At 37.9% G+C, this 72,089-nt stretch overlaps 3 protein-coding genes, 1 long non-coding RNA gene and 2 pseudogenes across 4 annotated transcripts; 4 read left to right on the plus strand and 2 right to left on the minus strand.

The window, feature by feature from the left end:
- The first annotated feature begins 9,814 nt into the window (after window positions 1-9,814).
- Window positions 9,815-10,803, plus strand: LOC147492888 (uncharacterized). The gene is made up of 3 exons (XR_015198687.1): window positions 9,815-9,929; window positions 10,435-10,664; window positions 10,751-10,803. It is a non-coding gene; the product is annotated as an uncharacterized LOC147492888 (long non-coding RNA).
- Window positions 10,804-12,310: 1,507 nt separating this feature from the next.
- Window positions 12,311-16,634, minus strand: LOC147492889 (uncharacterized). Its single transcript, XM_086567682.1, has 6 exons — window positions 16,507-16,634; window positions 15,634-16,318; window positions 13,884-13,936; window positions 13,549-13,693; window positions 13,329-13,437; window positions 12,311-13,188 (listed from the first exon to the last, which is right to left on the minus strand). The coding sequence occupies exons 1-6, from the start codon at window positions 16,632-16,634 to the stop codon at window positions 12,311-12,313; spliced, it is 1,998 nt and encodes a 665-aa protein (XP_086423808.1).
- A 45-nt stretch (window positions 16,635-16,679) lies between these two features.
- On the minus strand, window positions 16,680-17,699 carry LOC147492890 (uncharacterized). The gene has a single exon (XM_086567683.1). The coding sequence runs from the start codon at window positions 17,697-17,699 to the stop codon at window positions 16,680-16,682; it is 1,020 nt and encodes a 339-aa protein (XP_086423809.1).
- An 11,173-nt stretch (window positions 17,700-28,872) lies between these two features.
- LOC147492891 (auxin-induced protein X15-like) lies at window positions 28,873-29,160 on the plus strand (annotated as a pseudogene).
- A 1,386-nt stretch (window positions 29,161-30,546) lies between these two features.
- On the plus strand, window positions 30,547-31,254 carry LOC147492892 (protein FAR1-RELATED SEQUENCE 5-like). Its single transcript, XM_086567684.1, has one exon. The coding sequence runs from the start codon at window positions 30,547-30,549 to the stop codon at window positions 31,252-31,254; it is 708 nt and encodes a 235-aa protein (XP_086423810.1).
- Window positions 31,255-31,514: 260 nt separating this feature from the next.
- LOC147492893 (protein FAR1-RELATED SEQUENCE 5 pseudogene) lies at window positions 31,515-32,225 on the plus strand (annotated as a pseudogene).
- The last annotated feature ends 39,864 nt before the right edge of the window (window positions 32,226-72,089 follow it).

A 72,089-nucleotide genomic window follows, 5' to 3' on the forward strand; every position in this document is an offset into this window, starting at 1 on the left:
TCTTTGCGAGCAGTAAATGTGATTAATCGAAAGGAGGACTGTCCTTGGTATTGTTGGGACCTAGTCGAGTCCATTAGGAAAAGCATGCGTCTCTTTGAGACAGTGGAGGTAACTCATGTATACAGGGAGATGAATAGAGTAGCCGATTGGCTGGCTAAGTCTAGTACAGAAAGGGATTGTATATATCCTGGTGTGAGGCTAGGTATCTTTTTTTTAACACTCCTCCACTTGTCTATGAGCTGTTTGTAATAGTGGAGGAGGATGCAAGAGGTATGATGTATCAAAGAGTTTAAGCTAATACAGGTTGGGGTCTGCCTAACCCCTAGCTGTTTCAAAAAAAAAAAAAAAAAAAAAAAAAAAAAAAAACATGAATTGTAATGAAACTAACCATAAGTGCGAGCACAAATCAGTGGGTAAAGCCTTTTTCAATCTAAATCATAAAATGAGAAGTATTACTGTGAAAGTGTGAATGCGACAAGTGGCAAGCAACTTTTGGTTTAGGAAACCCCGGAGTCATCTCCATCACCTTTTTTCAAGGGGAAAGATAGTGGGCCTAGAGCCCATTCTATTGGCCCACTCACAATGGGCCTAGCGTAGCTCAAGTGGACACAAATATTCCAATTTCCGATTTTAAGATATGGAAACCACGAATTCAGTGATTAAATTGTAAAAACATCAAAATTTAAAGTAGAATGCAGGGGAAGAAAAAGATGTTGTATTGAATGATGGGCGGGAATTTCAAGGGGATCCGATTAGAAGACCTAGCTTACGAAAAAGATTCCTACGACTTCTTCATTTAGCCTGACCCTATTTGATCTCTCTTGAACCGTGTTTATATGGATTAGAACTTAAAGTTGGAGAAATAGAGTGAAGAAGAACTTGATAACGAAAGATTTAAAAGAAGCCACATGGGAGTCTTACTGACACCAAAAAATTTATGAGTTTGAGGCAAGCATCTCTACGACTCTACTCACTTCCTATAATGATCCTGGTATTTTAAATTCATTCGGGTATTTTTCTTACGCATAATACTCCAAATGAATAATTAAATCAAACACCTAAATACTATTAAGAATAATTTATTGGTTTTTACCCATGTAAATTTTTAGTACCGATATTGTCCTTCAATTAAGGTGTTGTTTAACATTGTTTAATAAGGATAATTGGTCATTTCATGAGGTGATTAATTAAAAAACCAAATCCATGCCATTTTGAATTGTACGCACACAATACATACCCACTTAATATTAATTACGGTGTCATTAATTACCATAAATACAGAGAGCCCTTTCACTTTCCGTCTCCCTCAATCTCCACTTTACGTCTCTCCCATTTTCTTTTGCTAATAGTAAAAGATAACCAAATGATTTCTCCTGCTCATGCATCATATACAATATACAGTATAGTATGAAGGTTAGTGACACGCCAATCACATGCTCTCAAATTTGAACTACAATTTTCTTCTCTGGGCTATAGATCGTCTACTCAATACTTTCAATAGTAAAAAAAAAACATAGCCAATAGTAGCAATAAGTTGTGTTATACTTGAGTGTACTTTTTCCCATCAATGAAGTCAAACTCAAGGAAACAAGCTGAGGTATCACTACAACACAGAAGCTCTTATACAACGCCTTATGCCATCACTAAAGGTCTTAAAATGCGTTGCAATAGACCAATTGCTACGCCAAAGAGGGCGTCGCAAAGGCGCTGCTAAAAAGTGGGTCACAAAAGCTAAATTGCGATGCACTATATGGCGTTGCAAAAACTTATAAACTTTTGCAATGCCATATATTGTTGCTATTACTTCATCCTCGTCGCTACTTCTATTTTCAATATTAAATTAATTTTCAAACTATTTGCAACGACTAGCGTTGCAAAAGATAACTTGTAACAACACTTCAAGTGTGGCAAAAGGTCAATCTTTGGCTGCGCTTTGAGGCGTTGCAAAAAGAAACCTTTTTGCTGCACCGAAACCGTCACAAAAGGATTAAATCATTAGGTGCACCCTTGCAAAAAAGGTGTTTATAGCTGCCAGAATTGCCGTGGCAAAAGAGTGCTTTTAGCTGCATCAGATGTCTACGCGCTTTACACATAATTTTGATTCGTTCTTGTTTGTAGATTGTGCCAAATGCAATTTATGTAGATATATATAACAACCCCATGTGAATTCACAACGATGACAACAAAATATATCAAATTCATTAACTAAGATCCTCCATTACAAAAGTATTTCACACAACTACACGTGATTGTTACCAATACAATCATTACAAAAATTCCACAACATTAACTTAATTTATGCAAATTTCATAAAAACTAGCACTTAGCAAAAAAAAAAAAAAAAATCAGCAAATGTCCACATTCTTTGAGATTGAACAACATCCACCCAAGTATTCTTCATTAATCATATGGCATCTGATCGTCCAATCTGGAACAAAAAAAAAAAAAAAAAATAAAAAATAGGGCATAAGTGATTAAGGACAATAAAACAAAAATGCACTCAAGTATGCAATGCAAAGATATTTTCAAAAATAACACCAACTTAATACACCCTTCTTATTAGCCAAGTATGGGCTTCAGATGTTGTGCTTGCAAAAACCAAGATAAGAAAGGAAACAAGATAATTAACACAATATCAGATACTCATATTTTTTACTTGTTAAAGTCCTCAAACAAGAGAAACTCAAAAAAATTAAAAGAACGGAAATTTGTACCTTGGTCCAAGTGGGGAAGAAATTTGTACCTTGATCCAAGAAAATTTGTACCTGATCCACTTCATGTTGCAATGGCCAAATATATACTTTTTGTGTCTTAGTTAGTAAAGATGGAAGTGTTAAGTTAGTTGACAACTTATAGATTGATGATTAACCAATGAACAAATATATATACTTTGTGTATCACATGAACGGATGTTTAACGTGGCTTGTGCAGTTGAACAAGGTTGTTTCGAGTTAGAAAAAATGTTCAATGAGAAGATGATATGACATAAAAACTTAAAAGTTAACCAATGCAACAGACGACACAACCATGCACTAATACCAAAGCAATTAGCTAAGGCGGTATAAGAAGAACCATTTAGAGCAAACTATATATATAAAAAAAAGAATAAACTAAAGCAAAAAAAACATGTAACATGTAAAATAAGAATAAGAATAAATTGCATTAGAGGTTTGAAGAATGAAAAATTAAATAAACAAAAATATTATAGTGCATGCTTATCATATATGAGACGAGGAAGCCAAATGTATTCCCCCCCACACATCAAAGCACGATTTTGAACACTCTAATGACGTATGTCTATCAAGTTTATTGCGGCCAACCAACTAAGAATTATGTACCAGAATCCCATCATGACTTGTTAAGTGCTTAGAGAATGCATGAATTACAATAACATAAGAACAAGCCAAAAGAAAAGAGGGAAAAACCTGTAGGCAGTGTTGGACATCAACAATCAGCTCTAGCATTTCGAACCCCTGTTTCAGGACAGACAAGTTTAAATATTCAAGAAGGGGACTCAACTCTAAATATTTTAATTCATTGAAAGCTTTACATCTAAAATAATTAATAATGTAATAACAATGCAATAACACGACTAATAATAGTATTAATAACAAAACAATCTGACATGTAAACAATATGTCTGGTTAATTACCTTTGTCAAACCATCGCATCTAGAGCACATCCAAGTAAACAATTACATCCAAATATGACATGTAAACCTACAAGATGCAAAGACCATGTCTCCAGTAATCAACTGCAGGTTAAGCATCCTGTTAAGACATTATGACCTGATACCCACGAGTCCCAACTAACATATCCATTTCAATGTCAAGGGGCGGTAAGATAATCAGGCCTCTCCATTTTCCAACAAAACACTTCTTTACTTCAGTTTGAACTCTAAGAAAAAATAAATGTAAAATTCAATAAGGGGACTTACCGCAATTCCTATACAAGTAATACAACTACAAACATTGAAACCCTTTCAAAGGATACAAGGGGACCAACAAGCCTCATAAAAGGATCACATCTAGTTCTTGATCAAGGTATACTAAACACTAAAAATTTAGTTGGAATAACTATCCAACAGCTATCTTTAAAAATATCAAGAAAAACCATGGTATACATAGTAATATTCAATCATGCCTTACCCATCAATCCAATATGCACTATCACTAGTCTACAATGTTAAATGTATAATGTAATACAATTTATATTCAAGAGACATTTATCAAACAAAGCAATGGCAACAAGCCAAGATGCCAATAAACTATCCATTTAACATACACATTGTATTGAAAGGGAAAACTAAAAAGAAGAGTACCTGGAAAAAAAAAATAAAGCTTCAAATTTTTTGCCCCTGATAATATTTTAAGCTTCCAGAACAAAAATAGCCGAGAGAACTGCAGAATTACAATAACAAATTATATGGTTTTGGTTTTTTACGCCAAAAAATGAACAATGCAACACAAAATTCCTTAACCATATCACTAGAGCCAAGAAATTATTAGTTACCTTAAAACTCGAAAACCAAACTTGAGATATCGAAGCATTGATGGTGGCGGTCACCCAAAACGTTTCTGAAACCCAAAATCAAACCTTTCAAGTGTTAATAAAATAAAATAGAGGGAGAGGGAGAGGGAGAGAGAGAGAGAGATCGTTAACTAACAGGCGTCGTTAGTTTCGTTGCTTCTTCAGTCGGTATAGTGGTTACGGTGGAAATTATTCTAATCCGAAGAGAGAGAGAGCGGAGAGAGTATCCATGCGTGTGTGTTTTTAGGGCATTTCAATTTTAGTGCCAACACCAAGAATGAAGGGCCCCCACTAAAATCTTTTGAGGCAAAAATAAAATAAACGCCTAAATAGTAAATATAAAACCCATCACGACACCAATTTAAAATTGGCACCAATGGCGATACCACATAAAATTTGTACATTCACAGAATCTTATTACAACGAAAAAGGCGTTGCAATTGATTATTCGAACATTGGCGACCACTAAAGCGTAGCAAATGGTAAAGTTCATTTTTATAAAACTGCATTTTCTATTTTTTAAAAAAATAGTACAACCATTTGCCTCGCCAGAGGTGTTGCAATAGTTAATTTCACATAAATTAAAACCAATAGCACGACAAACTTTTAGCAACACCAAATGGAGTGACAAAAGGAGATTTATACCAACGAATTTTGGGCGTGGCAAAAGGGTGCGTTGCAAAAGATCCCTTCTGTTGTAGTGTATGTACTTGGTGTACTCTGTTTACTGTGTTAATGGGTATTCTCACTTGGTTGATGTGTTATGTTTTTTAACTATCAGATCCTCTAGCCAAAAATTGTTATGAAGAAGTTGCTTAATATTAGCACTAAGGATTCTGATTTCTTGGCTGACTCAGATGAAGGTGAAAGTGACTCCAATTCTGATGATGAAGGTGAGAATGGACTACTTTAACTCATTCAACAATACCCATAATGTTATCAGTAACAGTTTCTTAACTTTAGTTGAAATTTCAGTCCCAGTTATGTATTTTTCTTTTTGCAGAAATTGATTGGTGGGTGTAGTGAGAAGTTCATTACTGGGAAGTCAGGCTTGAATTACAACAAGGAAGGTAAAGTTGGCTTTGAATCTAATGGTAATTTGTTTTATAACTCAAAGTTGATTCATTTTTAGTCTCATTTATTGGAAATGTTATTCTATCTTGAAAAATAAACTTATTCATAAAAAAAAAACGAGGCCTTATGTTCCTAGAGGTTCACCTTTACAGTTATACTCTTAAAAAGTGTTGACACTTTGATGGATTCCCTTTTCCATTAAAGCTTCCACCTCGTTAAAGTGATTGAGATTTGAGAATGATAAAAGAATATCAGCTTTGGAAGTCACATGGATTTTTCGCCTTTTCCATTATATGTCTCATGGGAATTTATTTTCTTTCTTCTTTAATTTTCCTTTTGAAGTGTCATTGTATATGTGCAAGGACACATTTTTTATTCCTTGTAGTTTTTTATCGAAGAAGTTATTATATTCAAGAGTCTTGTGGTACAGTTTTAGTAAAATGGAACTACTTATGAGTTATGAATGAAGTTATCAAAGCCTTATATGGATTATATGGAGAATTTTGAAATATTTAGTTAGTCACATATGGCTTACGTAAAATGATTAGTTATCATTATTTCACCGTTGTTAACCATTATCAGTTTGAGCAGCTATCTTGGTGTTGCTCCTTTATTATGTTTCTTTTTTGCTTCATTTGGTAGTTTTTAATTGAAAACACCAATTTAGGTGTGTAGTTTGAAGTGATCAATATCTTTTTTTATTAAGTTTTCATATTATTTATTGTTGCTGCTAAAAGTTCCAGTTAGATGTGTTATTCTATTGATTAACTTCCGGGCATTACTCTGCAGGGATATTCTTTGAGACTATTCCCAAGTTAAGACGGCAAAATTCAGAGACCCTTTGAGCTCAATATATCAATAGCAAAGAACTCAGGCAGGCTTCTTCATCCTCTGTTGTAAAACTGTGCTTTTTTACACTATATTGGAATATTTGCTGTTAATGTGTTTTCCCCTGAATCAATATTATCAAAATTATATAAGAAGATCATGGAGTTAGGACCTGGGGTGGTCTTATTTTTCTGATTGTCGGTGTATTTTTTATTCAAGAATTTGTGTAGGGACATGGAATGTTGGAGGAAAATTATCAGCAGATGACCTGGATATAAGTGATTGGTTAAATATGAACCAACCTGCAGATATCTATTTATACATTTTCTTTAACGCCAACGACTAACATCCTCATTGCGAATTGCTAGAGACATAAATGCATATTTAGGTGACATTTACTGCACTCTTCGTCTATTTTTTGGTTTTGCTGTTTCCTTAATTTCATTTCAAAAATGTAAAATGCATATTAAGCTTCTTTAAGGTCTATTTAATTAAGATATTCTACTGCGTGATTTATGGCAATACAACTCTTCATTTCCCAAGTTTCAGGACGATTTCACCTTATGGTTAAGCACTTAAGCATTATTAAAACAAATTTTCAATAAGCTCACTTGAACTTACGACTTCCATAGTTATGTTCTCAAAACTAGCTGAAAAGTCAGCAAAAATAAAGTTGTTAAATGTGTGAAAAAGAATGTTAGGTTTGCAGCGATAATGAAGAAGTGGATTGAAGAACTCCAGGGTCAGCCATGGTCCAGAAAAGCCAAGTCTAACGACAAACCCGCTTTCAACTAGGCTTTGAATAAAACTGCTGGACATGTACTCCATTTCTTTTCTCTTGCTATTTCCCCACATTTTATATTTTTGCTTTATAGTGTGTTTAATTTGCAATTGGAATGGGAAAAGTGTTTGATGGAGTGAGTATACAGTAGTTGTCCATATATTATAAATAAACCTTTTTATGTTTTTAGGATAACTAACAAAAAGGAAAGAACAACTCTTAAAATTTATATGTTATTCCTCATTCTCGACTGGAGTTCAAGATGAAAAATGATATACTTGAGATGGATCATTGGGAGTGTTCAGTCTGTGTAACCGGTACCTCATTTACAATTTGAACCATTTTATTTCTGAGTTCATGATGCTAGAATTACAGAAGGAAAAGGGAGCTAAATAACTAGAGAGCAAATTCGGTCCTTATGGCGCTACTATTCATTAGATTGAATAAATAGAGAAGCAAAAAATCTCCCTAACTCATGAGGTGAAAGTGAGATACTTAGGTTCATCATTTTGCTGATGATCGTCACAAAGACGGTCAAATTGGGATGATCTGGATCACATAATTAGCAAACAACTTCTGAAACTGTCACCATTATGGCTTTGCCTCATCTCTTTCTCCTTGAATAGTGTGTGATTTTTTATGTTTAATTTTCTGGTGCTGGTCGATCTGTATTTGTTGCCTCAAGTGGCATTCCCTTCAGGATGGTTGTACTTCAAGAATCAGACATTAAACTAGGAAACCAAATACATCTGAGTTGACTATATCTATGTGAGTCAGAAGGGGTGAGAAAGCAAGGAAGGTCCTTTCTTGGCTTGGTATCAAATGCATGTATATTTTTACTACTTTCTATTCTTTCACTTGGCCTGTCATCTGCTGGATGTGTTTTTCGCTTTTGTGTAAAAGCATATTTGGGGTGATCACACAAACTTCTTTTTCTACTATTTCAATATATTCTGAGATCCATTGTCTCTAAGATATCTTCTTTTACTGCTTAAATTCTCGAACTGAAGGCCCTAAACCCTAAACCTCACTTTGAATAACACGAATTAATCAAGGATCTGATCTGTTGGCAATGCCTAAGTATTTTTGTTCCAGGCCTACAACAGATGACACCCATTAGAAGGGGAGCTCACCAACCTGGAGAAAGAAACAATGAAAGCAACTGATGTAACAGAACATTGTCCAAATTTCACCTCATAATCTCACATATATATTAGAGTTTCCTAACTTATGGGAGTATCATAGGTATTCAATCAAGTTCCTTTCTTAATGAACTTTGGCTTGTGGAATGGTTCTATCTATTTGATAATCGTTGAACTTGTGACTTTATTTGTAGCTTAATTTGGGGTTGTGTGATGTGCGGAAGATGAGATTTTGGAAGATGCCTGAAGTGAGCATTATGTCTAATAACTAGGCCTATGGCAAGAAAGTTTGCATTGAGAAGGTACAAGAAGGTTCAAACTGCAGGTCTGGAGATTCGGGAACCTTATTTGGTGATACCACCACCATGCAAGTCCATGAGAGTATCAATGCACAACATGTCTCAAACATCACTCTTCCCTTAAAATCTAAAAGTCTTGGCCCAGACGCTTCTACCCCACCCCTTTCTTTGTTATCCAAGCATCAACAGAGGGTTGACCCAGGAGTTATGCAGGATCATTATTTTGGGTCTGCTATGAATGCATCGGGAGTTCCCCCTTCTGGGAGGGAGCTTATGGTCTCATACACTGACCCAATTAGTGGTAGTATGTCTTTGCTTCATGGAAAAAGAGAAAATCAAGATGCTCCACTTACACCCTCCTCAAAAAGAGCAAGACAAACACCTGTGGGTCTTGATGGAGTACCGTGGCAGCATCTTGGGTCACAACTGGATAGTCTTTCTGATATAAGTTGGAATAGTCCAGGGCTACACCTACATGTCAACCCAAGAGGAGTATAGCACGGGAGCACTGGGGTTCAAAAGTATCCTAAAAAAGTTTTGGAAATGGTACCAAATCAGGATGCCAGTGTGTCTTTGTTTAGTTTGGATTGCTACGGAAGTAGATATATATGGTGTCAAGGATGAACTGATTAAAGCAAAAAATTTGGATAGGACAGAGATTGAGAGGATTAGAAACGATTCAAACATTTTGGAGGCAAAAACAGCCATTTGGATACTTAGCAGTCACGACTGCAGCAACGGCTACCACAACATCCACTGATGAGATCACATATTTCGCAGATGCAGTGGCATAATCTTGGTTAACTGGTTGACAATGATCCAAGAAAAGAAGACTAGCTTTCCAAGAGAAAGCTAGTCGCGAGTCCCCGGGTTTTACGCTATACCCGCGTGGTTCATCTCTATATCATCAAAGTCAGGAGAATTTTCAAGTGGCTCATTTGGATAGCAATTTAATGTTGTTGCATCAACCACCACCTTTGGGTCCTCACAAAAGGAAAAAGTAGGTGGCATTTCAGGAACTACAGTTGGTGGGCCACCATTTGTGACTTCAAGCCCAAGTGATTCCATGCAACGACAGCATCAGGAGACAATGGCCATGAAGTGGAGATCAAATTCCTTTCCTAGAACCCCCGCCATGAGTGGAGTTGGTTCTCCCTGCAGTGTTGGTAACATGATCGTTCGAATGAATGCAAGTAACCCTTCAATAAGTGCCCAGCCTTTGGCTGATCAAATTATTCTTGAGAGGTTCTCAAAGATTGAAATGGTTACCCAGAGGTATGACAAAATACTACCACATCATAGCTATCAATATTACCTATTGGAAATGTTAAAGTTTTTACTAGCCTCCTATTTTATTTAAGTGAATAATGTCATATGTATTTAACATGGCTGGCATCCACTACTAGATAGATCCAACCTGTATGATCTTCTCGGTCAGAGTTTTGCTAGTTATTAGATTTTTCATACAATTGACCTTCTTTCCCAGCATGCAATAGAGCGGTATAGACTGAATGTTTAGGATCACTTGATCATATTTACTTCTAGGTTAGTGAAAGGTTCTCAGGGATGTCTATCAAATGTGGTGTCACATTTTTTTGTGCTAGTGTGGCTAAGCACTTGTCACTGTATATGTATTTTAGCATTGGCAAGATGTCCATATTAATTCTTTCTGACTCGTGTCTGTACTTTGCTGATAAGTTAAAATCTTAAAACTATACCGAGTTAACAACATGATTATAATCATCTCCTGATTCTGATATCAATGGGGTTACTTTTGCAGGTACAAACTTAACCACAAAAAGAATAAGGTTGATGACTACCCTGTAAGGAAACCAATGTCATATTCAACCCAATTGCTCTCATCTCATCTTTCCAATGCACTAATTAATGAGGAACTTAAAGACCTAGACAACCCAAATCCAATGTCTAAGTCACTTATAGGTGGGAGCAGCATGAATGTTTGTAAGACACGAGCATTAACATTCTTGCAGACATAAAGGAGAGTACAAGGTTTGTTGTGCTTTTGGCTAGCTAATGCTTCAATTTTATTCCCATTAAGACCATTTTCCTTTTGACTCCAACTTCGAACACTACAGGAAATGTTCCCAAGGCAAGGAACAGACTCATGATGTCCGAAAAGCAGAATGATGGCACAGTAGCAATACAGTATGGAGTTATAGATGATAATGATTTTCAATTTCTAAAGGATCATATGCCTACATTACCAAATATAGTGAGTTTCCTTTACAAATTAAATATAGTGTTTCCTGACGTCCCTCACGACATAGACTCACTATTTTATTCTCCCTGTCACATCAGTACTATGCAAATTTGCTCGGGGCGCAATTCATTTCACTGGTAAGTGTATATTTTATTAAGGATGCAAACATTTCCATTCTTTTCCTTCAATCATGTGTTCTATTTGCATTTTATTTTCTATGACTACTTTGTTTTTGTAGATGATACGTGAAGGATATCAACATACCGATGATCAAGTCCGACCAAAACCAACAGCCAGTCTCGCCTCTAATACTCAATCCAATGCTTCTACCGTCCCTTCAAGTAGCATGACAACTAAGATGCAGCAGTACCCATAAACTAATACGGTCAGCCCTTTTTTCTCTTACCATGTATATCACCATTTTCTTTAATTTGCTGCCATGTATTTGAGATACACACATAAATTTTTTTGTTTAAATATTCAAAATTTTTGTTGTCTACGTTCTACAGCACATGGCATCATGCAAACCAACATTGCGAAATACCAGAGCCACTGTCCTCGGTTAAATAGAAGCAATTACTCAAGACTACCTCTCCAGTTCAGGCTCATCGAGCGTGCCCAATTTACCTAAGGATACTGATTTCAGTGAATAACATTACATAGATTCTTTTGATGCACTAACCTTTTATCTTTGTCGTTGGCAACGTGCACTTGCTAGGATGAGAGGCTCAAAGTACATGTTATTTGGAGCTATACTTAAAAGTTTATTGCTTAGGTATGTCCGGAAATCAAATAGGAATGGAGTTCCATTCAATTCAAAATTTAAACGGATGCCAGTGTGTCTGCTCATACATAATGTCAATTGTAAGTGTGCTCACCCAAATATGTTTACACTTTTTGGCAAGTTTTGTTTAACATTGCGTGCATAACACGTGCATCTTGCTAGTATATATAGGGGAGGGATCAATATACCATGGTTTTCATACCATGGTTTATACCATGGCCCACAACTTCACCCACAAGATGAACTAGAACCTAATTTTTTGTGGATATGTCCAACAAACCTTGAAGATCACCTCTACAAAATTTCAGCTCATTTGATGATGATTAACAATGTCAAAAGATGATTGCAAAATCGAAAAATTGGGGTCGTTAAAAAAAATTTAAAGTTGTCAACAATTTTTAATTAGGTTAGAGATTTCCAAATGAGCCGAATTTTTGTGGAAAATTTATCCATAGTTAGGAGATCATATCCACAAAATATTAGTTTTTAACTCATCTTGTAAAGGGGTGTGGTATAAACCATGGTAAACGGATCCCTCCCCACATATATATATATCGAGCAGGTTCCGTTTACCATACTTTTTATACCATTTTTTTTCTTTTTTTTTCCCCAAATTAAGCTAGGGTTAGGCAGACCCTCACTTGTATTGATTTAACTATTTCGTACATAGATTTGCCCACTTGCGTCGTCATTTACAATACATTGTAATCTATGATCTAAAGGGGGAACAAAATGTACAACAGAACTAGATGTGTCATGAAGAGAAGCTAGATAGTCCGCAGCTCGGTTCACTTCTCTATAAGCATGAGAGAAGGATATATAAGTGAATCTGTCTCTTTTCATCTCTATAGCTTTAAGCATGTCAAGACAGAACCAAGGAGGTTTCTCTAGCTTGTTGATTGCATTCACAGCTCTCAATGAGTCAGACTCGACCTCCACTTCCTTGTAACCTTCATCGAGACATCTTTGTAGGCATATGTCGATAGCTTTGATTTCCTGGAACATCACCGACAGCAAGCCTCCACTGCCACTGAACCCAGCTACCACTTGTCCCTCTTTGTCTCTTATAATCCCTCCTTGGCCCGCACCGTTACTGCTCAAGGCTCCGTCTATGTTTGGTTTCACTCGGTTGCCACTTGGAGGTCTCCAAACACATTCAGTTTGCCTTTGCTTCTTGTATTTGGTTTCAAGGTTGAGTCGCTGAAATAGGTTCCTTGCTCTGACCGTATCATCCATTTCTGGTCTTAGGACTTGCAAATAATTCCTTGTATCTCTGACCAATTTCTCGTATATCCTCTTCGCTGGTTTGGTAGAGTGCTGAAATCTGCGTTCATTCCTTTCCCGCCAAATATAGGCTGCAGCAGCGCAGAAAAAAACCTTGTATACCTCTCCCACATCTGCCTGTTTGCATAGCCGCAGAATCGACGACCACTCCCTGTTAGCTATTCTGCTATCAGTGACAATACCAAGAAGTCGTTTGACTCTAGAGATGATCTCCTTGGAATACGGACACTCAAAGAACAGATGTCCTGAAAATTCCCGGCTGTTATTACATAAGCAACAAGATGAAGAAAGTAGGATTTTTCTTTGCACCAATCTGTCTTGAGTCGGAAACTTTGCGAAAATAGCTGCCATATAGTGAATGAGTGTCTCGATAACACCCACTTACCCCATGCCAACTTGTGCCATCTTTTCTTGTCCTTGACTGGTGAGAGGGCCTGATAAACACTGTGTGATGTAAACAACCCCCTTGGGTGAGGCGTCCACACTACCTGATCCTGTGCAAGATGGGTATTGATGTCCACTACTCTAATAACCTCCCGTAAGGTGTGAGACTGCATCAGGTTGACCGCGTCATTCCACTCTCCATTGGAAATGATGATACTCACCTTTGCATTCAGAGGAAAGTCCCATTCTGCCTTTGCTTCAGCGTCTTCGATCAGAGGTGATCTTTCACACCATATGTCATGCCAAAACAGTGTTTCTTCCCCTTTTGCAATTGAATATTTGACAAATTTCTTGGCTGTGGTTCTACTGTTCAAGATACTTCACCATGTCCAAGAACAGTCTCTGGGGACTTGCATAGTCCAAAAGTAGTTGGATTTGATGTGTTGCTTCCATATCCAATCTACCCAGATGGATTCTGCTTTCGTGACTAGTTTGAAAATCAGCCCACAATGTGCTCCCACATTCCATCTATGGGTATTCATCACTCCCAATCCACCTTCCTCCTGTGATTGACAAACTATACTCCAGCTTGCCTGGTGCAGTCCTCTCCTATTATTCGTACCAGTCCATAAGAATTTAGCACAGATACTTTCCACTTGCTCGAGTACTGTCTTGGGAAGAATGAAGGTTCGTGCCCAATATGTGTGGAAGGACAGCAGGATGGACTTTATTAACTGTAATCTACCCGCATACGATAAGACCCATGCTTTCCAATTAGAAATCTTCTGAGTAATCTTCTCTATCAAGGGTTGACATTCCTTGATGCCCAGGTGATAAACTTAAAATTGATAGTTTACCTACGAAATGAACGATGAACTCAAAACGTAAGTAAACTAAAACTATTTATGATGCTAGATTGCTTATCAAAGTCTCTACTCTCAATTCTATCAAAATAGAGTGGAGTAACAAATTCGTTCCACTCTTAGTTCTCTAGCATGGAGTGTTTTCTAATCTAATTAATCAGTCTTAAGTCTAATGAGAGCTTTACGAAGGGTGTTATACTACGATACAATATGAAATTGATTATGTTGAATTTAAACTACGAATGCTATGGAAATATGGTTGTTTTTGAATCTAGATAAAAGATTAGAGGGGAATTGAATCCACCTCGAATCCAACTTAATAACCTAGCATAGATTCTTGTATCTCAATTCTTACGTTCTTATGGCAAGAATTTCGAGTTCTAATCCCTAGTGTTCATGGCATTTCTACCAAATACTAACTAGCATGTGAGGTCGTCCACCCATTCTCATGGCGAATCACAACCTTCTAGAGTGGAATAGATTCTACAACGCTACTACACTATACCACTAAGTTTTTATCAAAGCTTCATCAACCCCTCTAATGGAGGTTTTAGCCTTTAGTCATCAACCCATCATTTCCCATTGAATTATAACTACTCATCATATTAAAATTCTAACTTAACTAATTTAACTAATAATGTTTCAATCTACTTAAACTACGAAATGATAATCAACAAGAATTAGAACTAGATCTATAAATTGAAATGACAAAAATCAAAATTGACAAAATAACTATTTTATTTATCTAATCAATTAAGAACAATGATTCAAAGACTTAATCTAAAACAAGAATTGAAAATGGAACTTAAACTTAATTACTCTACTGAAAACTAGATCTAGAATTCTATATAGTTTTAGGTCTAACTAGCTACCATTAACAAAGAGTCAAGCTCTTGTTTTTATACTTTCAGATCCAAAAATCGTGCATGGGCTTGGAGCCATGTTTTGGGCCAGAGAATCAGGCCCAAAACCTAATTCTTTCAGTCCAACAAGGCCTCTTCAGCTACAGTTAACTTCAACAGACTTTTCGTCCACTTCTGCTCCTCTGATTGGGTCAAGGCTTAGACCATTGGAAAGCTCCTTCCGAGCCGGTCGTTTTGACATAAGGTAGGCCCAATTCTGAGGTCTGAGTCCAAAGATACGGCCTTTAGAAATTCTACTGACTTTGTGTGCTATTTCTGCCCGCGTCGACTTTTCAGCTTTTGACCAGGCTTTAGAAAGGCTTTGTCTTCTTGAATCTTAGCCTTTAATCACCGAACTCCTTAGCAACCGACCTTTGCTCCTTTATCTCGCTAAAGTGGCACATTTCTGCACATAATGGACTTTGAAGCTTGAAATGCATAAAAACACGTAATCAGTACTAACTCTTAATTATTACTCACATAATTGGTCTAAAAGTATGATGGTTAAGGGGTTAAAACTACAGTTTTGGGCTCTTATCACCAGGTGAGCAGAGATAAGTGGAAGACCAAGATATTTCACCAACTCAACCTCTAAAATGGTGGCCAGAGCAATAGCTTCTTGATCATTAAGTCCTCCCACAAGAAGTGATGTCTTGTGCTTATTGATCTGTAACCCAGTTGCACTTCCGAAGATGTCCAGACATTCCTTCATGGCTTGTATGGAGGCAGTCTCTCCCTTGCAGAACATAAGAACGTCATCATCAAAAGCTAGGTGGGAGATTTTCACTTTCTTACATTTGGAATGGTACTGGATATCTCTACTGTTGAGCTTTTCCTTGATCACACAACTGAGAATCTCCATAACTAGCACAAAAAGATACGGAGATAAGGGGTCTCCTTGTCTGACTCCTCTGCCTCCATTAAAATATCCTTCCGGTGCACCATTTATCATGACAGAATAAGAAGGAGAGGATATGCACATGTCTATCCACTGATACATGTTGTCCGTGAAATCGAAGGTCCTGATCATTGCCTTTATAGACTCCCAACTGACCATATCATATGCCTTCCTTATGTCCACCTTAATGGTACATTGAGGAGTGTCGTGCTTCCTGTCATATCCTCGGAGAAGCTTATGCGACAGAAGAATATTATCCTGTATGGATCTGCCAGGAATGAAAGCTGATTGGTTAGACTGCACTAACACGTCAATAACTATCTTAATCCTATTTGCAATAACCTTAGAAATACATTTGTATATAGTGTTACACAAGGCTATCGGTCTAAAGTCTTCAACTTTTGTGAGATTGTTGACTTTAGGGATAAGACATAAAAAAGTGGCGTTAACTCCTCTAGGAAACTTGTAGAATTTGAAAGCATTAAGAATAGCAAGTGAGAAATCATGACCGACTACTTCCCAAAGCACTTCTTAAAGAAGATAGGAGTGAACCCGTCTGGCCCTAGGGCTGTGTTCTCTTTCATCTCAAATAGAGCAGTTTTTACTTCTGCTACAGTAACTTCCGCTTCCATGATGGCCTTCATGTGGTTAGAGATTGTATTTCGACTTGGTACCGAAGAAGTTCGTGATCACTTATCTCCTCTCGCCCAGTTCCCGTATAGGCCAGTGTAATACTCAATAATAGTCTTGATCACCTCTGCCTGTCCTGTGATAGCATTCCCTTGAGGATTCTGGATAGCCCAAATCCCTATTCTAGCCTTCCTTTCTTCAATGGATTTAAAAAAAAATGATGTACATTTGTCTCCTTCTAGCATCCATTCACTGTCTTGCTTACATTTAATCTCCGAGATTTCAATACCTGCTAATTCACTGTATCTCTGTAGAGCTTCATGTTCCTTCTGTCCCAACCAAGGGTCCAAAGGCTTAGATTGGAGCTGCCTTTGAATATCATATAGGTTCTCTCTGGCCTGCTGAACTCTTCCACGGATGTTTGAAAAGTTATTCCTTGCCCACGGCTTCAATCTTTCCTTTAGGAGCTTTAATTTTTGCATCAGCACATACATAGGATTGGAGACAATACTACTCGTCCACACTTCTTGGAGGATAGTGTGGAACTGCGGCTGTTCAAGCCAAAAGTTCTTGAACCTGAAAGGTGTCGCCCTCCTCTCGAAATCATTCCAAAAGAGAAGAATCGGCGAGTGGTCAGAGACTCCGTGGGGCAGAAATTTTTCCATGGAATTTGCAAATTCATCTTCCCATAGACTATTAACCATACATCGGTCAATTTTGGTCATTATTCTGCCTTTTCCCTCCACTTTATTGTTCCATGTGTAAAAAAACCCATTGAATCTCAAATCGGATAATTCTGTTTTGTGCAAACAGTCTACAAATTCCTCTGCTTCTCTAGGATGCATTGGACTCCCACCCATTCTTTCTTCCACTTTGGTGATGTTGTTAAAGTCTCCTGCTGTACACCAAGGCAAATTCACTGAGCTTTTGATGATAATTAAGTCTCTCCATAGCTGCATCCTGAGGTTTTTGGTATTTCTGGCATACACTGCAGTTAAAAGGAACTCTTCATTGGTAGGTTTGAATCTCCCCTTGCAGTGAATGTACTGGTCCGATTCCGATATCTTATTCAATTCCATCAATATAGGGTCCCAGCATATCCAAATATGCCCCGAAGGATCCTTATTGTAATTATTCATATGCTCCCATAGCGGACAACAAGTGGTCCTAATGAGATCATATTTATCTTGCCTGACTTTGGTTTCAAGCAAGCAAAAAACACTAAGCTTCTTCTCTATTCTAACCTTATTTATTTCTCTCGCTTTTGCAACCTCGTTTGCACCTCGCACATTCCAGAAACACATAGGAGTCCTCATTGATGATTCCTATTTTTGGAGCCTCGAGGTCTGCCCCTGTTCTTCTTGCCACTGTTGCAACTCCTTGGGTTCAAGTCCTTCTGTTTACTGACATCAGGCCCTCTTCTACCACATTGTTTCCCCAATCTTGTTGTAACTCCGTACAATATTTCCACATTCGGAGTAACAGGGTCAGCCACTGCCACCTCCTCAAGCTGAATACGATCATGGAAATGCTTCGTCTCGACTTCAGAAGCTTCCGACTTCGCTGAGTTTATATATCACATCAATCAACAGATGGAATCTGCCTGATTCCAGATTGTATAGGGCTCTATCCTCAGTGTCCATGCATGAATCGAGTGGTTCAGAGAGAGTTAATTCATAATTGATAATGTCTAGATTCATCCCATCCCTTCTGCATCCCTGTTGGGCCATTACTTTCGATCTAGGGACTCCTTTTGTGTCGGTTCCTAATGTTTCTCCATTCACTTCAGTTGCGGTCTGAGTATCGTCCGCTTGCCCATACTGATTCTCCTCTACTTGTTGCTGCCTTTCAGGAGCTGTGCTATTAGAGATTGGTAGTGGTCTAGGTCTCCATTCCTGTGCTCTCTTATTTCTCTTCAGTCTCCTTTTTTGGTTCTTCGACATTCTTCCCCTGTCCTCCTGAGGTTCCTACTCTACTAGACCTTTCCCTCTATCATTTGTTGAGTTTCCGTTCTCTGTAGAATCTTGTGCCACTGAGTCGTTCCCTTTTGCGGCATTCCTACACTCAGCAACTAAGTGTCCTACCAACTTGCAGTGGTTGCAGAACTTAGGAATTGATCCGAACTAAATGTTCTGCCAGAATTCAATCCCTAGTTCAGGCACTTCCACAAATATTTGGTCCGGAATTGGATTGGCTAGGTTGATATCAACCAGCACACTAGGATAATATCCCTTATTCCTTTCCAGAGAGTTCAGATCAACAGGGATTGGACTACCAAGTCCTCTTCCCATACTCATGAGTATTTCCACTTCCCAATACTCAAAAGGCAACCCTGGGAATTTAACCCAAACAAACGCAGAAGTTTGTCGATGAGTTTCTATATTAAAATTCGGTGTCCACTTAGTGAATCTAACCAATTGGCTCTGCACATACCAAGGACCACAACTAAAAACCCTATTATAGTCCTCCTCATTAGAGAATCTGAACAAAACATATCCTTTCCCCAAAGGTGAGAGCTTGAATGTTGTAGACAGTCCCCATTCAGAGCTGACTACCACTCTAATGGTTTCTAAGTTCAGAGTTTTAGCTTCCAGCCTAGCAATTAAAGTAAACTTGTAGGCTTCAATGCCTTTTTCCACTGCATCTCGAGAAAGTTTAATAGCCGGTTTATCACCTATGCTTGGGAGAGGGAAGAGCTGTGATGTCTATTGTTTGTTTCATCCTACCTCGAGCTATATCAGCATACGATTCCTTGTTAGACACAGAACTATTTCTAAGTGCGCCTTGTCTAGATGTTTCCACTCCGACAGCCTCAGACGGTCTAGTAAACCTCACTTGATGTCTATCACTACCAAGACCAAATGGAACCGAAGCCATAGAGCTCAGAGAATCCTGACAACAAACAAGAGCTTGTTTTTTCCTCCTGTGAACTCACACTGTATCCAGTGGAGGGTTTTACCAACAGAAGGAAGAGAGGATGGTAACAAAAGAGATGTGCTTCCACTATTGAACGCTCACTGTTGGCAGTGACGGATTTTACCAAAAGTGGAAACAAAAGGCGCTAAACTAGATAAGAAACTTTTGAAGAAAGGTTTTATTTCCTATTTTCGGTAAGAAAAGAGGGTATAGGATCAGAGAGCCACTTATGTTATCTCACTACCTGTCTCTCCTAAAGCTGTCCCCATTGAATTAATATATTTTTTAGGTTCTATGAGGGTCCCCATTGAATTAATATACTTTTTATACCATAGTTTATACCATGCCCCACAACTTTACCTATAATATGAATTATAACCTAGCTTTTTGTGGATGTGTTCAACTAACTATGAAGATCACCTTTATAAAATTTCACCTCATTTGATAACGTTTAACTATGTCAAAAGATGATTGCAAAATCAAAAATCTGAACCGTTAAACAAAATTCAAAGTTTACAACAACTTTTAACTAGGTTAGAGATTTCCAAATGAGATAATTTTTTGTGGAGATGTTATCTATAGTTAGTAGATCATATCCACAAATTATTAACACTTAATTCATCTTTTAAAGGGGTGTGGTATAAACTATGGTATAAAAAGTATTGTAAATGGAACCTGCTCGTAAATTTATGTGTGTTTGGTGAAGAGTTTGGTATTATTATTGTTTTCTTGAACAATTATGTTAACTGAAATGTTGGCTAGTTGAATGAGTATATTTGTTTTGGGTGTATATTTTTTTGTTTTGACTACGGTATGGATACGTACTTCTATTGTTCATTTGGTTTGAGTATTGGATGCATAGAAACTAAAATTTGGTTTCAATTCACCATTATGCTAGTGGTTCTATGATTTTATTTGTATTGATAAGTGAACTATATGGATTATTGGTTTCAGGCTTGCTGAATTTTTCTAGAAGTAAGTGTATAGTCTACAAATTTGTATGATATGTGAGGAGCTATGGAATTTACATCATATATATATATATATATATATATATATATATTATTTTTTTTAGTTTCCTCTCACGCAAGTATGTGATCTTAATCATGGGAATCGGGTTTAAGTTTACAATACTGTACCTTCACGCTCGAGATTTGTTATTAGTATTAACCGTAAGTTTAGATATTTCCAGTTCTAAATCCCCTTATTTCTAGCCATAATACGTGTTGGTGTTTAACTTGTTTATTTGTCACTTTTACGCTACGTGTTTGGTGTGTAAGAGTAGTTACTAGAGGTTACTTGTTGGGTGCTTGGTTTTGTTAAACCAGAGGATTCAATTCAATTCAGTTTTATATTTACTTAATTGAATTCTAAAGAGATTACAATTGTTTATATAGAGGTTACAAAAAATAGAAACAAAACAGTCGGTGTGACTTGAGAAACACGAGGTGCATGGTGCGCTCTGTTTGTTCTGAAGAAAAGTGCGGGTCGCGCTCTAGCTATTGGACATCGGTCATGCCGGATGTGCAGGTCGCGCTCCATCATGCTTTATCTGAGCGCATGTCACGCTCTATACATGAAAAAGTATATACAACTTTCTACACTCCCCCCTCAAGTTGGTGCATAGATGTCAATCATGCCCAACTTGTCAACTGAGCTGTCAAACACCTTGTGAGATACACCTTTGGTAAGAACATCAGCTAATTGCTCCTCTGAGGTTACGAATGAAAAACAAATAACCTTCTTGTCAAGATTTTCTTTAATAAAATGACGATCAACATCCACATGCTTTGTTCGATCATGCTGAACTGGGTTATGTGCAATTTGAATGGCAACTTGATTATCACAATGTAAATCCATAGGCTTTTGAAGCTTGATGCCCAATTCCATCAAGACAGTATAGATCCATAATAATTCACATACTCCCTATGCCATACCTCAAAATTCAGCTTCTGCACTCGATCTGGCAACAACTTTCTTCTTCTTACTACGCCAAGTTACAAGATTTCCACCAACAAAAGTGAAATATCCTAATGTAGAACATCTATCAGTTTTATCACCAGCCCAATCTACATTTGTGTATCCGACAATGTCCAATACATCATACTTTCCAAACAGTAAACCTTTGCCAGGTGCCTTCTTCAAATACTTCAAGATACGAGACTGCATCCATATGTTCTTCACTAGGACAATGCATAAACTGACTAACAACACTCATAGCATAAGCAATATCAGGTCTAGTATGAGAGAGATAAATTAACCTTCCTACAAGACGCTGATACCTTCTTTTATCAGTAGGAACTTGATCATAATGAATGGCGAGTCCATGATTCATTTTAATGGGTGTCTCCATTGGTTTGCAATCCAACATTCCTGTTTCAGCAAGCAAATCTAGGACATACTTCCTCTGTGAGAGTGAAATCCCCTTTTTAGACCTTGCAACTTCAATACCCAAAAATACTTCAGTTGTCCTAGATCCTTCATTTCAAATTCTTCCAACAAATACTTCTGCAATTCATTTATTTCCTTCGGATCATCTCCTGTAACGATCATGTCATCAACATACATAATTAGAGCTGTAATCTTACCATCCTTGTGTTTGATAAACAAGGTATGGTCAAAATTGCTCTGTTTGTACCCAAAAACTCTCATTCACTGTGTAAGTCTTCCAAACTAAGCTCTTGGAGACTATTTCAGGCCATACAAAGCTTTCTTCAGTTTACATACCTTCCCAACATCTTTGGGATTGTTCTTCACACCTGGAGGCATATCCATGTATACTTCTTCCTCCAAATTCCCATTTAGGAATGCATTCTTCACATCAAGCTGGTGCAAGGGCCAATCTTTATTTGCTGCAAGTGAAATTAAAATTTGGACCGTATTGATTTTCGCCACAGGTGCGAAAGTCTCCTCATAATCAATTCCATAATGCTGTGTGTATCCCTTGGCAACCAATCTCGTCTTATATATATTAATAGTTCCATCTGCATTAAGCTTCATAGTAAACACCCAATGACATCCAACAGTCTTCATTCCAATAGGCATAACAACTACCTCCCATGTTACATTCTTTTGAAGGCTTCCATTTCTTCATTCATTGTTTTCTTCCATTTTGGATCTTTCAAAGCATCCTGCACGTTACTAGGAATAGATACAGTAGATAATTGATTTATGATAAGTGCATGTGACTTAAAAAGGCTATGATTAGACATAGAGTTAGCTATAGGATATTTGGCATTGGCTTTGATGTCTGGTTCATATTGTTTCTTAGGAACTCCCTTACTAGCTCTTTATGATTGTCTAGGTTCAAGACTTTATAACCCAACAGATTCATTAACGGTTATAGGAGGTACCTGAGGCGGATCATTCTGATCGAGATCTTCAGTTATTGATGTAGAAGGGGAAATGTCGTGTACTACAGTTTCAGATACATCTGACTAGTGTACTACAGTTTCAGATACATCCGGATCATGTGCTTCTGTCTCTACTGCTATAGGATTAATTTCTGCTTCAGGAACTTCAAATCGTTCTTCCAAGTGTTCCAATTCCCCAAAGACATTAGGATTCCCTTCACCATCACTCTCCCCCTAAAGGGAAGACTAGGAAACTCCCTTTGAGTAATACGGGTCGGATTCATGGAATGAGACATCAAGAGATATATGCATCTTGTCAATAAGTGGATCATAACACCTATACCCTTTCTGAAACTCGGCATAACCCACAAAAATACACTTCTTCTCATGAGGATCAAGTTTACTTCGTTCTGGTTGTGGAATATGGACATAAGCTATACATCCAAACACCCGAGGCTCCAAGTTAGGTATGGATGGGATGGACAAAAGTGTATGGAGTTTCTAATAAGGATTCTGGAACTCAATTACCCATGAGGGAGTACGGTTTATAACATAGGCTGCTAATTTCACTACTTCACCCCAATAGGATCGAGGTACATTCATGCCAAACAAGGAAGCACGAACAACTTCCAACAACTGCCTGTTCTTCCTTTCTGCTAAACCATTTTGTTGGGGGTTAATTGAGGCTTGATGACGAATTCCAATTGACCGACAAAATTCAGACATGAGGCCATTCACAAATTTGCCACCATTATTAGACTAAAAGACACTGATAGATTGTTGATACTGTGTCGCCACCATTTTGTAAAAAACAATAAACATCCCATACACATCATTTTTGTTTTTTAGTAATGACACCCAAGTCATGCGAGTGCAATCATCAATAAAAGTCACATAATAGCGAACTCCAGAAAATGAAGAAACTTTGGCAGGACCACAAACATCAGAGTGAATTTTCATAAAAGGAACAGGACATCTATTAATACTTAGTGAATAAGAAATATGGTGGCTCTTGGCTAGTTCACAAATGTCACAATGAAACTTCATAATCACTAACAACTGAAAATAACTGAGGTTGCAACCTCTTAAGATAACTAAACAAAAGATGACCTAACCGATGATGCCATAACCACACAACTTTTTTGCATTCTCAACCCGATTGACCTAATTAGCTTGCTCCAGAGAATTCTTCTGTTTCTCTCCAGTTTCTGTCAAATCCAGATAGTACAGTTTCCCCCTTCTAACACCATAACCAAGGACTTGTCGAGTCAGAATGTCCTGAAAAACACAGAAGGATGGATAGAACATCACAGTACATGCAAGTGTTAGAATGATTTGACAAACAGACAATAGATTATAAGCAAGAGATGGAACAACTAAGACAAATTCATGAGTGATGGTTTTAGATAACATAATAGAACCTTCTCCGCTAACCGGAGTTGGAGTACCATCTGTAGTAGAAACAGCGGTTTGAGGTAAAGTTCTAAGACTTTCCACAAGGCTATGGTCATTTGTCATATGGTCAGATGCACCTGAATCAATTATCCATGTACTATTCGAAATAACCTTACCATCCATACCTGATTGAGTTACATTAGCCGAAGCATGGTCTGGATGTCCATGTACAACATTAGTAATGGCAGCCTTACTTATATTCTTTCGTGGCCTCTTTGCGAAGTCCCACCAATCAGGATAGCCAATCACTTCATAACATCTCTCCTTGCTATGACCCAATTCTCTACAAACATTACACTTTTTATCTGCACAAGGATTGGATTTACCTTTAGGGTGGTGTGAAGGACTAGAGAAACCGGGTGGAGTAAATGTCTTGCTATGAACAGCCAAGACAGAGGATTCAGTTGATATAGAGCGCCCCATAGCCTGTTTCTCCGATTGCACCTTGCGAATGTAAGCATAGCTTTGCTCCAAGGAAAATTTAGGTTCCTTGTGAAGAATCCCTCCACGCACCTGATCATACTCCAAATCTAGTCCACACAAAAATATATGAACCCGCAATCTGGACATTGTTGACGTGTCATGGACTATATCTGCAATATTGTTATTCTGGGAGGTCACCCTTTGATCAATCTCTTGGAACATGGCCACCAATTCGTTGTAATAGGAAGAAATAGGTCTCCCATTCTGCTTCGCTTCAAAGCACTTCATATTCAATTAAAAAATTCGAGTTTCATCAGAGTCATCATAGAAGGTCTTCTCCACAGCCTCCCAAATGTCTTTTGCAGTAGGAAGACGAATATATTGACTCATAAGAGAAATCTCCATAAAATCAATAAGCTAACTTTTCAACTTTTCATTATTTGTTGCCCAAACTTCATATTCGGGAGAATTCATATCCGGTTCAACCTTTACGCCAGTCAAAAAACCAATATTTCACCTTGCTCCAATACACATCTGCATGAGAGGAGCCCATATGGTATAGTTGGACTCATCTAATGAAATAGTTTTTGGGAATGCTGAGTTGTCTTGTGGGGTGTAGTGGTGATGAATGACGTTTGAAGAATTGTTGTCAAATTCAGCCATTGCAGAAAAAAAAAAGGCTAAAAATTTGGGTTTGAGGTTTAGGTTTTGGGAAAAAAAAATTTAGGTTTGAGATTCAAGGATTCAAGGATGGTTTGATTAATGGTTGTAATACGCAGTGGATTTAAATGGTTTGGTCTGATACCATGTTAAACCAGAGGATTCAATTCAATTTAGTTATATATTTACATAATTGAATTCTAAAGAGATTACAATTGTTTATATAGAGGTTACAAAAAATAGAAACAAAACAATTGGTGTGACTTGAGAAACACAAGGCGTGGGGTGCGCTCTGTTTGTATTAAAGAAGAGCGCGGGTCGCACTCCAGCTACTGGACATCGGTCATGCTCGAGGCGCAGGTCACGCTCCATCATGCTTTATCTGAGCGCAGGTCGCGCTCTATACATGAAAAAGTATATACATCTTTCTACGTGTTTTTGCCCTTACAGATTTTTGCAGGTGTTTAATATTAGAGTTCGGACAGACGAGTAAAGTCTTGAGACATTGTTCGGTTAGAGCTCAGCTTTGGAAAAGTCATTTTTATTTCTTTTTACATATTTGTTAATTATCATTTGACTTGTAACTAGTGTTTTTTTTTGTTAAATGGTAATTTTAATTAGAAATGGGAAAATTACATGGAAGTAAAAAAAAAACAAAAAAAACAAAAAAAAAGAATTGAAGAAAGAAGATACATAAAGCCCTGGTCATTGGAGTGTAACTCCAAGAGCTCATTAAGAAGTAAATCTATAATATGTGGCACCAGGGTCTATAGGCCTTGTCAGAACTTCCGGTCTATTGTTCCACCATTGTTTAGTTCCTAAAGCTAGTGCACATCCTTGTCGAAAGCACATGTGTCTGCGGAGAAGTTTACCTTTCTCCATGATGAGGTGATCTTTAGCCATGAGACTTTACTCTTCAACTTGTTCCAGTGGCTTCTAAACCTCCAATGAACATTGCCTGATTGAAATGCATGAACTACGGCTTGAGAGTCAGACTCCACCCTGATGTTCTTCCAACCCATTTGAATTGTTCTCTCCACTCCTTCAAGAATGGCATGGCATTCCACTACATAACATGTTCAATGCCCATTCCACCAATCCCAGCATCACACACAATCCCATTATGATCCCTAAGTACTACCCCCCAACTCGTAAGTCTTGGGTTATCTCAAGAGGACCCATCAGTGTTTGCCTTTATAATACTGGGCGGAGGCAGCAACCAATAGCTAGCATTCTAGGGCTTTAGGCGCGTGTTTGAGTTTGGGCTACAAGCTGTGTTGCTGAAGCATATATATGATGATCAGTTGAAGTGTGTATGATTCCCTTACAAACAAGAGCATAGTTCGCTCGTTTCTAATCATAAAGCATACAAGAGATGGAAGCTGCTGCCCATAACTCTTTTGCCAATGGGCTATGATTCTTGTAGGCTTCGACGACTTCAAGGTGAGTAGTTGGGGATTTGCAACTAGTGTTACAAAAGAGAACAATGAGGGTTTGCAACTAGTGTTATAAAGGAGAACAATGAGGGTTTGCAATATATTTTTGAGACTTGGACAATGCAATATTTTGTTCATGTTATAGATTTAGAGACGTTTAAATGCATTTTTGGCTTATTGTATCAATTATATAGGTGCAATTGTAATGATTCATTTTGTAAACCGGTTACTTCACTGCTTTGGCACTTGTTGAGATGGTCAAGTAGCTGGGCTCTCCTACTCATTATATCTTGGGCTGGTCAGCTAGGATATAGTGGGTTGGGGCGTTACAATGCAGGATATATAAGAAGTTGTTCTATGGAATGATGTTGTTGGTTGGAGAGACTCTTTCGTCTCATTTATCATTTACAAAAAAAAGTATTTACATGATTAGCAACTAGATATCTCAAAATTGTGATCATATAACTTGGACTGAATAATCCGGCAATATGCAAGAATAACTCCATTGTGTCTATTCATCATCTGAGTTACAGCTAATTCAACTGACCAGTTATATCAATGAAGGTCTCTTCATCACATGGAATCGTGAGACCACCCATTGGATGATTGAACCCAAAATCTTGCTCGGCTTGATTTAACAAGTCAAGAAATAAAGGATGATTCAAGTACGATATTGGAACTAAAAATCTTTTACTGCTGGCTAACTCCAACATAAATTGTAATGTGGGCTTTAGGAACAACCAAAGTGTCTGTATTTGACAGAGACCATCGATGACTCCTCTTAGGACGAGAAATAATAGCTGGTAAACCAAAAGCCATTGGATGCTGCAAGAAGAAGAGGAAGATAAGTGGCTAAAGGGTTTAGGGAACTAAATAAATGATTTGAGAACTTGGGAGTTGGATGATAAATAAAGCAGATATAGGTGTGTATATATAGAGTGAGATGGACTTCAGAAATTTCCTCATCATGAGAATTGTGAAGTACGACATGGTTTTTCTGATATCTAGTTAATAATACCCTACCTACTATACACAAGTACTCACAATGATCTATGTTATGTTGCAACATTATGCCCTAGTAAAAAGTGTCTATCAGACTTGCAATGATAGCAAGACTAGACTTGGCATTTATGCAGGGCAACTACGTATTGGTGATAGAGAAGATGAGAAATCACCTAACGTCTCATTAACGGAAGAGGCAAGTTCATAGACAAGCCTTGCAATGGATCATATAAGTTTGTCTGATAATACAAACTCTGTGTACTTGTTGGTCTCATTGATCCCTTGTTTTGCTTGAACAGGACGCCCTACCTGGAACAAGAAAATGATACTCTTGCCAAAGGCCTCCCTAAATGTGGAAGTGGACTTCTAACTTACTGGCTGGATGGAAAACAACCTAATCAGTTTGTGCCTACTTGTTGAATTATAGAACAACCGCGATAAAATTTCTTGACAAACAGAGCCTTTGCAAGCAAAACTAAAAGGGTTAACGAACATGAGCCAATTAGGATTCCCCATAGATGGGAAATTAGGGTCTCAAACACAAAAACACGGTCAACCCAAGTTGATTTTTTTTTATGTACTTAGGGGGAGACCCTAATTTTCCATCTAGTAATGGGGAAATCCTAATTGGCTCATCTAGGGGTAGTTCTAGTTAACCCAAACTAGAAAGAACCACAAGAATGTATGTATGAGAAAACCTGCCTTACATTGAATGGGCCAGCTTGTAATGCTTGTCTTCAAACCAACAACTTTCAATCTAAATTAAAAAAGCCTTTTCGGCTTTTCCAGACTTGCACACAAACAGATGATAAATAATGGCAACCATTAGCAAATTTCCATCTCAATAAAGTTAGAAGACAAACCCATGTGATAATTCATTAGATATGTTCCTCAGCAAACCCCTTGCAAGTTCCAAATGACTTTGCACGTATTTAAACAGAAGTAGTCTTAAGAAGGATAACATCCAAATTAGGAACCACTCACCACATTCTTGAACATTGATAGCTATGGGTTTCCGCTTGCCAAAAATTGTTCATGCCAAGACAATTCTTCAATAGGCAATTTCTGTTCCATTGGCCATAGATATACTGAAAGGCCACTTAGCGGTTTATGTAGGAGAGAACATGATCAAGAAGAAGCGTTACGTGGTTCCAGTATCATACTTGAACCAACCTTCATTCCAAAACTTGCTAAGTAAAGCCGAGGAAAAGTTTGGATATGAGCATCCAATGGGCAGTCTTACAATTCCCTATGGTGAAGAGATGTTCATGAATCTCACTTCTCATTTTCAATAGCTCGATCATGAGATATGAGATAGAAGGAACGAAGTAACCGAATTTGCTAGCCGGCAAAAAAAAAACCGTTAGGTATCCCTTTAGTTGTATCAGTGTAAACGGCTTGCTCCAGCTCTCATTTTGTAAAGTAGGCACCATGAGTATACTTTAAAAATACTGTAAACTGAGCAACTCCTTTGTATAATATATAGGATTTTTCCCTTCGGGGTTGATGAGCCTTCGGGCAATGTAAGCCTTTGGGCTAGTGTCCCTCTGGGGTTGATGAGCCTTCGGGCTAGGGTCATTCGATGTAACCGGTGTGGGTCTGCCTTAACTCTCTAAATATTTCTAAAAAAAAAAAAAAAAGAGAGCTGGAACAACAGTTTGTTGAGCTTCTCAAGAGACTTCAGAAATTTATGGACAGTAATGTTATGACAGCTGGTTCTAACGAGTTTGTTTTCAGAAGAATAGGATTTGCTATTCAGAAAGGACTTGCGGTGCAGCTTGTTGCACGCTTGTCTTAATTATTTGTAAAATTCTTTATCAGTATCAATAAAATTTCCACTTAAAATATATATATATATATATATATATACGAGCAGGTTCAGTGTACCATAGTTTTTGTACCATAGATTTTACAATAGATCTGGACCACACAACACACTAAATCTAACGGTTTTGAAGCGAAGTCAATTGGAAAAATGGGACAAGCCAAATATGGCTTAAGCCAAGCCAATTAGGTGTAACTTTCCTAAACACAAGAAGATACGCACTCTCTCTCTCCTCTCCATATTTTCTAAATACAGTCGTACATGTCTCCCTCTCCTCCTCTCCAAATTGCCTATTTCTACTTCTCATCTTTTGATTTTGTATCTCTACCAAATCTAACAAGGGATTTCGACCCAGCAGAGGACTTAGACAAATAACCGAACCTCCTGTTTCCATCTCGCTTTGTTTCTCTATTCTCTTCATCGTCCCACCACTAAACCAAAAAAAAAAGACAAACGTTACAAATCAAATTTTCGTCCTCCTTTTCTTCCTACTATATCTTTTTCTTCCTACTAGGTGTACGTTGAGCGAAAGATTTAAGTGAACTAGCTATAAACCAGCAACTAATGACCATTCGGTATGCTCTTGTTGACGTAGCTAGAACATATTATTTAGTTTGGGGCTTTTGGAATTTGTTTTGTATGTGGTTCGTAATTATTTTTGTTTTGTGATTTCTACTTTTTTTGTTATGAGCATATGGATATCTTTGATACATTATTACAAAAGGTTCTTTCACAATAATATAACAACAGAAGTCTTTGATACGTTCATTGATATGTGTTGCGAAATAAATCTTAAAATGGTCGTATTAATTTTTTTTTTTATCGTTTTATTTTTTTTAGGTGATACGTACGGAAAATGGACGAGTCTCATGACCAAGAATGTGAGCTTCCGGGCAACTTCAGTGGAGTCGCAGAGTGTGAAGCATCTTCTGTCCAAGTAGAAAAGAACACAATTCGATCTCCTACAAAGGATTTAGACAATACCATAGAAACACCCTATGCAGGGATGCCTTTTGAATCTTTTGAAGAAGCAAAAATATACTATGAACGATATGGTGTAAGCAAAGGATTCTCAACTATTACAAGATCTTCTAACAAATCTTGGTTGCATTGTGACAAGGTAACAAATGTTTGTCTTGCATGCTCACATTTTGGTTCTCACAAGAAGAAGTTAAATGAAAATGTGGAGAGACCATGTTTGAATACATCAACACAAAGAGGGGAATGCAAAGCGCATATGTACGTTAAACTTAGGAAAACCACATTGAAGTGGGAGGTTGGACGGTTTTGTGATGAACACAATCACACATTTGTCTCGCCGTCTAAACAGATATTTCTTAAGCCAAACCGAATGATGCCTGATGCAGCGAAAAGCATGTTGGAACTTTTTCAGATGGCAAATATACAAATAAACAAAGTTGCAACGGTCTTTGGAGGTGATGCCATTGGTTTCAATGATCGTAATTGTTGGAATCATCTTCGTGACGTAAGGCAAAAACTTGATGTTGGGGATGCTCAGTGGGTCTTTAACCACTTCCAAAGAAGACAAATTGAGAATCCATAGTTTTTCTATGCTATTCAGTATGATGGAGAAGGTAGAGCAGTTAATTTCTTCTGGGTTGATGCTAACTCTCGCATGTCGTATGAACAGTTTGGAGAAGTAGTGTCATTTGATACTACATACAAGACTAACAAGTACAAGTGTCGTTTGCACCATTCACCGGTGTGAATCATCACTTTCAAACTATCCAGTTTGGATGTGGGTTACTACAAGATGAGACAGAGGAGAGTTTCATATGGCTATTTTCGACTTGGAAAGAAGCAATGGGGGGAAAGGCTCCAATTTCTATTATTACTGACTCAGACCTAGCCATGAGAGCTGTTGTACCTAAAGTGTTCCCTAACACACGTCACAAGCTATGCTATTGGCATATTAAGAAAAAATTCGGTGAGAAGTTGGGACATTTGTACCACAAAGGCTCAAATTTTAAAGGAGATCTTAAGAAATGCCTAAGATGGACATTCAGGATTGAAGATTTCGAGAGAAGATGGAACACACTGATGACTAAATACGAATTAAATGAAAATTCTTGGCTCATTGGAATATTTGAAGATCGTGAGGCATGGGTTCCTGTGTACAATCAAACTACTTTCTTTGCTGGTATGAATACTACTGGTCGTAGTGAGGGGATAAACGGGTTTTTCAAAAATCATATCAAAGGCACCACTCATTTAAGGGAATTTGTTCAAAAATATGAACAAGCTTTGAAGACTATGGAAGTAAAGGAGAGAACTGAAGATTATGAGTCAGAACAAAAGAACCGAATTGTCATCGGGAGAAATTATATTCTGAAACATGCAGCCAAGATATATACAAGAAGGATGTTTGAAAAGTTTAGGACTCAATTTCTTAATTCCGAGTTGTACAAAACCGACATTATTGTTACTACTAAACCACTGCTTACATGTAACGTGAAGTTCATTAAAAGCAAGGCTGATGGTGAGAGTGCATTTGGACTGCAATGGAATCCATGAGACTGTGAAGGTATTTGTGAATGTAATCATTATGAGTTTGTTGGAATACCGTGTGCCCACATATTGAAGGTATTATCAAAACTTGATCTCTATGAAATCCCCGAAAGTTTCATTAATAAAAGATGGTTGAAAGGGGCTATATCAACCGCCATTCCAACATCATGGGTTCAACATGGTCGTAACTTCACTAGTCACATGATAAGTTCTTCGCCATATACTCAATGAGTTTGACTGCCATGTGGATAATGGGTTCAACATGGTTGCATGTCTTAACCGCCATGCCAACATCATGGGTTTAACATGGTTAAGTACATCAACCGCCATTATATTCCAACATCATGGGTTCAACATGGTCACAACATCACTTGAGTCATATGGGTTTAACATAAAGAACAAATTACGAAAGCATAACGAATAACGTACTACATGACACGTCATAAACAACTCATTGGATAAATAAATTTTAGTCCTACCATAGCAACCATCAAATGTCAAAAGGGATAGACACACACACACATGCTCGCATTACAATACACACTACAAATCCCATCCACACAACATAAGTAGAAAAAGTGTTTACAAACTTATCATACAAACAAATTTTGCACAATAAGCACAAGCAAATCAAATGTCTACTGTCAGACATAAAATGGACGATTGTCACCATCCAATCTAAATACATTTAACAAACACGGATAAAATGCAAACCAATAAATCATTAACAACTTTATAAACCAACAACATAGTTGAACATGCTCACTCATTTATTAACCCAATGTTTAAACCTAAACGAGGTTAAGAAATATTTAGGATACCCAAGCCTACTAGGACACTTGAACCTAAAGCTCTGATACCACTTTGTAATGCCCCAAATCTCAAACAATTATATAACTAAACTACGTGACTTTTTTGGAAAATTTTGGCATAGTCGCCTTTGTATTTTCAACATTTCATAAATATGATAACCTGTCATAACCTGAAAATTTTATAAGAATACATCCAAACCAAATATAAAATCTCATACCTAGCTCAGTCGTAAATTCAACTACTAAAAGATATACTGATTCATAGAACCAGCCACTTAACTATCTCGACCAATGCCAGTTAAGTCAAGTAACCAATCCTCGAATAAGAATAAAATTATAAATATACAAACATCCCAGAAACCCTAATACACGACTTATACAGTGAAACTAACATACATACATCTAAGTCCAATAACTATCAAAAGATTTAAGCCCTTAACAATAAGTAATTATTATAAAACTTTCTGAAAGAGATACAAAAGAGAAAGATACTAAAGCGTCTTGACAAGTGCCAGATCACTTGAGTACCAAACTAATATTGGTTAAACAAACTAAACAAATAAAGATATCTCTAATATAGCAATCGGGTAGACACAAACACAACTAAAATTAATGACATTCATAGCGATAAATATCTAAGTTATAGTAAAACTTACTCTCAGTGCCATTCATGCATCTGTCTATTCGTAACCAAATGGCATACGTACAACATTAAACCTGAATCACTTAATATCAGTTCTTCCAAGCAAAATACGTGAGGACCCAATATTAAACATATCACACTAAGCACGCTCTAACATATATAGTTATGAAATAAAACAACAATCAAACATCAGAAACAAAGAACTCTACGGGGTGGGTATCTACCTACGGAAGCGCCTGTGCCAGGTGGCTGCCTACGTACCCTTTTAGGGATCAAGCCATACGTAGTTCTTCCTAAATATAGCACATCAACGTTATAACTTAACAAACCTACAGAACAAATCAACAGTTCAGTATTATATCTCAACAGTTCGATATAATAACTCGAATATCGAAACTTGACAGATAAACCATCTTTCCATAAAAATGAATTACAACTCATATTGCACAACACTCACAATAACATTCAGTGTCCGAATACCAAATCATTTAGGTTAAGACATTATTGTTTAAAAGGACGATACTGAGACCAAACACACCATTGAAACCAGTAGTACAAACACCAAAACAACTATATAAACATCCTAATTAAAGTAATTGTCTGAAAGGACTAACGAAACACATCACCATTAACAATGGATTGATATACTTAAATTAATTATGCACTCAATACTAATACAAACTTAAAGTAAAATAATCAACAATCATTTCGAACATATATCTTTCTTGACATGCGAAACAGTAATGATAAATATATATAACCTTCTTCTCAAAGTCAATGGCAAATTCCTCATTAGATTTGGGAAAATAAAAGAAATATTTACTTGCTTTTGAGTTATCAAATAAGCACCTTTAAGAAATCAGCTCCAAAGCTAAGATGCATCCTTCCAAGCAAAGTCTACAGTCCTTAAAGATTTCCCCATAAGTTCCATATTATAATATAGTAAAACCCCAAATTATTCCCATCAAAATAACTCCAAATCAACATCCCACAAATTAAAACCCTACTTTGTATTTCTTAGAAATAGTGATGATTAAGAGTCCTTCAATAACATAACTAGTCGAGAAATGGAGTAAATTCTTCCCCACAACAAAACAATAATATTTTAGTTTGAAGACTTTAGGAGAAGAGATCGAAGTCAGAGAGAGCGATAGAGAAGGTCTAGACTATTCCCACTTTTTTTTCTTTTCTTTTTTTTCATGGACCCAACCATGGGTCATGGGCCATCACCCCTAAGCCCAATAATATGGGGTTTTACATGGGCCCACCACCAAGTCATCCAACCAAGCACCGGTAAAATAGAAACTGGGGTAATTTTTCTAAAATAAAGATTTGCCCTCTTTTCGAACCAAACAAGCGGAGCCTATATGTTCTTGTTCTGCTGCAACAAAAGAATGGCTACCGTTAAGAGAACAATGATTATTTTTTATGCTAATAATTAGATAGTCACGAGGGTGTACTTGTGTTCTACATGCACAACCACAAAAAATTAATCAAATCTCGAAAAAGATGCATATGACATCTGTCTCCCATATTTATATTTGGACCCATGGGGGTTTACTATATAGTCTATTGTCTGGTTAAGAAAACAATGCTAATACAGATAGAGATGGCCCCTTCTGAGTATATATTATTGGACCACTTAGATAGCACAGAACTGGTGTAATTTCTCAGTCATAAACTTATATAAATTAGTTAGTCAAGATAGTGACTAATACATTGATGATGGTAATAACCCATGATGTCTTAGGCACCATATAAGCGTTATCTCCAGACTGATAGGTAAATGTCACAGTGAGAAAGGAGACATGTTCTATGGATCAGTCAACATAATTGAAAAAAATAATCAGAAAATAGAAAATGTCAGGAATAAAATTGTTTCCATTAAATGATTGTGTAGGGAGTGATTTCTCTAAAAGCTCCAATTTCTCTTTTACAAAAATATTTACAAAATTAATTAAGAACTTGACATCTCGCCAAAAATGGTGGTTTATAATGTATGATGTATTGATGTATCCACTCCAAGTTAGGAACTGTAATTGACCTGTTTTGGCTCATTATCTGACTGCTCACAACAAAAACAACTGACCGGTTAGATCCATGAAGGTATCTTCGTCGCATGGAATTGTGAAACCACCCATTGGGTGATTGAATCCAAACTTTTCTTCAGCTTGACTTAAGAAGGCTTGGAATGAAGGTTGGTGCAAGTATGAAATAGGAACTACAAATCGCTTCTTATGATTCTCTCCAACATATACGGCAATGTGGCCTTTGGGGACACTCAAAGTCTCTGAATTTGAAAGAGATCTTTGAAGACTTCGTTTAATATAAGGAATACCAGGTGTAAGTACCCTCCATTCTCAAGCATATCACTATAGCACACGTGTCCACAATCCAGGTTGTATCTTTACACGTACATCACCAGCTCGTACCATGCCACCATGACGTAACAACGACTCAGACTCAGGTCGTTCCAAATATCAGTTACAGCCATATATGGAAGTAAATGATCTAGCACGATCCTAGAGCTCAGTCAACGCACCAATCAAGGAGACATTTACTTTGTAACATCAGGAGTAATGATGAATCATCAAGATAACACAAAATATGGATCTACACTTGACAACGGCCTGGAGCAAATAAGGAAGGTCAGCTCAAACATCTATAAGTAGAAAGAGATGAACTACATAAGGCCGGATTCAAGTTTACCAAAGGAACTTTATACGGAGGCAACTCTTATCTCTAGAAAGAGTGTAGCCATTCCCTACCAACCACAACATTAGGTCGTAGACCCCAAAATATACAAACCTCTACATTGGCGCCGTTTGCTGGTTCGTTCCCTTTGAGAAAAAACACACACCATTTTCTCAAGCCCACGAAGCTGGTCAGAAAACCACCATGGAAGCACAACTACAAGCCATAATAGATCAAGTCAAATTCCTCAGCGAATCATTCACCACGCTCCAGCAAGAGAACCAAGCTATGCATGAGCAAACCACTTCTAACACCAACAACATGACTCTAGACGCAATTGAGAACAACGCAGTCATAACACTCACCACCACCACCAATCAATGATTAGAAGACTTTGCCCAGAGGTTAGAGAAATCAAGCGAAAAGGCCAGTGCAACATAAATCATTCAAAAGATGCTCTAGTCGTACAAGGCGTCACCATTCTCCACTGAAGTCAGGGACAAACAGCCTCCTACAGATTTCATCTAACCAAAGTTTCCATTATACGATAGTAGCTCATGTCCAGGCCAGCACATAGCTCGCTTCAGCTAGATCCTTAAGCTTTACAGCGCTCCATACTACAACTACCTAAAGTGCAAACTCTTTCCAGCCAGCTTGAAGGACGGAGCATTAGTCTAGTTTTACACGCTTACTCCTAATTCAATCAGCAACTTTGACAAACTAGCAGAGACGTTCGCAGCAGAGTTCATCCACAACAGGAAGAAACAAGCCGACCTAGACTCGTTGTTCCAGCTGAAGCAAGCATACAGTGAGACTATCCACGCTTTGCTAGAACGTTTCAAGAAGGAACTCCTATCAATGGAGCCAGGCCTCAAGGACAACTTTGCAACTTCTACATTTACCAATGCCCTCCTAGACGACTTCGATCTAGCAGGGTCTCTCATGCGCAACAAGCCAGAGCGCCTAGACGACCTGTACCACAGAGTCGACAACACTACAAGAAAAAAGGCTTTATATATCATTGTTAAAAACAGTGACAAATAGTCTTTTGTCACTGTTTTTTTTTTCCAAAACCGTGTCGGAGTGGGGGTCATTTATTTTTTTTCCAAAATAGTCACAAATATTTGTTTTAGACTAACATCTCTCTATCATAAAAAATGGTAACAACTGTTAAAAAACTGTCACAACAAATCATATCATTTGTGACGGTTTTAAATAAACGGTTATGCGTTCATCCTTTTTAATGGTCATAAAACCATAAAAACGGTAACAACTGCTAAAAAACCATCACAACAAATCATATCATTTGTGACGGTTTTAAATAAACTATTATGCATTCATTCTTTTTAAGGTTCATAAAAAGTATCATTAGTCATGACGGTTTGGGTAAAATCGTGATATGTATACATTTGTTTTTTTATATTTGGGACCTGCAATAAATTACACACTTGAATAAATTAGATATCTGAATATGATCCATTAAATTTCAAGTAATACTTATATATATTGCTAATTTCATTGAAACATTCCAATCCCATTGGATAACCAATATATATTTGTACTTAATCGTAAAACGTAATGAAGTAAATAACACATTTCCAATCTAATCCATATAAATATAATCAGCCTAATCCAAATCTAAATGAAAAAAATAACCTAATCTCGTCAAAGTCGATCACCCACATATATGTCTTCAGGCCTTATGGTTCATCTTTGTCTTGAGGATAGTTCATAATACATTTTTGGATTAACATAACAAAATCCATTCAAACTTCATTTATCTCGTTGTCGGTGAAGGCTTTTTTATGGCTAAGATTTTTTAGTTAGAATATAATAAACAACAAAGTTAATATTTTGCAAAATAGAGAAAAAAAAAAAGTTAAAAACACAGTTGCTAAAGATATCAAACATAAATTAAGTTAAAATGTTAGAGGCATTTTATTTACTTTCAATGGCAAAGGAGAAGGATCGCTCATTATGTCTTGCATGAAGCGCATTGCATGAATACCATATTGTTTACCATCTGGTTGCCCAGGGTCATGGAAAAATATGAAATTGAAATTAGGGATATTGTACATCAAGTACATACATAAATAGTAACTGCAATAATTTACCTTGATGTGGTGCCAACATGGTTTTTGAGAACTTCTATTCACTTGAATCCCTCTTAAAGCTATCAATGCACTTCAAGTTAAAATTTTAAACAATTAATGTCAATATAAGAAATAAAAAGTCTACATATATAATAAAAAATATATATAATCAATTACATAGACACCATTACTAAATACTACTTGATTCTCAAATCATAAAATCAATTACACAAGCAACATACTAAAATAACACATTTCAAAAATTGATATATTATACATTGGTTTTCCAAAATTTTCAATGTTTTCGAGTTGTTGATTGCCAATAAATAACTAGGCTTTTAAAGTACACAAGGCATAATAAGAACATAATGGAAAAAACAATTTATGCTTTGAAATTCCTATCTTCATCACCTTTATGCAATTTGTTCTTTCATTGAGTTGCGCGCCCAACCTTTCATGTGGGTAAAGAGCCTCGAGAATTTTCTAGAGATGGAACAAGTAGTGGCAAACAACACGGCATGAGCATTATCAATGCAGTGCCACTCCACATAGAGCAAGAGTAGACTTCGGTTTGTCAGAATGAACCTGGAAGTTACTGTACAAGACTACTTATGGACAAATACCTAATAATAGCATTCATATATTAAACACTAAAGTCAAATAATTAACACAAAGGGCACTACTAAAAACATCAAGGTTTAAGTATCTAGTAGGCTATTTACCATTCAAACCATCATGTAAGAGTTGCCGTGAAAGCGGGTTTAACACTATCATATGAAGGACTCAAGAAAAAAAAAAATGCATGTAAAGATTCAAAATGATATAATTCTCATATTCGTAGAAACTTAACCGTTCAAACTTGGGATTCTACGAATTGAAGATAAGAAACCTTTAAACTGTGTATGGGCTAGCTGCTTGTTCCTACTTGAATGGGTTTAAAGTGCACCCCGCCTTCAGAGGGAAGTATTAGTATCCTCAAATTGAATAACTTAAAAACCAAACACAGATGGGGGTCAAGGAAGCACAAAAAGCATATACATGAATTTATATTCTAAAAGGAACCAAAGCAAAGATATGTGATGTTATAAGCATATTCCTAAATTGTTCAAGTCATTCGATCAACTTTAAGTACCTGATAAGAGCCTAAAACTGTAGTTTTAATCCCTTAATAATATTACATTTAGACCAATTATGTTTATAATAAATAAGAATTCGTATTGTTTATGTACTTTTATGTATTTCAGGTTTTGGAGTCAAATATATGAAGACATATGTCACTTTTGCAAGAGAAAGGAGCAAAGGTTGGTTGCTAAGAAATTCTATGGTTAAAGCAAGTTTCAAGGAGAAAAAACCTTTTTAAATCCCAGTCAAAGTTGAAAAGTCAAAGTCAACACGAGCAGAAATAGTGCATAAAATCAACCAGAACTTCCGCAGGTCGTATCTTTGGATTCAGACCTCAGCATTGGGCTCACCATATGTCAAAACGACCGGCTCGGAAAGAGATTTATAATGGTCTAGGCCTTTATCCAATCAGATGAGTAAAAATGGATGAAAAGGCTATTGCAATAATTTTTCCATTAGAGAAACCATTTTTAGACTTAAGTAATTAGGTTTTGGGCTTGATTTAGTGGCCTAAAATATAGCTCCAAAGCCCATGCATGAAATTGTAAATCTAGCCCTCTCTTATATAAAGAGGACTAAGGCGAAACTCTAACTCTCTCTCTCCCACTTAGTTTAGTTTAATTAGGGTTTAATACTCCTCTCCTACCTCTTATCTCTTTAGTTAAAATCTAGTTAATGTTTTATTAGCCTAGCCACTATTAATTCAATTCAAGTTATTTCTAATAAAGTAGTTATCTCATTATGTCTTATTATTCTTATTATTTATTCCATGATAGTCTAATGATCCATAGCTAAACCTCCATTAGAGGGGTTTGATTGAAGCTTTGATGAAGACTTGATTTGTTAGTATAGAATAGTTATATTAAACAGCTTCAATTCTAGAGGGTAGTTTATTCACCATGAGAATGGGTTTCAACTTCCTCTCATGCTAATTATTAGTTGGTTAGAGATGCCATGAATAATTAGCGATAAAAAGACAAACTTTTATGTTGAACCTTATGTGAAAACATAAAGATTAGGGTTGCAACAAACTCCATACTAACATGTTAGGGATTAATCAAGGTGGATATCAAATCTTCCTAATTCGTTCTCATATTCAATCTTATTATTCAATTGTCATAGTTTAAATTAGAATATCTTAATTCATAGTTTTCACCATATTAGTTATATTCACAATAATTACTCTCATGTTTGTTGAATTTTTAATCACTAGTAAAATTAGTTATGTTCAAAGCAATTAGGAGTGGAACGAATTCTAACTCCAATTTTATTATATGATAATCGAGAGTAGAAATTTGATAACAAAATACTAAAGTGTGTTTTTACTTATGCTTAGTTTAAATAGTTAAGATAGGGTAAAAGCTTGTTTTTTGTATATAAAATGGCGCCTCTGTCGGGTTTTAGTTTTAAGTTATATGAGGTATAGACCATGATGGGTATTACAGATTTGTTTTGGGATTGGGCCTGAAATTTTAAAACCCTACGCGATCACGTGCCCCGCACGTGACTTTCTATTTATAAAAAGGCCCCACGCGTTTTCTTCTTTTCTTCTTTGCCTCCATACTCAAGAACACCGCCTGAACCCAGAAAACATTGAGCGCACACGCCCTCGTTTTCAGACCAACTTGAGCGCGCCCGTGCCCTAACCTCCACACAACCCTAGTTCTAGTTTAAACCGAGTGATTGGTTCACTATCCCACACCTTACCTTCACCACAAATTCCAAATCCAGATCTCAATGGCACCTAAAACCCCAACAATTCTTCCTGAACAAGTTTTTTCCAATGCAAAATTTGCACCCTTCTTTGATACCGAGATGCTTATTAGGAAGTGGGACGGGTTGTGGTATTCTACTTAGGATTGTTATCACACTGATTTGGTGCTAGATTTTTACAAGAAGAGGGAGATTAATGGTTGATTAAAAATGGTTAATTGTACGTTTATTGGTTTTCTTGATTAAGTGCGAGGTCCACAGTCCGAAGTCCGAAGTCCGAAGACCAAAGTCCAAAGTCTGTTTAGTCGTCCATTTTAGTCAAGTTACCTTACTCACGTGGGTTTGGTAGGATAAGTCGAGTAAGGGATCGTCCAAATCTTAGGGCTCGAAAAAGTTTCACAGCTGGAATTACAACTTTTGGTGAGTAGGATTTTAGGTTTTTTAGTTGGTTTTAATTAAATTAACGGTAATGCAAATAATGTAACTTACTACAGTGATTTTGATGTAAGTAAACAAAGATCGAAAAACAGGAAGAGGGTTAATCATACTCATGCAAGAATCATTTTTTGACAGTTTATATTAACATATCACTACATCTCTAATTCGTCTCGTGTTCGAAGACGACGTCGAGTATTGATCCCTAGAGCATGCCCACATCTCTGAGCCGCATCGCACTAGCATAAGAAATTGAACTAATATTTCATCTCTGGAATATCATTTCAGCTCCTGGCTCGATTCCACATCAGCTGGACAAATTGGAGAGTCGTCGACACACCATAGATTAGTCGCGAGACATTTTGGGTCGCGCACGAGACTGTTCTGGGGCATCAGCACTCTAAATTTGTACAGTCTCTGTCATTTTGGGACCGGATGTCTAATCTATGCCTAATTCCTATGCAGTGATTCTAGAATATTAAAGAGTCAATCCAGATTCTCACACGAGTAGCATAACCCTCCACCTGAGGGGGGGGGGGATTAGCTCATGGTCATTGAAGGAATAATAAAGCTTGTTGTATACATTAAATAAATAAATGCAGGACAAGAATTAAACTAGAAAAGAAATTACTGTTATTAAGTGTAAAATGACTTACAGTATTTAAGCTGTTGGAATGAAAATGACGGAATGTAAGTGCTGAAATAAAACTAACTAACTGCTAAGCAGATGCTAGAGCATGAAAATGCTAAAGACCGAATAATGAAGACCCCCCTTACATATATATAGGCTGATCTCTCATGAAACCTTTAATTGGGTTTCGTCTGTTTGCTAATTGAGTCATTCAAAACTTTAAATAACAAAGTTTTGTCTCCATGTGAATTAATTTGATCCAAAGTTTTGTTACGAAACAAAACTTTCATTTAATGTTTTGTCCTTTTGTGTTTTATCTTTTAGCCAATTTCAATTCAAACCACCTGCTTTGAATTGGTACGTGTCTTCTCCTATTGCAAGGTGGCACCAAATTAAGATCATTGATAACTGCTCAAAAAGTGCAATTTAACCCTCGATTATGCCTCTTGTTTACCCATCTTAGTGGACTAATAATGTTTGTAAGTTATGTTTTAAGATCTATAGGTGAAAAAGAGAGTTTTGTAGAATATTAGAGAAAAAGGGGTAAAATGGAGCAATTTGGAGCATTAAGGATCACATGGGAAGCCCGTGGACAATCATGGAGAAGGCCAAGGAATTGAAGCTATTAAAGATTCAACTTGGACCTATTTTAAAGCCTATTTGGAAGCCCAAGGCCAAAGGATTCGTTGCTTGGACCAAAGCCCGCAAAAGAGGATAAAATGATAGAGCAGAAGAGACAAAATAGACTTACGCGTCTGGGACGCATGGATCGAGTGTCCAGACGCATTGATTAAGTCTGGGACACATGAATAGTACGTCCAGATGCATGAATCGACACTGTAGCCAATTCTTTCTTAGTTTTGAAGACGAAGTTGGACTCTGAAAGAAGTCTATTTGTATTAGGAAACAAATGACGGTTTGGAATGCTTCTAGAGCTCATTGTAACCCCTATAAATAGAGGACCTAAGTGCCTTATGTAAAGGGCCAATTCACTTATATTCTTGCCTCCAGAACTTGAGGCAGAGAGAGATTAATAATAAAAGATCGGTTTTAACTAGCTGAGTCTTAATAAATTAGTCTTTCTAGTCTTATGTTCTTCGACTCTTCTTCTTCTCGTTCTTCGTGTTCTTCCTTCTTTATGGAAGGCTAATCTTCTCTTTCAAGGGAGGAGATGAAGCCAGATGCTTAAGGTTTAATGATTCTTCGGTTCATGGTGTTCTTCAATCGGGTTAGTTCTTTATGGTTTTAGTTATTAGTTCCATTGCCCACACCAGGGGATGGAAGTATAGAATAGGGTTTATATTTTGCAATATTAAGATCATGCTAGTGTTCTTTACTTTTCTTCTAGTAGTATAGTTCTTTAGAGTTAGGGAAGTATTCTTTGTGTTGCCTTAGAAGGGGTAGCTCGGGGGGAGTGGCTGCCTAGGGAAGTATTCTTTGTGTTTGCCTTAAGTGGTGATTTATTGAATGGCAGCCTATTAGGAAGTACTCCTTGATGTTGCTCTTGGTAATACATTGAATGGCTGCCCGAGCTTACATAAAAGGAAAAAAGATATTAATAGCATAAACATAGGAACAACCTTAAGTAGAGTTAATTGTTAATGATGTTTTGTCCAAGAGGGCATCGGCACTTGCTCGATTGCATAATTGTAGTCTACTTGTAAGAACAACCATGAAGCAGAAGGTTATAGATTAAAAGTATTGGTGGATTCTAATCTCTTGAATTCCCTCTCTTATAAATTTCCAATAGTTTAGTTAATTTAGTTTAGTTTAGCATTAGAATCTAAATCTTTATAATCATAGTTTTTAATCCCTTAAACCCCCTTTCCAGTCTTGTCATTCACATAACATACACTTAAAAGTGGAACGATACCCTACTCATCTTTTACTTATTGAGGGATAATTAGGTTTTGATACGCTTCTATTTGTTCAATGACCATCATCTATCTACATCATCCATACACCATCTACACACAAAAAGGAGTGAGTGTCAAATGGCGCCGCTGCCGGGGAGTCAAATGGCGCAGCTGCAGTTTTAAGTTGTTTATGTTTAACATTTTCTTTCAAGATTAGAAGTTTGGATCTTGAGGTAATTTTTAGCCGCATCATCCATCCTTTTAAGAAAGAGAGAAGCTTGAAGGACATCTCGAAGACAAGATCTACCATCCAGGTTAGTCAAATCTTCATTCTTTTTATTTTTCTTATGATAGTTGCATCATAGTTTAGTTTTATTGCTTTCTAGTATAATTGCATTTAGGATATTTTCAACAATTGAAGATGTAAGCCAACACAACAAAATATCAAACTCTAGTGTTTCTTGTCTGAATTTTGACAAACGGACTATTGTCTGTGGGCCGTGGTACTTAAGCAATCCAAGCGATTCACCATAACCCTAGAAGAGACAGCTTTAGACAACGGGCGAGATACTAGCTGCAAAGCCCAACCCAGTTGAAGGAAAGTTGTTTTACATTTTAGTATAATTTAGAATAATTGCATATTATTCAAGCATTGTAGGATAGTTTTTCATCATTTTTGCATAGCATTTTCTAGTGTATTCCCCGTCATCCATATCATCGTCCTATAAGAACACAACAGTGGACAAGGTTTAACAATCGACTTACAAGAATACTAGACGAGATTGAAACAATGGCTGCAAGCAATGATGGAGGTGTTATGAACCCAAATAATCCTAAAGTTATCCCACCCATGCAAGCACAACAGAGGAAGAAGTTGAGTGATTTCTATTCACCAATCATTGGAGACCCACCTAGCAATATTGTTTTTCCAGAGACAGAAGCTAACCAGTTTGAACTTAGAGCATCAGTAATCTCTATGCTTCCAAAGTTCAATGGTTTAGATAATGTTCAACCTTATGTTCACATGAACAAATTTCTATCAGTCCTCAGAACTTTCAAGAACCAGAATATCAGGGATGAGAGTATCAAGTTAATTCTTTTTCCACTCTCCCTCAAAGGTAAAGCATCCGAATGGTTAACTGCACAACCGATCAATTCAATCAACAACTGGGAGAAGTTGAGAACAAAGTTTATGAACAAGTTCTACCCACCACAGAAGACAGATGCCATGCAGCAAGCCATCAGCAATTTCAAAGGGAAGGTGACTGAAGAATATCATCAAAGTTGGGAGAAATTCAATAATCTGCTAGTCTCATGTCCACATCATGGTTATGATAAGAGCACACTGGCTCATTTTTTCTTTCGAGGACTTTCTACTATGAACAAGCAGATGATACAGTCAATGCATCAAGGTAAGTTTACATCATTGGATGGAGAGGAAGCTTACAACTTTCTCGAGAATTTAGCTGAAGACACTCAACAATGGAGTACTAGCAACGAGGACGTAGCTAGAGTGGAGGGGGTGTCGAAGCAATTTGGCAACCAAATTCAAGAAGACCCAAATCAAGCGATGCTATCAATTATGGCAAGCCTATCAACAGGACTTGAAAATCTGAACAAGAAGTTTGATCAGTTCTCCATGAATCCTCCAAAAGCAAACAATTTCCAAGCTAAACTTCAGCCATCCAAGCCTTGTTATGCAATTTGTGAGTTATGTTCTGATGAAGGCCACACCACTGAAGAGTGTTCGTACTATCTAGATACTAATGAAGAGGCATGTAGTATCAACTCTTTAGGAACAAATAACCAGTTCAATTAGGGACAAAATTATTGGAAGCCACAAAATACAAATAAGAGGAATTTTCCTCCAGGATTCCAGAATCAGTCAAATCAGTTCCAGAATAACCAGCATCAGTTTCAAAATCGCCAGCAACCATACAGAAATCAACAGTCATACTAGAACCAGCAATACCAAGCTAACACAAACAGAGAGTTAGTACCAGATCTTATGAGTGGATATATTGCCCCTACACCTCAGTCGAGCAAAGCAGTTATCCCACATCTGGAAGAAGCTATCACCACCATTGTCAATGAGCTGAAATAGACAAATCAAAGAACCCAGAAATTAGAGAATAACTTTAGTGTCATTCAAGGCCAGATAGGACAAATCGCTGCCGCCTTGACGGAAAGATCGAAAGGAACATTACCAAGCTAGCCGGAGCCAAATCCGAAAGGAAGAGGTATCCTGCAGGTGGATAACCTGGAGATTACTCATGAACAAGTTAATGCTGTCACCACTCTGAGGTCAGGCAAGAAAGTTGATAACAAGATTGTCTATGAACCAGGAACAGATTTTGTGGAGCCTAAGGTAACTTATGTCCCTACCATCCCACCCAGTTCTAACATTCAAGATATATCTAGTGTTGTGCCATCCACTGAAGTAACTGTTGAGAGAGAAGCTAAAGGAACTACTGTGAAAGTAAGTAAGAAGAAGCCATCACAAGTGACTCCACCTGTCACTCCACTATTTGTTACCAAGCCAACCGAAGCCGAAAGAAGAGAACCGATATTGAAGAATTCCCAAGCACCGTTTCCTTCAAAACTAGTAAATACCAGAAAAGATAACCAGTACAAGGAGATTTGCGATGTATTTCAGAATTTATAGATTAATATCCCATTTCTGACTGCCATCAAGCAAGTTCCCTCGTATGCCAAGTTCCTGAAAGATCTAGTGAAGAAGAAGACCAACATTCCGAAAGAAGCTTTTATCACTCAACGATATTCATCGTACCTACAAAATCTATCGGTTGTGAAACTGAAAGATCCCGGAAGTCCAACTGTTACATGCGAATGGAGATTCTTTGGAGGAACAAGCTTTATTAGATTTGGGTGCGAGTGTGAATCTTCTACCATATTTCGTCTACGAGAAGTTGGGCTTGAAGGATCTAAAACCGACTGATGTTACTTTATAGTTGGCAGATAGATTAGTGAAGATACCTAGAGGACTAATTGAAGACGTCATAGTCAAGATTGAAGATTTCTATTATCCGGTTGATTTCATAGTACTTCGACCGCGAAACCTACATCTGGTAGGCAGATACCAATCATTCTAGGCAGACCATTCTTGGCCACTGCAAATGCACTCATCAACTGTTGAAATGGTAATATGATGTTATCCTTTGGTAATATGAAAGTCGAGACCAATGTTTTCCAGATGTTACAGCAACCACAGGAGGTGTGTGCTGTGAACGAGGTATGTATGATTGAAGCGTTAGCACAGGATTATCTGACTCATTCATATCCTGCTGACGAGTTATTGAAAGCTCTGACAGACTCAGATTGTGAGGACCTTAGTGTTGAGGCAATGCCTGATGGACCATATAAAGAGCTTATAAAGGAGCCGCCTAAGCTAGAATTGAAGCCTTTGCCGTCTACACTCAAGTATGTTTTATTGGGAGATTTGGGAACCTACCCAGTAGTCATTACATCAGATTTGACTGAGGAGCAGGAATCCAAGTTAGTAGCACTTTTAAAGGAACACAAGTCAGCTATATGTTGGACAATTGATGATATCAAGGGGATCAGCCCTATGATAGTTCAACATAGGATTCATTTGGAAGAGGATTCCAAGACTTCTAAGCAACCATAGAGGAGGCTTAATCCAAAAATGAAGGAAGTAGTTAGAGAAGAGGTCGTCAAACTCCTTGACGCCGGCATTATCTACCCTATTTCTGATAGTCAATGGGTTAGTCCAGTTCAAGTTGTGCCAAAAAGAAGTCCGAACCACGTTGATCGAAATGAGAACAATGAGTTGATTCCAACCAGGATTCAGACCGGATGGAGAGTTTGCATCGACATGTGAAGTTTGAATAGCGCATCAAGGAAAGACCATTTTCCATTGCCATTCATCGATCAGATGTTAGAAAGATTAGCTTGACAAGCTTACTACTGCTTTCTAGATGGTTACTCAAGATATTTTCAAATCCATATTCACCCTGAGGACCTAGAGAAGACCACATTCACATGTCCGTTTGGAACATTCGCCTACCGTCGTATGCCTTTTGGTCTATGCAATGCACCGACCACTTTTCAACGATGCATGATGAGTATTTTTGATGACATGGTGGAGAAATACATGGAAGTTTTTATGGATGATTTTTCAGTTTTTGGATCATCTTTTGAGGATTGCCTACACCATCTCTCCTTAGTCCTTAAACGTTGTTGCGATACCAACTTAGTTCTGAACTGGGAAAAGTGTCACTTCATGGTAAAGGAAGAGATAGTGCTAGGTCACCAAGTTTCAAAGGAAGGAATTCTAGTAGATCAAGTGAAGATTGATATTATAAAGGATCTACCCAAACCGAGAACTGTCAAAGATATCCGTGCCTTCCTAGGTCACGTGGGATTCTACCATCAATTTATCAAGGATTTCAGCAGAATTGCAAGACCGCTGTCACATCTGTTAGGGAAAGATATTGTCTTTGATTTTGATACATCATGTGTTGAAGCTTTTATGAAGTTAAAGGAAGCACTCACTTCAGCACCAATCATTCGTGCACCCGATTGGAGCCAGCCATTTGAAATCATGTGTGATGCATCTCATTATGCTATAGGAGCCATTCTAGGACAAAGATACAAGAAAGTGCCATATGCAATCTACTATGCTAGCAAGACTCTAAATGGAGCTCAGATTAATTATTCTACCACTGAGAAGGAACTCTTAGCCGTCGTCTATTCTCTTGACAAATTCCGACAATATCTGATAGGTTCAAAGGTGATTGTCTATACTGACCATGCTGCCTTGCGTCATTTACTCGCTAGGAAGCCTAGGTTGATCCAATGGATCTACTTTTACAAGAATTTGATTTGGAGATACGTGATAAGAAAGGAACAGAGAATGTCATTGCTGATCACCTTTCTAGATTGCTAGTGGAGAATTCAGAAGACAATTTACAAATCTGTGAGACTTTTCCTGATGAATAGTTGTTAAGTATATCAGAAGTGACATGGTACAGCCACATTGCAAATTATCTTGTGACCGACGTACCATCACATTGGAGCAAGCAAGAAAAAGATTTATTCTACTTAAAGGCCAGATATTATTTTTGGGATGATCCATACTTATTCAAGAAGTGTTCGATCAAATTATTCAAGATGCATCCCGAATGGAACAGAATCCATTCTATCATTCTCATCATGATCGACCTTGGGAGGACACTTTGGCCCGCAACGTACTGCAGACAAGGTATTACAAGCTGGATTCTATTGGCTTACCCTTTTCAAAGATGCAAATATTTATTGCAAAGCATGTTCGAGATGCCAATTTTTGGGCTAGACCTCGAAAAGGTTCGAGTGGCCTCAACAACCAATCCTTATCTCATAAATCTTTGATGTATGGGGTATAGACTTCATGGGACCATTTCCGCCTTCTTTTGGTTACACCTACATTCTACTGGCTGTGGACTATGTTTCAAAATGGATTGAAACAGTTCCTACGAAGACCGCCTATCATAAAGTCGTCGTGGACTTTCTGAAGAAGAACATTCTACCATGATTTGGAACACCGAGAGCCATCATCAGTGATAACGGTTCTTACTTCTGTAACCATGTATTTGGGAATCTTATGGAAAAGTATGGAGTAATTCACAAGCTAGCTTTACCATATCATCCTCAGACTAATGGTCAAGCAGAAGTTTCGAATAGGAAAATCAAGAGTATTCTGGAGAAGACAGTAAATCCATCTAGGAAAGACTGGTCTCTTAGACTCCAAGATGCACTATGGGCATACAGAACAACATTCAAAACACCCATAGGGATGTCGCCCTATCGCTTGGTATATGGAAAAGCGTGTCATCTACCTGTTGAGTTAGAACATAAAGCCTATTAGGCAGTGAAAGAGATGAATTTCAACCTAGATCAAGCAGGAGAAAGGAGGAAGCTTTAGATCAGTGAATTAGAGGAATTGAGAAGTGATGCTATGATAAGTCGAGGATTTACAAGGATAAGACTAAAGCATTACATGACAGAAGAATTCTGAAGAGAGAATTTGAACCTGGACAGAAGGTTCTGGTCTACAACTCTCGTCTAGAAAATTTCCCTGGAAAGCTGAGATCTAGATGGATGGGACCGTTTATAGTAAAACATGTGACACCTTTTGGAGCTATTGAAGTAAAAGACATAAAGAGAAGGACTCGTTTCAAAGTAAATGTTCATCGACTGAAGCCTTTTCTGGAGTTACCTACTGGAGACGTAGAGGCCGTTTTTCTCAAGGATCCGGTTTATCAGACCACTGTTGAAGCGAAAAATTGGGGTAAGTTATCTACACACCTTAAAGATTACATTCTATGTCTTGCTGAACATGTTACTCTATCTAGTTTAAGTTTTTTGCATGAAGAAGCCAAGCGTCTTAAGCTTGACTCCTTAGGATCTCATTAGTATAAGTGCCACCGATAGTCAGGCCTCAGATTTTCATAACTTTATCCTTTACTGAGAGGAGTTGCAAGCACCGGAGTCAAAGTCTCATAACTCTAGTAGACCGAGTATAAAATGTCTACAGGAAGTAAACATGTTGTTGAGATATCAGTTTTGAGGTGGGAATACTAGTCTTGAGGATCTGACTATAAAAGACTCAAAAGTCTTGAGAATCTGACTTTAAAAGACTCACATTACATCTTGGGGATCTGACGTAAAAAGACCTAAAAATTTGTTTCTTGAACTAATTCTGATATTCAGCATCAATGGTAATATCCTACCTTTTTCTCATCCATTTCATTTACTTCTTTATACATTGAGGTCAATGCATGCATAAGTAGGGGGAGGGTGTACTTGAGAAATGAATTTTGAAAATTAGTTTTCAAAAAAAAAAAAAATATTTTTGGTTTCTATATCAGTAGCATGAGAAAAATGAATTTTAATGATGAGTCTGGGATATATTCTATACTGCTTAGTGTTGAGTTTGATAGATAGTTGATATTATTGATTTCATTACCGCTTAGACTATTTATTATGCTCGGACATAGTTCTTATTGATAGAATTCTTTATCAAGGCACCACTATAGTACGTACTTGGTCAGTTTTGTGTACTTTTGCTAGAAGAGAGATTTAAACCCCTAGTAAACTGGAAGTAGAATTTTTAGACTTAGCCCATAAGACTTGAGCTTTATACCCATTCTTTGGAGAGTTCTTACAAAAAATCCGAGTCTTAGTGGCTCAACATCTTTCAATTCTTTATGTCGTTGTAATATAGTCTCATTATTCGTTGATTTGGTTAATCACGAAGTGACATCAACTGGGGAGATAGCCATTAGGTCTTGTGGTCTATTCGAAACAGAGTATCATACTGATAAGTCAAGTAGTGAACCCATTCAGCCTTTATCCCACCTAATAGGAATTTGAGCCTTACAATAAGCCATTTTCTTTCATAAAACCCTTTACCCGTCACCCAACTCCAGACAAGGAGTATAACCAAAATCTTTATTAGCCATACCCATATGTTTCTGAGAATACGAGGGGCACAAAGAGGAAGAAAGACCACAAAAGAAAGATTACAAGGAAATATCAGAGAGATACAATGAAGTCCATCATTCTGTTCAAAGTGAAAGAAGCTAGTGGAAAACAAGCATATCCAGTACTAATCAAGGATATACCACTAAGCTTTAACTAAAAAAAAAAAAAAAAAAAAAGTTGAACATAATGAATGGAAAAGCTAAGACAAAGGAAGAATTTTCTCTGCAATACAGAATTTGAATAAATCTTCCAAAGAAAGAAGCAAAACCCTTAGTGTTTTTCAGAAACAACCTTAGAATCCTTTTTACCTTTCCTTTATAAACCAATACCCAATCCAAGTTACAACCTATGACTTATCACTACAGTATGGTATGAAGTCTAGAATAGGTGAGAGGATGCTAAAGTGAAGGACCCGACACTTCATATGTGATTGACATTCTTTCCATGAGACTACTTTTATTCAGAAGTCTGTTTTTCAAGGTAGTATGTGGGATGTTCGCATGCATTATTCTTTTCCCCACATACACGAGGTAAAATAGTAGACCATCTTCTGAGATATTCTTTTCTGAGAGTATGACCGGTGAGGATTGAAAGTCGAGATTATCTACCTATGGTAAACTAGGGATTCCATTTCTTGGATAGGAGAGTATAGGAGATTGACTAAGTACACACATATGCCTTGATTGAGAATTTTGTCAATTTTAACTATCTCCCATCATAATCTATGAGTCTTTACAGCAATGTAGTTCGCAATGGATACCGTCTATTGGAGTAAGCACTAAGTGGGTAAGGAATTTCTCTCTCTGAAAAATACTATCATTCTTGAACATGTTATTGATTAATTTTGTGGGTATATCACCTGAAAACCCTCACGAGACTATAACTCGTCATTTTTGGGGAACTTAAAGGTTTAAAGCCTTGTTGCATATAGTAAATACAATCGCGATGCCTGCGAAAGTGAGTTAAAATTTTATTTTTGTTATTAGGATGTGATTTTGATTACTTATCTATTTTTATCTTATTTGCTAAGAGACTAGCAAAAGGCTAGTTGGGAGTTGTGATAAGTGCTCAAAAAGTGCAATTTAACCCTCGATTATGCCTCTTGTTTAGCCATCTTAGTGGACTAATAATGTTTGTAAGTTATGTTTTAAGATCTACAGGTGAAAAAGAGAGTTTTGTAGAATATTAGAGAAAAAGGGGTAAAATTGAGCAATTCGGAGCATTAAGGATCACATGGGAAGCCCGTGGACAATCATGGAGAAGGCCAAGGAATTGAAGCTATTAAAGATGCGACTTGGACCTATTTTAAAGCCTATTTGGAAGCCCAAGGCCAAAGGATTTGTTGCTTGGACCAAAGCCCGCAAAAGAGGATAAAAGAATAGAGCAGAAGAGACAAAATAGACTTACGCGTCTGGGACGCATGGATCGAGCGTCCAGACGCATTGATTAAGTCTGGGACACATGAATAGTGCATCCAGACGCATGAATCGACACTGTATCCAATTCCTTCTCAGTTTTGAAGGCGAAGTTGGACTCTGAAAGAAGTCTATTTGTATTAGGAAACAAATGACGGTTTGGAATGTTTCTAGAGCTCATTGTAACTCCTATAAATAGAGGACCTATGTGCCTCAGGTAAAGGGCCAATTCACTTATATTCTTGTCTCCAGAACTTGAGGTAGAGAGAGATTAATAATAAAAGATCGGTTTTAACTAGTTGAGTCTTAATAAATTAGTCTTTCTAGTCTTATGTTCTTCTACTCTTCTTCTTCTCGTTCTTCGTGTTCTTCCTTCTTTATGGAAGGCTAATCTTCTCCTTCAAGGGAGGAGATGAAGCCAGTGCTTAAGGTTTAATGATTCTTCCGGTTCATGGTGTTCTTCAATCAGGGTTAGTTCTTTATGTTTTTAGTTATTAGTTCCATTGCCCACACCAGGGGATGGAAGTATAGAATAGGGTTTATGTTTTGCAATATTAATATCATGCTAGCGTTCTTTACTTTTCTTCTAGAAGTATAGTTCTTTAGAGTTAGGGAAGTATTCTTTGTGTTGCCTTAGAAGGGGTAGCTCAGGGAGTGGCTGCCTAGGGGAAGTATTCTTTGTGTTTGTCTTAAGTGGTAATTCATTGAATGGCCGCCCTATTAGGAAGTATTCCTTGATGTTGCTCTTGGTAATACATTGAATGGCTGCCCGAGCTTACATAAAAGGAAAGAAGATATTAATAGCATAAACATAGGAACAACCTTAAGTAAAGTTAATTGTTAACGATGTTTCGTCCAAGAGGGCATCGGCACTTGCTCGATTGCCTAATTGTAGTCTACTTGTAAGAACAACCATGAAGCAAAAGGTCATAGATTAAAAGTATTGGTGGATTCTAATCTCTTGAATTCCCTCCCTTATAAATTCCCAATAGTTTAGTTAATTTAGTTTAGTTTAGCATTAGAATCTAAATCTCTATAATCATAGTTTTTAATCCCTTAAACCCCCTTTCCAGTCCTGTCCTTCACATAACATACACTTAAAAGTGGAACGATACCCTACTCATCCTTTACTTATTGAGGGATAATTAGGTTTTGATACGCTTCTATTTGTTCAACGACCATCATCTATCTACATCATCTATACACCATATACACACAAAAAGGAGTGAGTGTCAATCATCACTTCCCACCTGCCTATGCGGACTCATCATGCCTTTTGGGCTCGCAGAGTGGGTCCTCTTAGTGTGTCCAGTGGCGGCGCCGATTTTGGCATTTTTATGACTTTCTGTCTTTGCGTAGAGTTCGTCGCCCGGGTTGCTATGGCAGTTCCACTAGCCAACGTCGGCATCCAGATTTATCAGATGTGAGCTTTGGAAGTTTGCTGCTTCTTTATATGTGGACCCGTTTTGCACTGGTTTTGTTCTTTTGGAAACTTTGGCTCTAGTCAGGCTTTGTTGGGCTTCACTGGGGTTGAGTGGGAAACTTCAAATATTCCAGTATTCCCATACTTCGATGCATGTTTTATCATTATATTCATGTTAACTGCGGAAACCTGCAAAAGTACAAAAATATAATTATTACATGATTATTAAACACATAATCGACTAAAATGCTGTCTCTCGGGGTTTAATATTACAGTTTTGGGTGCTTATCACACCACCCCCAAATAGCATTTTGCTTGTCCTCAAGCAAAGAAGAGACATTAAAATGATAAGTGGTCAAAAATGTGTTGTTCTAAGCTAAATCTCATTTCGCAGAGTGCGGTTGCATTGACCGTATGCAACAAGGCCTTGAACCACTAGGAATTCCCTAGTGGACGAGTTATAGTCTCGTGAGAGTTTTCTAGAGAAGATACTCACAAACTTCATTTATATTACAACGACTTAGTAACAAAGGCTTGTTTCCTTAATTAATCTCAGGTATCTAGATATCTCACTAGCGGAGGAAACAAGAATTTAATTCTTTTGAAATTCAAGTTAATATACATACAATAATCAAAACATCTACGTATGAGCATGCATGCAGTGATCTTATAATGAAATGTACGACCAGGGCCATTTCTGGATCCTTTGGATAGCGTTCTTAAGTAGGTTCTCACAAGTATGTGTCGAAACACAATTTCTCTCTTATTTTTCCACTCAAGTTTTGCTATCTCCAGTGTGTAGTGGGCACACGTTTCCTCACATACTCAATAACATTCAGAGGAGCCGAGGTCGAGAAGTCATAACTACTACTTATTATCATACTATCTTACTCCTAATTGAGCTTATTAATTGTTATGGGGCTTAGGAGGTTGTGTAGAAGAAAATGGAATGGAAAATTCAAAAATAATAAGTATGAGAGAATAAGGTCTTCGAGATATTTATACTAGAGAAATCCTTATTTTCTTTCTGCTTCTAACATGGGTTTCCATACTTGTCTTTTTTAAGCTTTTGTATTCCCTTTTGATTTGATTTGGGGGAAATTCTACCTTTGATATTTCTTTTGATTTTTGGAAACATATTTCTATTTCTATTTTTCTTTTCTTCTGAAGTAGGTAACTGATTCTGATTTGTGACAAGGTTTTTCTCTTCATTTTTCTGCACTTCATCCTATTTCTCATACTCATCATCTAGGTAGGCTTATTTATTTGTGGTTAATAGATGGGTAATGATTTTTTTGGTGAAGTAGAAAGGATTAATGAAAGGTTTAGTGGGGCGACTAGCGGTAATTTTTTTTTACAGGTGTGAATTTTGGCTATATCGATCCAAAGAAGGCCTAAATTCTCGCTTAGGATTTGGGTAGTGATCAAGTAAGTAGGCATGTGAACTTCTCTATTCGGAAGAACTACTCATCTGTGTCGTTACTCATATATCACACATTTTGAGGCTTTTGGTTAGATTCTTACAGGATATGGAAACTAAGTTGTTTAACCGTGGGTCCCAGAAACTTACTGCTGTGTACATTTAATGATAGTCAGTGCATGAATGCTCATGAAAAGATGTAAAACTATTGCATACGTAGTAAATTAAGTTTCTAAGAACAAGTCCTAATTCTGATGCTAGGGTGAGATTTCTAAATATTTTTCATCACAGAAAAGGAAACGAGAATTTGTCACTAAATACGTTTATTTAGACATCCAGTAAATTATATACAACTATGCATGCCTAATTTTTGCAAAGGTTCTCACCACCCCCAAACAATCGGATGCTATGTCCTTAAAGTGTTAAGAGGAAGAAAGAGTATACCTGAGAGGCTTGAGCAAAAATATAGCTGACATCTTCCACAGAAATTTATTGTAACACACTATATATTATACATCATAAAAGTAGAAGCACACTGTTAGGTTATTTATTTATTTCACATCAAAACGTAAAATAGATATGTACATGCATCAACTCACATTGCCCCAACCTTGAACTGGGGGATGGTCCATCCTTGCTTCGTCTCTGTAGAAATGCCATTCCTTTGTATCACGCCAATCTATCATAGCTTTCCAGACTTCACTCCACTTCCTCTTCTTTGCAATGTCTAGATGAGCTATCATTTTATCATCATTAGGGAAATAATGAACTTTCTTTAGATACCTTGCAGGGCATCGCCATGTCCGAAATCGCAAAGAACGAATTATCTTGTTTGTTGGACACATAGAGTCGACCTTTACCCATCCCCGAAGGTGGCGCAAACGCGGAAGTACGCCCCTCACTATCCCATCTTTGCCGGAATCGGTAGGGTGATATAGTGCTGCTGAAAAGACCGAGCCCTCTTAAGATTCTCAATTACTAGGTCTGTAATGTCGAAGGTGGTATGTTGCTGGGCTAATGCATGGAATGTCTTACACGCTGACTTTGATGCAGTGGAAAAATGCCAATCCCGCATGATGTTCAGAAGAATAAATAACATGGGAGTTCCAACTTTCATGGTCATACTGGGTAGTGGAATAGTGAAGTCTGGCCATCAGCCAACTTCGGCACGTTCATTGACGTGGGTAAGGCCATCGCCATACCGGGCAGCAAAATCTTCCCTAGAATAGTCATTAAAGTCATTCGCTATCATGTATTGAATGGGGAGGTCTGGCTGAAGAGGAGGAAGGTCTAGAGCCATAGCAACTGTTGGCTCGTAAAAAGAGTGTCGAAGTGTTACCAATACGGATTGTAAATCCATTCAAAGGGAAACCCCAGATAGCGGGTAGATCTTCCATATGATCGTAAAATAAGTTGCCAAACCTGGGGAATATGTTTGCTTCGGGTGTAGAATAAGGGAGTTCCAACCAACTCATGTGATGAAATCTCTCAAGAGATGTCCATACGCCAGGAGAATTCAAAGAACGAATGGAAGGATTGTTCGAATTATCTTTGGGGACTGCCATAGTAGAAGACGTGCAAAAAGAAAGATGCCACCTGTAGACAAATATTAATAAATATTAGAATAAGATGAGAATGATTAAGTAAAAACAAATTACCATAGGAAAATTTCATTATAATTAAAAACTAAAAAGAAAATGACAAAGAACATAAAATTGCAAAATTTAAATGGTGTCATGGGCCCAAGTAACAGCGAGGATCCTTTTGTGGGAGGGATCCATTTATAAGATTTTCTATGCCGTCAATTCTTGCAACAGCCCGTTGTAACATTTCGCTTTCTGTCTGGTAAATCTCGGCGTGGTTATCCATTATGAGAGTGTGATTTGCCAAGAACTGGTTGTGGCTGTGCAAGAATTGTGCTTGTTCCTCTTCGTTTATTGTCCGCAGGTCCTGAAATTTAAGAAGACTGGTGATGATAATGTTCTGACGTTTAAATAATGTCATCAGTCCTTGTTGAATTAAATGAAGGCCTTCCATGGGATTAAATACGTTGCATAATACATTTTCAGTGAAGATGTTGTCAGCGGAACAATCTTTGTAGGTTTCTGTACCGACATGGTTCATTGCAACGTCGGGATTCCAGAATCCGTTCCTACATACTGAGTGAATGGTAAGAATGTTAGCTGTTCGAAGAGGTGTATGAGGAGAAGTACTAGAAAAACCCCAACATATCATGATAAGTGTCACAATGGTTGGTAAAGGAGCTGCCTTTTTCCTGGCACGTGCGATCGATTCCAGAGAAATTTAATAATACAAAAATCATTGCAGTGACTCTGTAAGACCCAAAGTAGATGGAGGAGGGGTTTGGTTATTTCGAAAGTCTTAGACGTGCTGAGCACATTATGAGCTACCCATTGGATCACAGATAATTGGTTCTTTTGTAAAGATTGCTGATAAACAATACGGTTTTTCCGATTGTATTCGCCGTGAAGGATAGTTGCAAACATCAGATGCCTGATATTGTCAAAAGGTGAATCCTGAAGGTGTACTCCTTGGTTTGTAATAGGAATTTGAAGTACCTCAGAGATGATTTCCATAGTCAATTCACGCTCGCATTCGTTAGCACGGACAAAGAATTGCCCGTTTTGGAAATAATCGCTTTTATAGAACAACATGACTAATTCTCTAGAATAAAAAACCTGCTTATGATGTAAAAGAGGGTACCATCCTCGACATAATATTTCTGTGTCAAAAAGGGGATGAAAAAGACCATTTTGGAAATTTTTCATAAAATTTTGTTCGGGCACGAAACTTCGAGTGAGGGCCATTAAAGATGGAGTGGTGGAGAAAATTTTTTTTGGAAAAAGGGAAGTTAGATTTTTAAGGTGTCTATCCTTGTTATAAAAGGGCACCAATCCGAAAATATAAAAGATACGGATTGAGGTGTCACAGGGTAGTTAGACCACGTGTATCTTCTAAGATATGCGCAAAAGTGGATGTAGTGTGGATGAGAAGAATGAGGTATGTGACAAGGAGTGCCCCCTTTTTTTTGTTTTTTTTTTTTTTTTTTTTTTTTTTAAACTAGCGTAAGTAGAAGGACAAGGAAAATGTAGATATACTATCACAATAAGATGTAAGAACATACAACGGTATGGAAACACAACATAATGATACGGGGAATGAAATACAAACCTAAATATTAGATAGAACTATATGCCACATTAACAACATTACTATAATGAATCAAACAAGCATGAAGACTTGAGTAGCATATTCAATTTGCCGCTGCTCAAACTTTTCTAGTGCATCCATGAAGCTTGAAATTTGGATCGGACTAAAAACGATTTTTAGAATAAGAAGTGTAGAGGGAAGAATATGAAATGAGTGAATGTGGAGGAAGTGTTGAACTTATTTATAGAAAGAAAATTGCCGTTTTCTGACCGTTTTTAGATGCAATTTCATGACCGTTTTTTTTTTTTTTTTTTTTTTTTTTTTTTTTTTTTTTTTTTTTTTTTTATGTTTTCATGACCGTTTAATAAAACGTTAGTTTACGGTAAAGTTTGCTATTAAGTGTGACATCTAAAATATATATGTATATATATTTATATATATATCTATATAAATTATTATTACTAATATTATTATATATGTTCCTACCTATATAATATAATATTAGATATAACTAATATATCCAGGCAGAAATTTTTAGGAAATAACCTACTATTAAGCTGGAAATGCAAACACGTAAATCAAATATCTAACATAAATATTATACAAGACTGGAAAAATAAACTAGCTATTGATGATCCTCAGGAGCTGCAGAAGAATCCTCGGGGGCTGCAGAAGAAGAACCAGGAGTCCTGCGACATCGTCAAGATCTGAGCTCCGTGGGAGGCTAACTGCTCCTGGATATCACCCAGAGTATCCATCACCCGAGCTGGCCCGATCTTTGGCTCGCCATGAACATTCCCAGAACTAGTTCGCGAGTAAGCATATGGTCCCAAAATGCAGTCATGGAAGCTCTCATTTCCTACTAGAATTAAGCCCATGCATGCGTCATCGACTCGTGGCGAGTGGTCATATCTGTCCTTAACTCGCCCAAGGTACGTTTCATCGATACCTGGCGAGTGTACATGTCTCTCAAACCACTGTTCACAGCACATAAGGCATCTATGGGTTGGGTCATCTTACTCATGGCAGTCTCATCAAAGTAGGGTGGGTGAGATGAGCCTATGCTAGCGTGCTCGGCAGCCCTAGGTGTTGTGGGGTCTCAAGGGTCCAGTATGCATTTCTTGAAGACAAGCATATTCTCATATTGTGGTAGCGGGGTGGCGGACAGAAAACCCAAGATAATCATAACTTGCATTACCAGAATAGCAAGAGGGGCTGATCTAAGAGTGGCATGTGTAATAATATCAAAAAGAAAGGTAACGATGCAGAAGTTACCCTTTTTCGCCTAGGAGGATCCGAGAAGGTGGAGGAAGGTCTTGTTGATGTCCGAGGGGCTTCGAGGTGCCAATGACGTTCAGTCCCACCATTGAGTCACAACCAAATCGGGTTTTACGTCGCGACCGAAATGATGCATTTCCCGTCTGTGTTGTACTCTCCCTCGATTAGCGTGTCGAGCATTAGGTCGTAAGTCTGTGGGTACATGGACTATTGCTGAGTCAGCACGTGGTCGACTAGAGGAATGCCCGTGATCCCGGAGAGCAAAACAGGTGTGACTTCGTGGCGCACACCCTCGACGGTAACCCAAAAATGGTCGCCATTAAAGCTCCCATTGTCGTAGAATTTCATCACCAAATCCTTGGAATAAAGCCCTCCATTAGCATATAACAAGTACTCCCATCCTCTAAAGTGATTTTCATTATCAAATAATAGAGCAAACATCCTGTTTTTAAATAAATTTCCAAAAAATTTCTCCACACAAATACGCCTATTTCCGGCCATCACTGGTCTTAGGGAGAGGCTGGCTATTGATTAATGATGATGGGGAGAAATGGGATTTGTTGACGGAAGGGAATTGTTGTCGGAGTTGTAAGAGTCTCGCGCGAGACCTAGATTTAGCGTGGGCCTGTCTCGTGCGAGACTTAAACGAGATAGGGCAAGATCCGGAAATTTGGGAAGACGAAGTGGGTGATGGTGACGCGTGTGGTCGGCTTTGTCGGGTTTAAAGGGCCCAAGATTTTGATATTTTGGTTGGGCCAAAAAATTTCCGAAGCCCAAATCAAGCCAAAAACCCGATTTAAGCCTAAAAAAAAACTAAACTCTTACCCACGACTCGTTTGGACTCCGAATTGGATGAATGAGATATCGAAATGATTGGCACGAAAAATGCTATCAAATTGTATGAGTCATTCTCAAAGGTCACAACAGTTTTTGAAAAGAAGGAGAGTGTTTTATTTATAAACAAAGGTTTTATTTATATACAAGGGAGATATACGTGAAGAACACTGGATGTCCAGAAGAGTCACCATCTTAAATCATAGACAACTGTCATGTCGACTCTGGAGTGAACCCAATCCAGCCAGACTGTGGCTTTACCTTTATGTATTATGGGGTTAGGGGCAGGACGGTACCATCCTGGACCGTGCGCGCTACTGTCTAATAAAATTGCCCTTATTACATACGACTATCCTCAAACTGCCACAAGGGAACTCAAAGTAACCAATTCTAGGGTTGTTCTGGTGGAATCCATTGCCCGTTTGTGTTCCAAGTATGCGACATCCGAGGTTGGACACGAATCTCATGTGCAAAACTTACTGCAAAGGGAAAAGGCAACAATATAAACATATCTACAAGGTGAGTCTTTTAACGTCATATCCTCAAGACAAATCGAGTCTTTTAATGTCAGATTCTCAAGACGAATCAAGTCTTTTAACGTCAGATTCTCAAGATGAATCCCAACCTGTCGGAGAAACGGCGTGGCGACGAAGATTATCCTGCGCAGCTGGTGTTAGACAAAAGTATACCTTAAACTGGCTAGTATCGGATAGGAAGTCTAGACCTAGATAGAAGGGTGTTTAGCAATGCATAAACCAGCCTATCTTTCGCGCACGATGTTTATGAGCAAAAGTACTACGACCATTCCCTATTCGTGATGAGTGGGACTTACACGAAATGATTAGCTGAAGTTCGCGAGGCAGAGAGTAGAAAAGGAAAGAGAAGGAAGGAGGTGAATATTTAGGTACCCATCGTTTACCAAAAAGCATGTTTGCTTGTGCTACAGAAGACATTTATACTCATATCTGAAATAGAGTTTTTGTGGACTAAGGTTCTGGCGCTTGCAACCACACACTTCAAAGAACTTTGGAGATCATAAGATAGAAGATTGCCCGGCTACCAGAATGGCGTACCCTCTATAGAAACAAGATTGAGTATGCCAAACGAAACATCTAGTCTGTGTAGACCGGATCCTGAAAAAGAGTATGTTCAACATCTGGTGAGCGTAATTCGTGGTAATGTTTTAGGCGTTGTCCATTGACTTGAAATTCGCTGTTATCTTGTGGATTAAGCAAAGAAATTACCCCATAATGTTTCACAGTTGACACAATGAAAGGACCAGACCATCGTGTTTTCAATTTACCAGGAAAAATGTGTAATCTGGAGTTGTACAGTAAAACTTTTTGGCCAATTTTAAAATCCTTATGCAAAATGTGCTTGTCGTGCACTCTTTTTATATTAGCTTTGTAGGATTTTGAGAGATCATAAGCATCACTCCGAATCTCCTCAAGCTTATTTAATTGCAGTTTTCGCTTCTCGCCTACCTCGATGATATTGTAATTGAGGCTTTTGATGGCCCAAAGGGCACAATGCTCAAGTTCAACTGGAAGATGACAAGGTTTTCCAAAAATAATGCGGTAAGGAGACATCCCTATAGGTGTCTTAAATGATGTTCGGTATGCCCACAAGGCATCCGATAAGCGGAGAGACCAGTCCTTTCTTGATGGGTTGACAGTTTTCTCCAGAATAGACTTTATCTCTCTGTTGGAGACTTCCACTTGGCCACTCGTTTGTGGGTGGTATGGAGTAGCAACCTTGTGAGTAACTACATATTTCTTCATTAAAAACCCAAAAATTTTATTACAAAAATGTGTACCCCCATCACTGATGATAGCTTTGGGGACACCAAAATGAGAGAAAATGTTTTCTTTAATAAATTTTACGACAGTCTTATGGTCATTTGAGCGACATGCGAGTGCCTCAATCCATTTGGACACATAGTCTACAACGACTAAAATGTATAGAAAACCTTAAGAAATAGGGAAAGGTCCCATAAAATCAATGCCCCAAACATCAAAAATTTCCACAATCAAGATAGGATTTAGGGGCATCATATTTCGTTTGGTAATTCGACCTAAGTCGACAACGAATGCAAGCTATGCAATGTTAGGTGTGCATCGCGAAAAAGGGTAGGCCAGTAAAAACCACATTGTAATACCTTGGCCACAGTTTTCTTTCCACTGAAATGACCTCCGCAAGATTGTTCATAGCAAAAGGATAATACGTCAGTGTGCTCCCCAAATGAATGCAAAACACGAATGAGTTGGTCAGAACAATACTTAAAGAGGTAGGGGTCATCCCAAAAATAATATTTTATAGTCTATAAGAACTTTTTATGATCAGGACGTGACCAAGTGGAAGGAACTTCCTCAGTAACTAGGTAGTTAATGATATCCGCGTAACATGAAGATGAGAAAATATAGTACAAATATTCATCTGGGAAGAAATCACAGATGGCTTCAGAATCACTATTAATGTCACCAACCAGCCTTGATAAATGGTCGGCCACGACATTTTCGGTTCCTTTCTTGTCTTTGATTTCCAAGGTGAATTCTTGCAAGAGAAGGATCCAGCGGAACAATCGTTATTTTCGTCCCTTTTTCGAAAGTAAGTACCGGTCGCGGCATGGTCGGGTATATAACGATGGTGGATGTTCCAACTAGGTAAGGGCAAAACTTATCCAAGGCATAGACAACAGCTAGGAACTCTTTCTCAGTTGTTATGTAATTACATTGAGTGTCATTAAGAGTTTTACTAGCGTAGTAATGACAATGGGTTTGTCATCACGTCGTTGGCCTAGTATGGCGCCAATAGCAAAGTCGCTAGCGTCACGCATTAGTTCAAATGGTTTAGACCAATCAGGGGGTTGAATGATAGGAGCGGTAGTCAGAGCGGTTTTTTGAGCATCGAAAGCTTGTTTGCAATTGAAATTGAAGTCGAATACTGTATCCTTAAGCAGGAGATTGGTTAAAGGTCGAGCAACTTTAGAAAAATTCTGAATGAATCTCTTGTAAAACCCAGCGTGGACTAAAAAGGCACGGATATTACGAACTGTACGTGGGAAAGGTAGCGAAGCAATTTTAACAATTTTAGCTTTATCAACCTCTATCCCGTCTTTTGAAACAATATGACCTAGAACAAGTCCTTTGGTAACTATGGAATGACACTTCTCCCAATTGAGTACCAGATTTTTTCTTCGCAATCGCGTTAATACTTTAGAAAGGTTGGATTGGCAATTGTCAAAGAAATTTCCGTAAATGGAAAAGTCGTCCATGAAGACTTCCATATAACGTTCCACCATATCACTGAAAATGTGAAGCATGCAGCGTCGAAAGGTGCCTGGGGCATTACAAAAACCAAAAGGCATTCGTCTATATACAAAGGTTCCAAAAGGACATGTGAAAGTTGTCTTTTCTTGATCGGCGGGATCGATGACAATTTGGAAGTATCCGGAATAGGCATCAAGAAAACAGTAGTAAGCATGACCGGCTAAACGTTCTAGCATCTGGTCAATGAATGGAAGAGGGAAGTGATCTTTACGTGTTCTAGCATTAAGTTTGTGATAGTCAATGCAAATTCTCCATTTTAATGGAATGCAAGTGGAGATGCACTCACCATTTTCATTTTGCACAACTTGAATGCCGGACTTTTTGGGAACAACGTGGACAGGACTAACCCAATCACTATCAGAGATAGGGTATATGATACCCACATCAAGTAAACGTAAAACTTCCTCTCTCACCACTTCCTTCCTGGCGGGATTAAAGCGGCGTTGTGGTTCTCGCGATGTCTTTGTGCCGTCATTGAGATGTATGCGATGCATGCATATGCTAGGGTCTATTCCCTTGATATCATCTAAGGACCATCCGATAGCGGAGCTGTGTTCATGAATGACATGAATCAAACGTGCCTCTTCGTCGGTAGTTAAGTGAGCAAAAATTATTATTGGGTGGCTACCATCGAGATCGAGATGCACGTACTTCAAATCAGAGGGTAAAGGTTTTAAATCCGGAGTTGGAGGATTGGGGATCAAGGATTCGTGAGGGATCATCTCTTCAATGGAAAAGAGTGAATCCAGTTCTTCTGAATCAGTTTGCAACGCAGCAGTAGGATCAAATAGTGGTACCGGCTCTAAGAATGCGTGGACATCCTTTATTTACGAGTCATCGTCAAACTCAGGATTATCAAAAGAAAGAAATTAGGGTATCTCGTCTGGGGGAAAAGAGTTTGTGAAATAATCATGTTCCAAACTAATCTCGCCCTCCATTATAGGATCGGGAAATTGTTTCATTAATTTGAATACGTTGAGTTCGACAAAAGGTTCCCGAAAGACAATGTCATTGAACCGTCCCGACAATTTATGAGAGCATTAGCAGTTGCAAGAAAAGGACGTCCCAAGATGATAGGAATGGAGTCACAGGCCATTTCAGTATCTAGAATGACAAAATCAACTGGGTAGTAAAAATATTGGACCTTGACTATGACGTTCTCTATTATGCCCTTTGGGTACTTAATGGAGCGATCCGCGAGTTGCAGTGTCATATTGGTAGATTTTAATTCATGAAGACCTAACTGCTTAAATAAGTAGTAGGGAAGTAGGTTAACACTGACACCTAGGTCTAAAAGTGCGGTAGCGGTATACTTGTCAACCCAACGCATGGTACAGTTAATTCGACACGGTCCTATACTTTACCACACCATTGGTAGTGGTAATCGAGGGAAACTGCTTAGTAAGGAACGCTTGTTGAGGAAGATTAGTACGTCGTTTGGTGATGCACATGTCCTTCAAAAACTTGGCATGCTTGGATAAATGCTTAAGCGCATCTAGGAAAGGTAAGTTTATGGTCAAATTTTTGAAGGTTTCACGGATCTCATCGAAATGTTCGTCACGTTTGTTCTTTACCAAACGGGCAGGGAACGGAGCTTTTGGGCGGAAATCACGCATAAGGATCAGAGGCGTCTTTCCCTAGGGACGTAGGTGTAGAATTGGAAGCCACAACTTCGTCCATTATAGGTTGCGAGGTAGGAGTTGGAAGGACGTCAGCCGTGGTTTCCATCGATTCCTCGTCTAACATATGTATTTTATTGTCGATGGTTCGACCAGAACGAAGAGTGGTAATGACATTTACCTCACCCTGGCTTGGATTACTAGATCATGGTGCATTGTTGAGTTCAAAGGCAGTGTTTGTAGGCTTAGGGTTTGGAACTGCTTGGCCAGGGAACATGCCCTTTTGACTTTTATCCTGAGCTAACAGCTGAAGAAACTGTTGGATAGAAGCTAGGATTTGATTATGTTGATTCATGTATGTCAGAAAAGTTTTAGCTGTTTTATCGGCTGTGGATTGTACCAGCGGAGCAGCAGGAACTAGTTCACGGTTATTATTTACGGGTTGATTTTGGTAGCCGTATCCTTGATTAGCAGGAACAAGGTTGCGGTTGTTTTGGTACCCTATATTTGCATTGTTGGAAAAATTACTTTGCCCTTGCTAGAATTGCGGAGGATTTCCTTGACGATAGGAATTGTAGTTCGTGGGTGGTCGTACAGGAACGTTGTTGACACCCGGAGGAGCTTGTTGTTAGGTAGGGGGTGCCCAAGCTAAATTTGGATGTTGTCGCCAAGGTGCATTAGGGATGTTAAAAGCATAAGCCTCTTCAGAAGGTTGGGGAGGGCGCTAGTATACCGAAGGACAATAAGAATCGGCGTGCTCAGGACTTAAGCAAAGAGGACATGGGGAAGCGTTGGCAGCCATGACCTGTTTGGGTTTTTGATCATTTACTTGTACTGAAAGAGCATCGACCTATTTGTTTAGGGACTCGATTATAGTTTTTAATTCCGGATCGGGTTTGTCCTCGAACATAGACGTAACTTTGGTAGGAGTGTCTTTAGAAGATCCGGAAGAATCGATGTTTCCCCAATGGGTGCTTCGAAGCCCGTTTCTCAAGAAAATTGTATGCTTCCAAGAATACCTTTGTCCATGAAACAACCGCCGCTCATGATATCTAAGGTTTCCTTTTGATGGTCAGAGAGACCATTAAAGAATGAATGGACTAATACAGCGGTGTCGAGTTGATGATGGGGACATTCGAGAAGCAGATCAGTAAATCTGCTCCATGCTTTCGAAAAGGATTCCTGGGGGTGCTGGCGAAAGAATTGAATCTTTGGAAGCATTTCTGTAGTTTTCTTCTGAGTATAGAACTTTATCATGAATGCTTATACGAGTTTGGCCCATGTGTCAATGGATTGCGGCGGTTCGCCTGTGAGCCAAACTGAAACTTAATCAGCTAAGGTGAAGGGAAATAACCTAAGCAAGACTTGTTCGTTGGTAACAGTCGGATGGCGGAAAGTGGTGACTACTTGTTGCATCCGACGAAGGTGATTGTACGGTTTTTCATGGTCTAGACCATGGTAAACAAGTAACAAACCAAAAATGTTTGGCGGAATTCGAAAATCACCTACATCGAGTTTAATGTAGGAAGCAGGTCCTTCTTGTAAGGCAGTATAGAAATTCGAAAGGGGTTTCTCGACTGTGGGATTTTCCTGGGCCATAATTAAGGGAGATGATGGCAACGGAGATGTTTGATGAGGTTGGTTTACAGAGGAGGAACTATGTCTAGGAGATAGCATAAGCAGTTATTTATTGTATTTCCGACGACGATATATAAGTTCTAATTTCTTATGTTTACCAGACCGTAGTCTCATACAAATATAAATTTTAATTTAAGGCTCATAAGGAACGAATTATGACTGGAGGTTTTAGAATTAAGGAAAGAGGGAGGTGAAGCACGTCTTCCTGAGCTATTGGTAACTTGAGCATGTAAGCTAGGATAACGTGTGAATATTCCAATAGCCAGGTCACCTGAGAGAATTGAGGGAGGTTGTTCATGCTAGCACGTTCCTTAATTAGGCAACCTCAATTTTTTTCAAGTTTCCTAGGCACTGATGGAATAGGATGATGATTTATGAAGGTGTATTATGCGGGGTACTATTAAGATGATTATGATGAAATTTTAATTATTAGGATTTTTTATTTTATTTTCTTTTCTTTTTAGTTTACGTAATTAATGTATTATGGAGACGTGATTACGAAACATGCAATTAAAAACGATAGATGTCAAAATAGAAACTAAACATACAATTAACGCATGCTAGTTTTACACAGGAAGTTTACATATGCAAATCTATGTGAATAGAAATGTGTCCTACGCATGCAATAATCTATAGCTATTGATACGTGCAACTTAAATGTGAGCTAGGGGAATGTCGAGAACGAACTCATACAAATGAATACTGCGTATGTGAATTGATGTAACATACACATACAAAAATATTCTAAGCAGGTGGTCTGAAACTACACATACATCCAAATATATTCGAATCATATTAATCGTGTTAACGTGAAGATATAATGACGAACCACATTTATATGCAAAAAGTTCTTATGCCAACACACAAACATGCAAGGTAAAACAGGTTATAGTAACAACCAAATAATATCCTCGACAAAGTTTGAGGAGTTTAAAAATTTGAAACCTAGCGTCCCGCGATTCCTCTTACATGATCGAACTAACTCCCGAGCTTGTGAACTTACTGGAAAAACAGGACCAGAGAGTCCAAAAGAGTACTGAAAAGGAAAGTGGCCTGTACCTGAAAACCGGAGTGTTGATACTCCAAGTAAGTCTCGCGCGCTACTAATTTAGTCTCGTCCGAGACTCTTTTGTCTGTTCAGTACTTCAAGTTCCTACGGAATACTTAGACTGTGATAATGAAAATAAACAAGACTTGGTTCATAGATATTTGTTAGTTGAAAAAGTTAGGGCAAACAGTTACGTAACACGTTAGTATCGTAAAAGAAATGGAAATTAAAAATGAAGAGGTAGGGGAGGGGGTTTTACGTGATGTGTTCCAGTTATTACGTTAAGTCCAAAGTCCTTCGGCGTGCAGTGGCGCCATTTGATTAAAAACAGCTAATTGTACGTTTATTGGTTTTCTTGATTAAGTCCGAGGTCCACAGTCCGAAGTCTGAAGTCCGAAGACCAAAGTCCAAAGTCTAAAGTCCAAAGTCCGTTTAGTCGTCCGTTTTAGTCAAGTTACCTTACTCACGTGGGTTTGGTAGGATAGGTCGAGTAAGGGATCGTCCAAACCTTAGGGCTCGGAAAAGGTTCACAGCTGGAATTACAACTTTTGGTGAGTAAGATTTTAGGTTTTTTAGTTGGTTTTAATTAAATTAACGGTAATGCAAATAATGTAACTTACTACAGTGATTTTGATGTAGGTAAACAAAGATAGAGAAACAGGAAGAGGGTTAATCATACTCATGTAAGAATCATTTTTCAACAGTTTATATTAACATATCACTACATCTCTAATTCGTCTTGTGTTTGGAGACGACGTCGAGTATTGATCCCTAGCGCATGCCCACATCTCTTAGCCGCATCACACTAGCATAAGGAATTGAACTAATATTTCATCTCTGGAATATCATTTCAGCTCCTGGCTCGATTCCATATCAGCTGGAAAAATTGGAGAGTTGTCTGACACCATAGAGTTGCGCGCGAGACATTTTGGGTCGCGCATGGGACTGATTCGGGGCATCAGCACTCCAAATTTGTACAATCTCAGTCATTTTGGGACCGGATGTCTACTCTATGCCTAATTCCTAAGCAGTGATTCTAGAATATTAAAGAGTCAATCCGGATTCTCACACGAGCAGCATAACCCTCCCCCTGAGGGGGGGGGGGAGGAATTAACTCATGGTCATTGAAGGAATAATAAAACTTGCTGTATACATTAAGTAAATAAATGCAGGACAGGAATTAAACTAGAAAAGAAATGACTGTTATTAAGGGTAATCTCTTGTGAAGCCTTTAATTGGGTTTCATCTGTTTGCTAATTGAGACATTCAAAACTTTGAATAACAAAGTTTTGTCTCCATGTGAATTAATTTGATCCAAAGTTTTGTTACGAAACAAAACTTTCATTTAATGTTTTGTCCTTTTGTGTTTTGTCTTTTAGCCAATTTCAATTCAAACCACCTGCTTTGAATTGGTACGTGTCTTCTCCTATTGCAAGGTGGCACCAAATTAAGATCATCACTTGCCACCTGCCTATGCGGACTCGTCATGCCTTTTGGGCCCGCAGAGTGGGTCCTCTTAGTGTGTCAAGTGGCGGCGCCGATTTTGGCGTTTTTACGACTTTCTGTCTTTACGTAGAGTTCGTTGCCCGGGTCACTATGGCAGTTTCACTAGCCAACGTCGGCATCCAGATTTATCAGATGTGAGCTTCGGAAGTTTGCTGCTTCTTTATATGTAGACCCGTTCTTCACTGGTTTTGTTCTTTTGGAAACTTCGGCTCTAGTCAGGCTTTGTTGGGCTTCACTGGGGTTGAGTGGGAAACTTCAAATATTCCAGTATTCCCGTACTTCGATGCATGTTTTATCATTATATTCATGTTAACTGTGGAAACCTGCAAAAGTACGAAAATATAATTATTACATGATTATTAAACACATAATCGACTAAAATGTTATGTCTCTCGAGGTTTAATATTACAGTTTTGGGTGCTTATCAATGGTCATAGGATTTTTCTGGATGTGAATGGTAGTCGTAAGGAGTTGACTACAGCAGTGTTGGCTGAGGTTGCTGGCATTGAGGAATGAGACATCGTGATCACCATGCAGGAATCTCAGCTCGGAGGTATAGGTCCACTGATGACAAAGACAATATTGGAGGGACGTTACAATTCTGGGTCGCATTATGTTCGACAGATGTCTCTGAGAAGAAACCAACTGGTAGTGGCTCAGTGGGTTGGAAGGAATGTTATTTCCACCACGAAAGCCAGTGACATCATCTTGAGTTGTCTGCACATTCTCTGGACCCTTCAAAACAGAAGGAATGGGTTTTGCATCCTTGAATTTTTATTGAATGAGATTATAACAGTTGGTCAAACTACCACAGCTTTCCCTGCATTGATTACAAAGATTATGTTAGTTTGGGGATGTGTGCCGGAGTCTGTTAGGGTTAAGTTGAAGTTGCATGATAATACACATATTTATAAGGAGTGTATTCAGAAGGAGTGGAATTTGCCTGAGGTTTTAGCTGGTGAGATGGAATCAGATGAGGAAGAGGAGGAAGATACAACTTGTTTTGATATAGGAGCTTTGGAAAGGGCTACTACAGATATAGCCCATGTCTCATTACTTCATCATGGCCTGCGAACTCTCCATAACCAGCATGAGACGATTCGTATAGGCCAACATTCTCTTAGTGACCTCAGTAAGGCTATCCAGACTAGGCAAAGTAATATCCCACGTAACCAGACTAACATTCAGAACAATATTCAGTTGCTCGGTTATAGTCACTAGGATCTCCAGGCTAACATGGAGACTCTCGTTTATAATAATAATGAGCGTTGGGAAGCCATGGATATTTTAATGGAGCAACAACGCACGTTTCAAGAAGAAGTTCTACAACGCCTGCCACCTAATGATGGTTATTCTTCTACTGACTCTGGAGGCGTGAGGGTCATCGACCCAGGATGGATGGCTCCCCTTTTTAGGTTAAGCGGCATTATTTAATTAGTTACCTAGGTCGTCCACTTTAGTTCAAATATCCTAAGTCGTTCGCTTTAGTTATTCAATTGATGACATATAACTAATTTGATAAACGTAAAAAATCACAATACTAGATCTCTCTAACTTATTCTTACGTTACCAATTATTTACTTCCTACTCTCACAAGTATATTCATGCAATATATAGAGTACGAAATCATTCCACTTTTAACTCTCTAAACTTAAACGAATTAAACTAATCAAACACAAGAAAA

Source organism: Coptis chinensis, chromosome 6, assembly GCF_015680905.1.
Source record: "Coptis chinensis isolate HL-2020 chromosome 6, ASM1568090v1, whole genome shotgun sequence".
NCBI lineage: Eukaryota > Viridiplantae > Streptophyta > Magnoliopsida > Ranunculales > Ranunculaceae > Coptis > Coptis chinensis.

Excerpts from the sequence above, each read along its gene's own strand:
- LOC147492889 (XM_086567682.1), bottom strand. The coding sequence starts at position 16,634 with ATGAAGGCCATCATGGAAGCGGAAGTTACTGTAGCAGAAGTAAAAACT. Across the intron at positions 16,319-16,506 it reads TTTAAGAAGTGCTTTGGGAA|GATTAAGATAGTTATTGACG; the intron begins GTAGTCGGTCAT and ends TATTGCAAATAG. Across the intron at positions 13,438-13,548 it reads ACTTTCCTCTGAATGCAAAG|GATCAGGTAGTGTGGACGCC; the intron begins GTGAGTATCATC and ends CATCTTGCACAG.
- LOC147492890 (XM_086567683.1), bottom strand. The coding sequence starts at position 17,699 with ATGGAATTGAATAAGATATCGGAATCGGACCAGTACATTCACTGCAAG.
- LOC147492892 (XM_086567684.1), top strand. The coding sequence starts at position 30,547 with ATGGACGAGTCTCATGACCAAGAATGTGAGCTTCCGGGCAACTTCAGT.